The sequence below is a fragment of the Rhea pennata genome, chromosome 1 (genome assembly GCF_028389875.1).
Source record: "Rhea pennata isolate bPtePen1 chromosome 1, bPtePen1.pri, whole genome shotgun sequence".
Lineage (NCBI taxonomy): Eukaryota > Metazoa > Chordata > Aves > Rheiformes > Rheidae > Rhea > Rhea pennata.
The window spans coordinates 183,614,376-183,686,464 of record NC_084663.1 but is presented as its reverse complement, the minus strand read 5'-3'; the positions used below and the strand labels follow the sequence as shown (position 1 = coordinate 183,686,464).

Sequence of the window (72,089 nt, the reverse complement as noted above, 5' to 3'; positions counted from 1 at the left end):
TTCAAATCCCGGAATGGTGACTTGGTGGCTAGATGATACGATGGAGGCTGCAGAGGGCATGGAAGAGGCTAGTGGTGACAAAACGGACAAGTCCTACAGACAAAGACTGATGGGCTGAGCTGGAGAAAGGGAAAAGCTGATTTCAGTCTGCCACCCTGCCAATGAGTACACTGCCAGGACCAGAAAGCGTTAGGACACCCAAACGATTGATCGAAGGATGGATATTATTTTGTGGCAAACTATTGGGTCCCAAAGGTGTTCTTCTGAGCAAGGGCTGCAATTGCCACTGCTGCTCTTATGATAAGAATAAACAGAGGGAATTTATCTAAGACTGGACTCTTTATTCTCAGATTTGGTCTGGGTACAAGGCAAATGATTTACACTGAAGAAAGATGCAGATTGTATTTCCTTTTCCTGGTACTTTCTGATGGGCACTTTATTTGCACTCTGTCCTTTTGGTGTCCTCCAGCAAATAGTTCACCTAATGTATGTACAGTACAGCAAGACGGCACCACTGGGTAGAGATGTATTTCCAGACTACTCAGTTCACATTTTTATATGGTTAGCTTCTCCCTTGTTTACTCACACTTTGCCCAGTCAAGGTATTACATAGACTTTACAGTTAACTGAAGATGAGTGATATATCATTTAAACGATCCCTCTGCTAGATTAGAACTACGCACAGTTTCTGTGCTGTCAGCCTTTAAAACTCCAAGACCACACAGATGGTCCCCTTGGATCTAGGTGATGGCATACATATTTGTTTGAATGTTCTTCCCTAAATCGTGAAAGATCATACACTGTAGATTTGCAGTCACTGGAGAAATTGGTACTACTTATCTAACATTACAGTAGACAGAGCCCAGCGCGGTGAGTTAACAACCATCCTGCAGTTCTATAAAACCATAGCACACTTTTTTCTCCTTTCTTTTTCCTTTTTTTTCAAGTTGTAGACTTCATTGGCCTTAAAAAGCTTTTCAAATGAATTGAGAAATGCAGTCATAAATATGCTAAAGAAAATCTTTCATGAGTACCCTTCCTGCTTACCTTCTCCATTTGCAATCGATCATTTGTAGGAGAACCAATTCTGGCCAGGGTCTGAATGTCAGTTTTTATTTCTTTCTCCCTTCCTTAGCTTTATGTCTGACCTAACATGACATCAGTTTGTCCAAAAGGTGGCACTGCATCTTTGAGCATTTCACAAACTGAAATTGCTCTGGTGCAGAAGAGGTCTTCCGTATAAATAAGTAGAGCTGTTTTGCAGATTTGCTAAATATTTCTGCTAGATTTTCAACTATGGACTCTCTATAAAGTAAGCCCTTAAAGTTTTTTTAAAAATTTATGGCTTTGATAAAATCTTGACCTTGAAATTTCTAACATCTAATTTTAATGTAGCTAAAAGCAATTTCTCCAGCCAAACAAATTCAGGTAAGGGATGGCTCCTCTTTGGGAAGCTCTTTAAGGGAGCTGTAATCCTGAGCTTCCAGAAAAGGCCAACATCTGCTATGACAGGGAAATTGCTGCCTTTTCTGATCACTCTCAGACTTAGCAGCTGTGATATGCAGAGATATAAAATTGACTTTAACGTAAAAGGTGGAAACTCGTAGTTAAGACATCCTTTCTCCTCAACCCATGAGGCACAAGCTTCAGCCTCAGTGTTTCAGGCCCAAGGTAGTATTAGGGGTCTGCAGTTCAGAATCCAAAATTGTCCTTTCCAGAAAGTCTTCACAAAACAATTGAATTTGTGGCATCAAACCACCATGGTTTGTCCAAACTGAACTCCTTTGCAGTGTCATAGTCCCTGTCTCCCAGGTCCCCAATACTACACTGATGCTGGAACCACCACTAACACAGCTCTTCAGCTTTTGCCAGCTTTCCCCTGCAGGCCTTTTTGACCCATCCTTGTCACTGTTTCTAGGTCTTGCTTAGACATTCAAAAGATGCAGAGCTGCCAGATTCCCACTGTTCCTGGTATCTCCCGTCCACTTAATCTCTCTTCCCCTTTTCCTTCTCTTTGGAAATCCAGCTGTTAGTCTCTTTTCTATCTTCAGGTGAGTTCAGCTTCCTTTTCCCCAAATTTTGATATTTTCTCTGCTTCAAGTTCTCCCTTCTTTATGGGACCAGACTTCAGTTTGCATGTTAACAATGAGCCTTATACTAGTCTCTCACTTCTTGAATTTAAATTCCTGGATTCCTGTCAGCTTTCAACTCCTATTGATTGCTGAAGTTGTTCTCTCAAGTTTGCGCTCAGTCTTTCCACACCTTTCAGTCACTTCTTGCTTTTCTTCCTTATATTGCATTCTTCCCTGTGTCTCATGAGCCTTTTAATGAATTTCGGTCTCCTAGTATGTTCTTTAGTCTGCCTTTTTATCTGTCACCCTGCTTCTCCTACCTCCATTCCTGAGATGTTTTTCATTGCTTTATATTTGACTGTGTGTCCAATGTATATCCTCCAATTTTTTTTTCCTTTTCTCTTTCTCCATGTTGTTATTGTCTTATTAAGAAACACCATGATAGTGAACTAGCTAGTTCACTAGTTCATGCTAGTGAACTGGGCTAGTTCAAATGCAGGAAGCTGTGCTCTGGAATTGGGAAGGCATCTGAACTTCTTCAAAGCTTGAAGGAGTTAAGGAGTTCTCCTTTTTTTTTTTTTTTTTTTTTTTTTTTTTTGGAGAGGGGACTGAAACTGACCCAAGCCAGAGAGCCTTGAATCTTAAAAATCTGCCAAATTGTTAACTTTCAAAAATACATGCCGTTATACAATGCTTGTGTATGAGATGTCTTTCAGTAGCACTTGTGAGATACAGGGAAGCCTACTATGTGACTTCTTGGGTGTTTTATAATGATCTCATGTTCCTACTACCTTGGCCAAATTAATAGTGTAAGGTACCATGAAAACTACCTAAATATTTACTCAGATGTAAGAGCTACACATGCGTTTTGTATCTACGTAGCCAAAGATTTATTCTTGACAATCTATTATAGCTAGAATGTATCTTTTTCCTGTTTTCTTTTTCTTTTCTTAATCCAATAATGTTCAGGTCTTATTCAGTCTTTTTCTTTTGAGAGGTAACAGTATTGCATAAAAATATCTTTTCCAGTAAAATGGTTCTTTAACAACTTGGCCGTGATACAAAATCAGATTCCCACCAGAAAAGATTTCTGCCTCTAAGCATATTGCAGCCAATTTCCTTTCTAATTAATACCATATCCACCTTCATATTCCATTTCAGTTCCCAAACAAAAATTGATGAGGCAGTCAACCACAAACAAGCACAATACACTACCAACAGTTCAATTAGCACAGTTTGAGCATATTATGCTATTAAAGCATAATCAGTGAACATGTTTTCGTGTCCCTTGGACATGCCCTGTTTATAGTATGTTGGTATGAAAGCTCAGAATTACTCTCAAATTACACTTTAATGTGACCTGTCATTAAAGAGTCAGCTATATGTGTGTTAAAATGAAGCTGGTTAAGTAAAATCTTCTCTAAGGAGCAAATTTCAAAAAAAGGCCTGAGTGAAAAAGGGAAAGGAGAAGAGACTGGAGCAAACGAAGGTGCAATGACTCTGACTGTCAGGCGAGCTCTTCACCCATGCACTGGGTAGCATGCAGTACCAGTCCCATGGCACGACATGCCTCTGTGAGGCCATCCAGCTGCTAATGCCCCTGCAGAAGACAGCTTGAAATGAGTGTTCCCAAGCTGGAGGGTTGTCCCGTGTCCCTGATCAGCGGAGGTCTGAACTTGCCTAGCAACAGTGCTGTGAGCAGTGTGATCAGCTGTGATACTGGTATTTGCAACATGATCACCCAACCCTGAGAATGAAATGATAATTGATGTCTGTTAAACTTCTTGCAAGACCCTTCCTGGTATCTGATCTCAGGGAATGAAGTGATATTTAATATATTTAAATATTCGGGCTACCATCTTCCAAAGAATATATAATACATAAGTGCCTACACTGCAGCCCTCCCCTTACCCTGAGCAGCACCTGTGTACAATTGCTATCTACTTTCCAGAAAATCATACACATTTACCAGAAGAACCCAAAATCTTTGTGTTTCAGTCAAGAGGACACTCTATATTGATTATATCAGGCCCACATGCATACAAATTAAAAAGTATCTGCCTCAGAATAGCCCTACATTTGCCCACCTTGCATGCATACAGAAAACCATGCAGGGGAAAATCCTCAAGGAGAATGTTTCCAGTTGAGAGAATATTTAGAAAGAAATATGACTTTATTTAAAAGTCGCAACACAGAAAGAGAGAAAAGTGGCTAAGCTAGATATTGGCAACAGTCCTTCAAAGTAGCTGTAACAGTTACGGACATGGTTTTATTTTTTTTTTTTTCTTTCTGCTGGGGCTTATCCACCAAGCACAGCTGTTGGTTAGTAAATAAAAAGAATCCTTTTATATAGATGAAAATACTCTGGCTCTAATGTTTCTAAATCTATTTGCCTAGGTCTAGCAAAGTTTATTTTAAATGGCAGTTTCTTCTTTGGAAATTTCTCAGTAAATAATGTACTATGCGTATCTGTGGAGGTATTCTCAGAGCTGCCTGCAAAAGCTGCTGTAATGCTCCAGAAATATGAGGAATCCCAGCCAGGGGAAGTACATCACAAAAAATCTGCCTTAAATGCAACTCTAACTCAACAAAATAGATTTAGAAAACAACAAAACAGATTAGCAGGCACAGTAATAGAAGGAATTGTTATGGGGAGGGGGGAAATAGTTCCCACACTCGCTACAAAGCTCCTTCTCTTAGCACCATAAGACAGCAACTCCCTTTGAAACAGACACTCAGTGAATACCTGAGCATTTGTTGTTATTGTTATTATTATTATTATTATGCAAGTAACTGTGGTGCTTGTAACCCCAAAATTTCTGGGTTAGTGATCCATGCAAAGCAATGTGGCAGATTTCCCCTAAACAGATGCCTTAACGGTGACCCAGAGGAGAGAGAAGACCAATGCTTTCATGGTCTTTGCTTACCTTTGGGCTCTCCATGGAACAGGGTGTTGATGCCAGTGGTGAAGTTTCTTTCTCTACATTAATATTACTAATGTAATATTAATCCCAGAGCACTGCCCAGGGGCTCCAGCCAGGCTAAGGTAATACCGTGCTGTACAAATACATAGTACTAGGTATATTATCACCCTGAATGAAATAAAACCCTAGAAATACAAAGTGGCCTGCTTGTGGATGGGGCTGGGAAGTAAGCCTGAATGCCTTGCTCCAAAGCAAGCCTCAACTCACATTCCTCCCTAAGGATTCTTCCCTAAGCTATACCTGAAGAAAGAATCCAGCTAACCATTTATGGCATGTGGCCAACATGCATGGAAAAAAAGCATCATCGACTTCAGCAAGAGTTGGATCCAACCCATAGATGGTGAAAGCTCAACCTCATTTCATTACATTTCCTCTTCATTTTCATCCAAATGGAAAACTTTCACAGAAAAATTTTGTGAAGTTATCCAGACCATCTACCATTCATCTAGTGGTGTTTAGTCCTTTGGTGTTTCCACTCATGGACTACACATCATTAGCTATCAAGTTTGCAGATAACAAGCATTCACCTTGTAGATTCTGTGCTTACTAGTTTGTCTAGCTGCCCTGCTTAGAAAAATGATCCATTTATTAGGTATGTCAACATCTATCTACAAATGCACTGTTTCTGTATGTTACCTTGTGGCAAATTAGATTTACAATTCCCCATTCTTCTAGAAAGTAGAATTAATTCCTGCATTTCTGTTTTTTTTTTCATTCTGATTTAGAACGAGCAAAATTTTGCCCAATGGAAAACCACTGTGACTCTTTTCCAGATACTTAAAGGTTATATTCTGTCTTCATAAAAAGGAGGAGTTTGCAGCTCCTTATACATTCTAAGGAGAAAAGTCATTCCACAGCTACAGATTCTTAATATATTTTCCCTGAAGAGTAAGTGAATTGTGCAGACAGCTGCAATTTCTAGAGTTAACCCCCTCTAGGGACAAGTCTCATCTTGATTTCAGCAACAGTTGATCTCAATATGGCTTAAAAGTGCAGGTAACACAGAGTTATATTGTAAAATCCTCGAAGCCAGGGGCACATTCTCCCCACATGTACAGTTCATTGTATTCTGCCCCCACTAACACCTACACCTTCTCATTTATTCCACTGTATATTAAAAATTAACAGCACTGTCAAAACAAAACTTGGCTGTATGCTCTCCTTGCCTATGGAGCATTTTGGCTGCTAAAAATAATATGTTGCTGCTTGAGAAAGCCAAATTCTTTATGTTATTGCAGCCAGGCTGTCTAGACTGCCTAATAAGGTGGAAGTTGTTCTGGGATGGCCTCATATTCTTTCTAATATTGGCTATTTGTTTCCATGATTGCTTTGTTGGTAGACATTGCCCATGATATTCTTATTTCAGGTTTGAGGGGGGGAGGGAGTTGAAGGATGAAAAACCGTGTAGATTTCCCTCCTGGAATAATTGCTCTATAAATATTAGTCTTCTCAGTTCAGTTAAGCCCAGGGTAAGAAAAAGTTTTAAAGACATTCTGCCTAAGCCCAAGAATAAGATGTCAGTTCTCAGCAGCAACATCTGGAATGACAAGTGATTATTTAATATTCAGGACTTGACCCAGCCAGTCCTCTGTATACACAAGTCAATGTGAATTCCACATTGGAATGGAGGCTTCAAAGGATCAGGTTTTCAGTTTGTAGGGCACTAAAAAGCCAGTGCTCATTTTTAAAATGTCGCTGCACATATGATCATCAACACAATAATTCAGCACTGCCTAGGCCATTGTGCTTCTCTTGACTCAACGCTAAATGTCATGTTGTTCTTAAGCAGCAACTACTTTTTGACGTGCGAGATGCCTGACCTTTGTTATATGAAACACTGAAAATACTCTGAGTTTCTGAGCATCTATTCAAGCCCACATCCCGTTGCAGCAGACCTCACACTCCTTCAGCAAAAGCATCTTTCTCGTGTTGTTTGTACCAGGCCAGAGCAGAAGGTGGGATTTTGCAGAGCAACAGGGAGTCACTGACCCCCCCCCCCCCCACCATGTTTGCATATGAGCTAGGAACAGTAGTTTGTACCTACAGATTATGTGGTTAACAGCAATTTACTACTAACTGAGTGCAGATAGTGTCCTGGCCTACCTAGAGATTATTGATCAAGTGCTTGTTTAATTTGCCCCGTGGGTATGCCACTGAAATGGGCAGTTCTAGTCATTTCTCCTTCTTTTACTTCCTGGTCTCCGTATGGCCTTCTGTTGAAGATATTTGACAAGGACACAGAATATACAGGTTGTGCTCCTGTCTCCACCACAATATTCTTATGTCATTTGGAGGAAGTCGCTTAGATTCACATGTACGAAACAGTTTAGATTCTTCATGAGGTATTTAGGTAGCACCTAGGGTCACAGCTCAATTCTCAAAACATCCCTAGATGTCCAAATAAGCAAGCAGTATATTTCACAAATTACCTGAAATTCTATTTCTGCATACAATCTTCACTGCAATAACCTCTCCCAAACACGCTTAATCACATTTATTCAAAACGATGATCTGAAGAGGAGAAATGAAATTTTAATGACCTCTTTGGATAGGGATTGCTATACCTCCCTAGGTAATCTGTGCTGGTGCTTCTCTAATCATACATTTAGAGGGTTTTTCCTGATGTATAAACTTATTTTTTCCTGCTGCAAGGCAAAGCTATTCTTGCTTGTGCTGTCCATTATAGGAACAGGGAACAGGTTATTCTCTTTCCTCTAAAAAAGTTGGCAGTCTGTGATCATGTCCCGATCATTCTTCTTTAAATTAAACAAGCCCAAGTCTTTCAGTCTTTCCCAACAGATGATGCTTTAAAAATCTCTTTTCTCTAAACTAACTTGGAGTTGTTTTTCTGATATCCAGAACTGAACAGAGTACTGCAGCTGAGCTCTTACCAGTGTGGAACAATATCTTGCAAGTCATTCTTCTATTTCTAAAACCTGATCTGCTGTTTGCCGCTTTCGCAATGGAATAATGTTGTTGAGTTCAGCTTATGATGCTGTATAGTAGGTATGTACATTAGTGTTTCAGTAGTCAGGAGAGTACTTTTGAAGTGATTGCTCCTCTCCCCACGTACAAGGCTTTACTCTCCATCACAGAGCAGTCTTGAAGCACATTCCCTTTGGGATGAAACTAAACTGAAAGATGCTCCTCAAGAGCGCACATACTCTGTAAACTCTCTAAAAGTGAACCCAAGTGTTCTGGGTCTTCAGCATGAGCTCTTTCTCTCTGCAGATTTGCTCATGTTGCACAGTCCTACTTGCTAATACAGCAATAGCGTGCCACTTTCACAGTCTGTCTTGAAGAAGGTCTTACCAGTTATTCTCTACACTAAATCTGTGCAGTCGATTATTTTTGCCCAAGTACTCTATCCCGCATTTATTCACTTCTTTGAATTTTATTCTACATTTTCCATTTTTCAATTTCTCTTTAAATTCCAGTCCTATCCTTCAGTGTCTTCACTGTCCTTCTTATCTTCAGGCCATCTGCAAATCTAATAAGCTTATTTTCTCTTCCATCATTCAGGCCATTAATTAAAATATCAAATAGAGTGAGATCCAAGAAAGTTCCCTCTGGCACTCAGCTCAGTACATCCTTCCATCATAACAGTCAGCTACAAATAAATATTCTCAGAGTATGATTACCCAGTCAGTTTTGTCCCACACTATAGAAGTTCCATCAAGACCATAAATACATAGTTTTTTTATGAGAATGTCATATAAGACAGTACTAAAATACGAGATAAAATCAAAATATGAGATATTAACTGCCTCATCTCTATTTGTAAGACTTTGTTAGAAGGAAGTAAAACTGGTTTGATGCAAACTGATTATAATAAATTCCTGTTGGCTATTATTTATCCCTTTGTTATCCTCCTGGTACTTTCAAATAGTTTGCTTGGTTATTTGTTCTATTTTTTTTTTCAGGAACTGATGTTAAGTTGACTAGTCTTTTCTCTTTCCTTCTTAAAAAAAACAACTTTGCTTGCCACTTTTCCTGTCTGCTAGTACCTTATTTGACCTCCATGCATTCCAATATACTACATTTTATGCTACTAAATAGAAAAGACCACAAGCACACTGGTCCTGAGGCCAAGTGGCACAGCACAATTCATTTCTATATAACTCAATCTCCCTCGTTCCTCAAAAAAGGTGCCCATATTCAAATGGTTCCTAGCTCAGGTTATGCCTAATAATAGTTAGCAAAGTACAAAAATATGCCAGACAGTTATGACAGGTTTTAAGCTCATAACCTGGCCTTGATCTACTGCTATAGACATAGCCAAGAACCAAGAAAGTCCACTAATCCATCTGAGGTGGCCTCAACCAGTTAGCCATGATGATGATGACTAGGATGCTCAGCTCAGTGCTCAGGGCAAGAAAACAAGGTGCAAGATCCACTTTATCTCCGTAAGAACTATAATAACAGTATGGGAAGTGGGAGAAGCTTCTTTTTCAAAGTTATAAACACAGAAAACTGATAATACGTAAGAATTTGGTTTGGTTTAGGAATCTAACTTATTCCTTGCTCTGCATCCATCCTGGACTGTTCATCGTATCTACTTTCTTATCTACATTTTTTTTCCTAGGGTGGCTTATTTACTTGTCCTCATTTCCTAATGCCTTTGTTACTATTATTCTGTAATGTTCTCTGCTACCTATTTCAGCTCAGACCTTCTTCACAATTACCATGTTGTTACATTATGCAAGAATCATTATTCGGCCCTGTCTTATAGACAAACCCTCCAGCTGCTACATAATGCATGTACAGATTCAATGCATTTCTAATGCTGAGAATTTCTCTCCCTTCCCATTGTTCATATAACCAGAAATATTCCATGGAAAAACTAAAAATAAATCTTCATCCAGTGGAATGTGGTTTGTAATGTCTCTTGATATGTGCTTTATCTCAGATTTAGCTCAGCTCATTTTATATGGGAGATAGAGAGAGATTCAGCTCTAATTTAATATCTCTGAGATTGATCTGAGCTGTTTGCAGTTTCAGTCACATGTAATAAGGTGAAGGTACAGTGTCTGGCTGTCTAGCTGGGCATTTATGCTGTGCTTATCACGGTAACGTATCTAAGCTGCTTGAAAAAATATTCTGAAAAGCCAGAAAAATTTAATAATGACCCTCCAATATTATTAACATAACCTAATTTCTTTGTACCTGACACCATTAATTTTCATTCTTTTAATGCTGCGCTTCCTCATTCTTCAATACTGAAAATTGCTGGAGTAAGGTCTTTTTCAAGGTTGACCAGAAAGCTGTGTCAGATGTCTTTCTGCCAGAGAGCTGTGCTGGACTGTGATCTTGATGGAGGCTGGAGTGTGGGGATGTCCAACACTCACGTGGCTCTGCCACAAGCTTTGTGACCAGAAGGGCAAACGCCACAAGAGGCGTTGCTAGTTGAAGTAGGAGGGCGAGATGGATGGGTACCTACAGCTGCAGTGCTAAATCTGTCCGTTGTGAGTGCTTACCATTCAAAATGGAGTAACTTTTGATACATCTAGACTACACAACTCAGCCTAACGCAGTGATCCCTGAATTAGCTCCAGAAGCGGTATAATTAAATTGCCCTGTCATTCTGCCCAGGCTCCTTAGTCTTGCTGAGAGGCAGGTCTAATTACTCTGGGCACAGCACCAGGCTCATGCAGCCACAGCACTGCTGGGATCTGAGCCTGGATGTCTGCTGACACTGTCCTAGGTTGAACAGTCAGACCAAAGCTTGCTCAGTGCTAGTTTCAGAGTCTTCTGCTATGTGTTACCATGATAAGCACAGCATAGATGCCCAGTCTATGCCTTGTGGCACACTACAGGTATGTCTTAGAGTTGGTCTACCAAGGTAGACCTCAGTTTCAGATGAATTCAGTGTTAAATAAAATGCAACTCCTGGTCATCCTTGCAGAATATGTCTTGGGAAAGCAGGGCTTCATTTTGTACTTTCTTATGTTCTAAGGGTTGCACACATTATAGTGTGTATCCCATGGACTTCAGTCCGAGGACTTCTCCCATGGAGATATCAGTTCTGGTAAAGACTTCAAATACGGAAGTTTCCTCATGGAACTGCTACACTGCTAAATTGGTGGCAGGTGGTGATTAGTTATTTTTCTGCATTTTCTGCATTATCAATTGCAAGTATTTATTTATAATACAGAACACATTCCTTCTTGGGCAAACCAAGCTTTTTCTAACGTTGTTATCAGTAGTCATACACAGTGAAACAGGAGTTGAGGGCAGGTCTTTTAGGAGGACAGGTTTTTGAGAAGACAGTGTCAGTGGTCATACTCTAACAATACTGTGGGGGTCAGAATTGCCTGGAAGAGCCTGCAGACTGTCCTGCATGTGTGTGTACATGTCCACTACAGATCAGGGGACCAGAGATCCTCATTTGCTGCAGGGATTTTCCTGACCCTTGTGGCCAACTGCAGGTGATAAAACTATTAGGCCAGGTATGTTCAGCAAGATTCTGAAAATTAATTTCCTGCAACATGGATGGGAACATCCTAACTTAATCATAGACTCATAGAATCAGTAAGGTCTAGTCCAACTTCCCTTCGTAAACAGCACTGAGGGTACTGCCTATGGAGTACTTGCCCAAGAATGGGCAGGAAGTAAAAAGCCAGTTGCCTATTTATCCAAATTACTGGACCCGGTTAGCCGGGGCTGGCCTAGCTGTCTGCAGGTAGTGGTGGCAGCCGCCTTATTAGTAGAAGAAGCGCAGAAAATTACATTTGGAGGAGAAATTAAGGTAATATCCCCTCATAATATACGAGGGGTACTACAACAAAAAGCTGAAAAATGGATCACGGATGCTAGATTATTAAAGTATGAAGGAATATTAATCTCCTCTCCAAAGTTAACCTTAGAAATGACTTCCTTACAAAATCCTGCTCAGTTCCTCTATGGAGAACCAAGCGAACCCTTAGAGCATAATTGCCTCCGAAATATAGAAGCACAAACAAAATTGCGACCTGACTTGGAAGAAGTGGAGTTACCTGAGGGCGAGCAAATATTTACAGATGGCTCTTCAAGAATAGTTAAAGGAAAAAGGAAATCAGGGTATGCATTGGTGAATGGGAAGACACTCGAGGTGGTAGAATCAGGACCTTTAAGTCCAAGCTGGTCTGCTCAGGCTTGTGAGCTATATGCTATGCTGCGAGCTTTAAAGTTGTTAAAAGACAAAAGCGGCACGATATACACAGATTCTAAATATGCTTATGGGGTAATACATACTTTCGGTAAAATCTGGGAAGACAGGGGACTTGCCAACTCGCAGGGGAAGGGACTGATACACCAGGAACTGATTATTCAGGTCCTGCAGGCTATTAGAGAACCAAAAGAGATTGCTATAGTCCATGTGAAAGGACATCAGCGAGGTTTTACTCCTCAAATTAGAGGAAATAATTTGGCAGATCAGGAAGCTAAACGAGCGGCCCTGATGAGTTTACAGGTTATAAAAATGAGGGAAGACCATCCAAATTGTGGAAAGGATTTAAAGAAGTTAACATGTTATGATTGTTGGAAGGAAAGGAGTGTCGGAGGAATACAGTGTAATTTCCTCGAGGAAGCGGCTGAGGACAAGGCCCCTGAATATGAACGCTGTTATTTGCACAGACCAGTTTACTCACTATTTTGCTTTACGCCACTAGAAAAAAACAAGATGGTACAAATGGGTATAAAAGAAGCTGATAAGGGAAAGTGGGTACTGCCGGATGGGCGAGAAGTACTCCCAAAGTCGGTAGCCTTGGGAGTGCTACGGAGGTTTCATGAGAACACGCACTGGGGAACTCAAGCATTGATAGATCAATTTGCTATAAAATACATGTGTGTAGGAATTTACAATATAGCAAAGAGGGTTGTGAATGACTGCATAACTTGTCGAAAGGTGAATGCTCAACATGTCAGAAAAAGAGTGTTGGGAGGTCGAGAACTGGCTCATTGACCTTTTGCAAAAATTCAATTAGATTTTACAGAACTTCCAAAAACAGGACGGTACAAATATATGCTTGTGATTGTAGACCATCTCACACATTTTGTTGAAGCATTCCCTACGGCAAGGGCTACAGCTCAGACTGTGGTAAAAATATTGCTTGAGAATATAATTCCCAGATACGGAATTGTAGAAACAATTGACTCTGATAGAGGTCCCCATTTTATATCTAAGGTGTCTCGAGAAACTATGAAAGCTTTAGGAGTAAACTGGGAATATCATACTCCGTGGCATCCTCAAAGCTCTGGAAAGGTGGAACGAATGAATGGTGAAATTAAAAAACAGTTAACAAAACTTATGCTAGAAACTAAGGCGTCCTGGGTAAAATGCTTACCGCTTGCTTTATTAAACATACGAACGCAGCCCCGAACTGACGTGGGGCTTTCGCCTTTCGAAATGCTTTATGGTATGCCATATGATTTAGAGATGCCTCTTGACCACCCCAATTTGCAAGATACTCAATTACAGCCCTACCTAACACAGTTAATGAGCCGACGTAGAGAGTTACAGAAAAGAGGCCTAGTGGTGCAGCAACCCCCATTAGATATAGCCATACACCCAGTACAGCCCGGAGATAAAGTTCTAATCAAAACATGGAAAGAGACTTCATTGGCACCTCGGTGGGAAGGCCCCTACGTTGTTTTGCTTACTACAGAAACAGTTGTTCGGACTGCAGAAAAAGGGTGGACTCATGCCAGCCGTGTGAAAGGACCGATCCTGGGAGAAGAGTGGAGGGCGGTTCCAGGCTCCGCCGACTTAAAATTAACCCTTAAACGGACTCGATAAGTATTATTTCCCCTGTCCACGTACCGTAACGAGAGAAGGGGCCCCACTCCTAGACAAAGGCTCTCTAACAGATTCCCCTGAAGAACACTACTGCTGCCGAGAAGAACCAATACCTTGTAGTTCGCTGCAACCGAACTGACAAGCGAGGCAGAGGAGTGCAGACGGTGGGGAGGTTAAGAGGCCAGGTAAAACATAACATTAGGAGAAATGGGCCCCGACTATCTCTTGCGGTACACGGGAATTAGCGTTATTATCATGGTCAGCTGCGGTATCCTACAACCACACCACCCCCATCGACTTTTTCGGTGGAGTTTAATTAGATATGAAGATCAACAGATTATACAGCAAGTAACGACAGCAGGTGCCCCTAGTTCCGCACTACACCGTGTAACCTAACTACAGGAACAATGTGTTTCAACCATAGCAGGGCCTTTACTACTGTTAATAATAACATTAACTTTCGGACCATGTATTTTTAATAAAATAATGGCAATTGTAAAAAGCCGCCTAGAAGCTGTACACCTAATGCTGGTACGTGCTAAGTATGAATCACTTGAATTAGACGATGATGCGGACGCATTAGCATTGAGTCGCCGGGCGCTCCAGGAATTCAATGAACAAAATAAGTAACCAAAAAGAAAAAGGAGGGATTGTAATAAATTGTAACTATTTGTTCATTGTTTAGAAGGAGGTTTTACAACAATCAGGGTTGAGACATGGTGTCAGACAAATAAATTATGGTAAGCACAAAAGCTTATATGACCCCTTGTGGAACTAGTGTCGGGGCCCTAGCTATCTTGCAGGACTATGAAGAGCTGAAGTAAGCAACAAGCTGCTCAGAGGTTTTGAAGGTAAAAGGACAAAGAAAAGATAAGCAGGCACCTGTAACTTTCTCACAGAACAGCATCCCAAAAGGGAGTCAACACAACAGATAAGCAAACCCCTGTGATCACTCACAAGGAGACAAACCAAAATAAAGAGACAAAAGAAGACCACGGCCTTCCTCTCCATGACCACCAGAGAGCTTCAGACGACCCCCCCAGCAACTCACACATGCGCGGGATGCACCGGGAGATTACAACGCAGACTATAAGGGGGGGACTGTGTGTGAGGGAGGCGCGCGCCGTTGGCGGAGCTGAGACTCCCCGGCCGCCCAGCGCTGTTTTGCTTGTGGCTGCTTACTTAATTAAATAAATTGTTCACATGATTTAACAAACTCTCTGTATGAATTAACCTTCAAGAGAGTAACTTATGACACTCAGTAGGGTCACCTAGAGCATGTTAGACAGGGTTGCATCCAGACAGGCCTTGAAGATCTCTGGAGAAGGAGACTCCACCACCTCTCTGGGCAACCTGTGCCAGTGCTCTGTCACTCTCACAGGGAAGAAATTCCCCCTCACGGGCAGGCGGAACTTCCTGTGCTTCAATTTCTGCCCATTGCCTCTTGTCCTGTCACACGGGACAACTGAAAAGAGTTTGTCCCCATCCCCTTGACACCCTCCCTTCAGGTACTTATACACATTGATCAGATCCCCCCTCAGTCTTCTCCTCCCCAGGCTGAAGAGGCCCAGCTCTCGCAGCCGTTCCTCACAGGGCAGGTGCTCCAGCCCTCTGATCATCTTTGTAGCCCTATGCTGGACTCTCTCCAGTAGCTCCATGTCTCTCTTGTTCTGGGGAGCCCAGAACAGGACACAGTACTTAATACTCACTTAAATACTGTTCTTAAATGATGCAGAACAACATGAGATAAACATTATAAGTGCTGTGAACAGAATTCCAGCTCCATTTTTAGGGTGTTTTTCCCCTAGAAAAATAAGCCTCTGTATTAAGAGAAGGATTTTTCATTTCTTTTTATGTTTCTGTTTCCTTTTTTCTCCTTTTCCTTTTCCTCTTCTTTTTCCTTCTTGTTCTTATTCTTGTTCTTCTTTTTGAGTTATTTTGAAATTGGAGCTCATTGATTCTGCTTCATGTCACTGGAACTTATTCAGTACATGAAAAACCGTCTAAATACCCAGATTCAGGTTGTGTAACTTGGTATTTCTAATGAATAAGACTAATAGGCCCATCAGAAAATACAGTTTGTAGTTACAATCTGGTTTGACACTAGTGTTACCTCATTTAAGTGACGCACTATGGATCACTTTCAGTACTCTCAGTCCCAATAGAGCTTATAAAGACTGATCCAGTAAAACCAGCATTGATTTTTGGTGATTCCAAGTGGTCCCTGGACCAGGCTGTTATATTACAAATGTAATATGTAATATAGCTTCCCAAAAGACCTTTTTCCCTCGGTGATTTTTTTTCCATCATGTTGCAGGAAGTTAGACCCTGGCAGCTGTGGACTGGAGGTAGTCCAAGTCACTCACTCTATTCTTGTAGTCATACATCATACAGTGCCAACCGTGGTCTTCATCAGTATTCAGCAGGCAAAAAGAGCACAGTCTGAAGACCTCCAGATTATCATCATTTGCAGCTGAAGGGTCTCATTGGCTCCTGCAAGGAGCACAAGGACAGTTTGAGCTCCAAAACTCTTGAAATAAAAATACAGGCAACTGTTGTGGTTAATGAATGAAAAATATCTGCTTAAGACTGGAAGTTATTAGCTATAAAACCCTCTAGTTGCTCAGCTATGTTCTCACCCTCCAAGACAGGGAGAATGTCATATGTGGAGCTCTTCTAACTGCTTTGTCCTCATTTTTCATCAAGTCCACTCACCCTGCTTGTGGATTCCCAGGCCCCACAGGACTGTGCTTTTCTCAGGCTATGCACTGTCTGGTTTTTGTTAGAGATATGTCCCACACAATGTGAGACTCTGAGTAAACATGGATTAAGCCTTTAAGTATACCGTGACTCTATCAACACCACACTTCTGGAGAGCTGCTTATTCCATCAAGACCAGCCCAAATACCTTATTGTTGCTCAACTATACCATAAATACCGGCAGGTGTTCTGGTGCCCACCTTTCATTGGCATGATTTGGATCCATCCTAGCTTTACTTCACCAGGATGCTCACAGAAGCCAAGAGGATCAAGGAAGAAGAAAAACAGCCTGCAATGAAAGCCTGAGAATCTAACCTATCCTGAACAAATAGTTCACAATCTCGAAATGAATGTTTCGTTCCTTCCTTAGATTCCATTCAGACACACGTTTAAAATATAGAAAAATCCAAAGATAGCCTTTTTGTGTCTCCAGTGCAAGAACTGTTTCTTCACCCTTCTTTGTACAGTGGTTCCTACAATGGGGGTCTGACTCTGAATGAGACCTTGGGGTACTTGGGAGTACAAAAGACTAATAGCAGTTAAGGACAGACTGCATAAAGTGTGTGTGGGGGGGGGAGGGCAAATAGCCACAGGAGCATTTCCACAGTGCTCTGTTGTCCATCAGGATTGGTAAACCATGCTGAAGTCAGTGGGAATTCCTCCTGGGGAATCTTGACTCATCTGTGTGAATATGGCACTTTCAATCAAGCCCTGACACATTTATGGTTAAGTGGACTTCATTGCAGTAGTGGTCTGCTGTTGTGTTTTCCATTCCATAAAATAAACTGTGCAATTTACTGTTTTCTTTTCTCCTTTCCAATTTCTGTAATCTAGAAGAACAATAAGCACATATATTGCTTTTATGAGGGAAAGTTCTGAGAACCTGGCGACTTGCCTGGTCTCCTCATTTGTTTGTGTTCAGGAACAGGCAGGGTATTTTGCTGCTGCAACGAAGTGAATAGAATTCTGTCTCTCTGAAATCAATTGCCAAGCAGTACAGGACAGAGTCAGAGTGTGTTGAGGTCTTCAGGAGGGACCGGGGATAATAAATCACCTCATTACTTCTTGTTTCTCGTTACGACCAGTATCAGGAGTGTATATAATCTCCTCATTGTGTGGTAGCATTTCTGTGTGGGTGTGAGAAGGGTAAACAAGATTTAGGCCCTATGCTGTCAGCTTTTCTCTTGCTGTATAATACCCCAACTCAGAACAGATTTTGACACCCTTGTGACCCTGAAGAGAGAATGCAGATCCTGGCCACATTTCAAAGAGCTAAAGAACAGGAATTGAGCTCAGGAATACAGCCAACAGATGGAGACAAGGAGGGAGATGGCAAATCCAAAATGGAATTTTGTGCTCCTGATTTTGGGGCTGTTCCCTGTACATGTTGCAGAAATCACGCTGGGGCTGCCCAACTAGTCGTAGGCTTACTTAGCATTTCTGCTAGGCCCTTGCCTATCATGGTCCTGCCTCTAATGCCAGGCCATATTTTGCTTAGCTCAATTGGTTAGAGCGTGGTGGTAATAATGCCAAGGTTGCAGGTTCGATCCCCATACGGGCCGCTCATCTGAGGGTTGGACTAGATGCTCTCCAAAGGTTCCTTCCAACCTTACCGATTCTATGATACCACTCCAGGGTAATTCTGTGATACTGCTCCAGGGTCTATGATTGGATTTTTGCAAAAGAGATGATTTTTTCAGATTACTGAGTGCATATGAGGTATTTCCATCTTCTCCAAAATCAGGAAATAAACCAATTGCACATTGAAGGGACATCCATCAGCTGGGCAGTTTTGGTGTAAACGTCACATTTCACTCCACACACAACTACTGTTGCCACCTAAAGACTCATCTGCAGTGAAGTCCAGTGTAAAGACCTGAGCAAGCTTTAAATGAGGTAATCCAAGGGCCTATAACAACATGGCTGTGGCATTATGGAGTGCTTTGGATCCAGCTCTCACTACCTTACCCTCAATTTTTAATAACCCTAATGAATACCTAAGGGAAGAAAGCATTTTCAGATTCACTCACTCAAGCAGCAGCTGTTGCCTCTGATGAGCTTAACAAAATTGCAGGAACCAAAACCCATGAGTCATCTGGTTCATCCCCTGTGAGCTCAGGATTAGTCCCCAGAACGTATTCATTAGCTCTTTCATAGTACAGCAAGCTTATCCTCCTGTAAAAGGGAGCAGCAGGGATAAAAAAGTGAATCATTCCCTTACTGCAAAAAGTAGTACAGGTCTGGCAGGCAGGATATTCTCCTAATGATAGAGAGATGTCTTGTACTATGTAAGTGCTACTGGAAATATATTTCTATATTAATATTTATAGAGATGCTAATAAAGATTATAAACCTTATCTTTATGTTTTAGAATGCAGACTTTGGCCTTCTTGGGTAGACCTAGAATTTTTTCCACATTTTTATGCTGAGAATGTTATGTCAGCCTATGCACTAGCTTACATAAATGGTTATATTGGATAGGTCTACACGGCTAAATAAAATTGAGTCAGAGAATAAGGTCAAACAGCATATTCTGATCATCCACATTGCTCATTTGTTGGCTTGCCACAGCCTGGTCTCTCCCAGACACAACTACTGTAGGGGGCTTGTCCAAGGCAGTGTGGATATTATATCTATGCTACCTATGCCTGAGGGTCAGAGACTGGGCCCTAGCCCTCTTCCAACTCAGCAGCATAGACATGGACTTTATTCAGACCATATTCCATGGCACCAAAGCTGGACTGAAATGCCTGTTAGGACATCACGCATCATCAGAAGAATAATCAATGATTCAGAGGAGCAGCAGAGAGGGATGACGGGCATTGTGCAAACAGTGGAGGAAAGAACTCAGTGCATGCGAGTAAGGATATCATGGCCTAGCCATAATGCTCAAAGTTGGTATCTACCATAGGTGGTCTGAACATTGATCCACCCTATTGACTACATGAGTAGTCAGAGTCCAATAGCTGACTACTACTCACACTCAGCCACTCTTTACCTTCAGATATGAATGCCATTTGGCACCCACATCCTTCTTCGATTTCTGCAGAATATGGCCAAAAAACAGGCCCTGACCTTGATGAGGGTGTCTGGGACCAAGGAAGATGATGTGCAGACATGCACTCCACTGGACATGGCAGGAGGCTGGTTGGTGTTAAAACCTCCCTGGAACATGTAATCTGACCATGGCCCAAGGTCTGTGCTGAGCCCATGGTGTACTACCTAAAGCTGAAATCAGGGATCATCCTGGACCCTAAGGCAGCATTTCATCCTTTAAAGTAATGCCCAAATTAGAGGCATCAGAAGTTCTGATGTACCATTTGGTCTGAAGATTTCAAAATTTTCTCCTATTTTTACTAAATTCACAAAACTGCATGTAAAGTTTGTGCTGTATTAATGTGTTTTACAGCAGCAAGTTGAAGAATAATTGCTTTAATGTATGTCTCCTTTTTCCTTGATTTTTATTCTATTACTTATTTTTTAAAAATTGTCCCTTTTATCATCAGATCTTCCGCTAGCTTTGATAACTTTGAGAAGGCCAAGCTTATAGGTTCTGCATCTTAAATCATCCATTTTCTCATTTTCTGAGTGCTGAGTAAGGACTTCCCTTTACATTTACTCAAATTGTTACATGATTTTAAAGTGTTCCTTAAAAAAGAAGAGTTTCCTAAAATAAAATGTAATTATATCCTGTTGCTTCTGCCCAATTGAAACAGTTGGTATTTTGTTGAAATATATTATCCTGTTTAATTGCTTATTTCCAATGTACATTATTAGTTTTCATATGATTATGATGGATCTGGTTTATTACTGTAATTCTGGTGTCAGAGAGTTGTAAAACTACTGAGAAAGAATGGGGAAAAAGGCCTCATGGATCAAATCTATAAACTTATCTTTGCCATTAGTTCTTTGGGGAGATTTTAGCCATGAGAATTTTACTAAATTATTCTGAGAACTAACAGTGTGAAATGGTGTGAGAAGTTCATAAGGTGCTCCTCTGCTATGGAGAGCTGAAAGCCTGTTTCACTTTTGTGCTATGCTTACCTGTTATTTTTCAGCTGTCATCACATAGTATGATCCTGCCTGATGAATATTTTGCAACTCAACCTTGTGACTTGGGGGCTACACCAAGAGTTTAAATTTCAGACCAAGGGAGGAGTCAGGTATCTCAGGATGAACTGGGATGAAAATGAAGACACTGTCTTGGTTACCTCGGGAGCTTCTATTTTACACAGCCAGGAAGCTCTGTACCATCAAACCTCATAGGTTGCACTATTTTGTGACTGGCATATTAGAAGGGGCAGATCCATGTTCTTACTCTGTGTTTAACTCTTCTTACTTTGGCAGGATAAAGTCCTACATGATTTTGCTGCAAACACTTTGCTGGACCATCCTACCACACAGAAGTATACACATGTGCACTCTGTGATAAGTTTACTGGTCTCTCTTCCGTGATGCCACTCAACTCCTATACTAAGCAATACTATATACCAAATAGCTATAGTAATGTTTAAATGGGATCTGTTGAACAATATATTGTAATGAAATAGTAAAATTATATTGCAAAAACAGTATGCCATGCTTGACGAAATTTCACCTTTCGATTCTATTAATATTTCTGGGTTGTATTAACTTTTACGCCTGCCCATCAGAACTAACAAGAGAGAAAGTTTTCCAGAACTGATTCATTCTGTGCAATATTTTGGCCAGCAGAGTATAATCTAGGGAAAAGAAGAGAAAGAATGTTTGAGTATCACCCTATTAAAAATCTCTACCTAATGGCAAAGGCCACACTTTCCTGAAGAGCAGATCATGTCTGAATGTAGACATGGGTTGAATTACTGCCTTGTACAGAATAGAATTCTGCTCCATGTTGTATTTTTTGTTCCCACAAATTTCCTGTGCCTAGACAAAACATTCTTTCCTCCCCTCAATCATTCCCTTAGGGACCAAGACTTATATGTGAAGTGTATCTGATTTTAGTATTTCATGTGGTCACACAATGGTAGAAAAATACTTTCAAATCTTCAAACACAGCCTTGGAGATCATGTATATAGACTAGCAGTATGTTACTCCTTGAACAGAATTTCACTGAGGAACAATTTCATTAAGGAAATTTCAAAGAATATTTTGTTTCCTGAATCTTTTGACAAGACAAAAAAAGGGTTAAAAAACAAATTATAATCTGGTCATATGCCATCCTAAGCATAGCTGCAGTCTGTCTCCTCCTCCACACACCAGGTTCCTATTGTAGCTCTAACCAAACACAGTACTACTTTTTCACTTCCTTGTGTAAAACTTTGTGTAAACTTATGCTGTGTTTATATTATACAAACTTCTATGCTGCATCACTGAGGATAGAATCTGAGTACTGTTATTCAGTTGCCATCGCTTCCAAAAGATGGCTAGATTGCAATGGTAAAGGGAGTTTATTTACATCCACCCACATAGTACGTTGTTTTTATCCTGACCTCATGTATATTTGCAGAATGTGTGTTTACTTAGCTGAGAACTTGTGCATGTGTTTGGCAGTGAGGGAGAGAAATCATATTCACTTCTACAGGAGAATTTGGCCCTGAACTTGAAGTGACATGAGACCTTCCAGGATACAAAATTCTTCTGCCTATGTGGTGATTTAGGACCCAAAAGAGAGAAGAGACAGAGCAACTCCACAGTGAGCAAGGCTCGGCAGATGAGACTGTACAGTCTGGTATGGCAAAGGGGATGGCCAGAGAAGAGCAGGAGACATCTTTTAAGATGGCCTCAGCCCCCGACACAAGTTCTCTGGGCCCAGGGTGCAAACCCTTCGGTTGCCTTGCATGAGTAGACGGGGCAGAGAGCATGCATACAGGCCTGGCCAGTATGCCATCGAACTCCACTTGCTCCTGGCAAGGGTCCGACCTGCACAGCAGCAAATAGTTGGCTCCGTCTCGGCGTGCCTCGTCCCAGCAGCAGCAATGAGCTGGGCACTGCCTCACTCGGAGCCGCGTGAGCTGCCTGCCGACAGCTCGTTTATTCAGGCGTTGCGAAAATGGGAAATGGTGGCTTACAGAAATGAGATTGCTGCAAAGTATTTACTTGATGGAGTTTTTGAGGAAGGTGGAAGGTGGGTTGCCAGGAGACCAGAGGTGAAACGAGCTCTTGCTATGATTTACTAGATGACTGGGTTAATGTGGGCACTGAATATTGCTAGATGGCCATTGAAAGTTTTAATTAATAGTTAAACCATCTAGATCTTTGCAGATGAGTGAGGGTTTTTTTAAAAAAATGAATAAATGAATAAATACAGCTTTGAGGCTTGAGCCCAACTCGGTATTTCCAAATATATTTCATAGCTGGCAGGATAGCTTCCATTTTTGATTAGCGATAAATCTAATTTTGAAGAAATGGCTGATTTTCAGAGCTGGGATTGTATTACAAGCCATCTGAGGGTAGGAATCAGGTTAAATGTGCTTGATATAATGATTTATTTACAGCGACTCCGATACTTTTAGTAATCCATTATAGTTGTGTAGACACAGACTTCATTATTCCTTCACGTATCTGTGGTCCTTTCAAGGGTTGGAGAGTTACAGAGAAAGCCTGCAGAAGAGGGAGCATTCAGAAGGCTTCATCCTGTGACTGCTGTGTAATCTGCACCAGACAGAATAGAGTATTCAGTTCTTTACACAATTTCCTCCTGTGAATTATTCAAGTCAGTTGAATATAATTAAATTTGCTTTATTTAGCCTCCAATAGGGAAAGGTAGTTCATTTCTGTCTGATAATTAGAATAAATCACTAATCAAATCAAAGTAAGCAAATATTTTTATTAGGCTGTTAGCATGTTGTCTGAATGTGGTCTTGTGTGTGTTTTAGTTATCTTGGGGATTTTAACCCCCAAGGGAAGGGTGGTTTTAACAACTACACAATTAATTAGACTTGCTAAAATTTTTTTTTTTCTTTTGGAGAGTTTTTATCTTTCAATTAAAAAAAAGATCTCTTTTATAGTTCCAGCCTATACATTTCTCAAAAGAAAATTATATCGACAAACTTTGTCAGGTCAAGGCCCAAATACTCAGTTTTTCTGTATCACAATAAAGTATCACACCATATTCTCTCAGATAAGCCAAAATCCTTGGTTGTATTATGTCTCCTAAGTCAAAAGTTTCCTTGGGAAGTTGAGTTTTTTCATAGCTGAAACTCCAATTTTCCTTTAGAAACAATCCACATGGAACCTTTTTGATTAAGTATAGTTAAATTTGTTTAGTCTGTAAAAAAAGTGTCTGCTAGTGCAGCCTTTGGGTATGTTCCTCTCATAGTCTAAAAACAACAGTGCTGGCTCTGAGACACTTAACTTCAATGTGCTTCTGCCCTGAACATCTGTCTCCCACCATCTAGTCTATCTCCTCCTTGGGGACACAGTCTACTAAGGGTGTATACAACCCTAGGTGAAGATCTGAAACCTCACCTGGCTGTTGGGTTCTTCTGCTTGGTCTCCATGTCTGTTTTAAATGGTAGTGGGCAGGCTGGTGTGTTGTTCAAGGGATTCAAGCACGGGGTAAGCTCACTGGTGCCCTGTCTAAGGCTGGAGAAGAGGGGTGAAAACTCTTAATTTTTTCTTGCTTATTTCGGGCAGAAGCCCATTTTTTTTCTGATGTTGATAAAGGGACAAATGGCCCCAAAGGAAATGGAGGAGCAGAACAGCTTGTTAGCATATCTATCACTCTACCAAATCTAAGCAGCCATTCTGAGGCATTTTGAACATTTTTGAACACTGTGAAATGGGAGCAGATAGACAAAAGTACTGTTCCTACAGCTACAGCTGATAGGGAGGGCAGGGAGAAAGCAAAAATATTGGTCCCATTCAAGTCATTTCTCTTCAAAAAAGAATAGAGATGGTCAGCAAAAGCCCCAGAAAGTTAACATAGCAGAGCATTTCAGATGAGTTTCATGCAGTGAAGCTCTTCATCCCACATTAAAGTCAGGGAATTTGGCAAAGTCTTTTGGCTTTGGACACATCACTGCATCAGGTGCCTCTAAAAATCCCAGCCTAAATCATTACCATGGCCAAATGGGAACAACTTTCTGCTGTCTTTTGTAAGACTTTCCAGACTATTCCTGTCACAGATCTCCCTTTTTTTTCCCCCGATGCTCACCCCAATGTGTAGCTCACAAATGTCAACCTGGATTCATTCTTTTCTTAATGCTAGGATATATTTTAATGCTTTAACATGACTACAAAGGTCAAGACTTCACCATGTGCACCTACTGGGACTTAATCTACATTAATTTCTGGAAGTCAGTAGGGCAGAGGGAGATACAGGTTAATGCCACATTAGTATTATGTCCACAAAAGACAGAGTAAGACTCCAGCAGAAAATCATGGACAGAGAGAAACTACCAGTTCTCAGATATCTCTTTTCCCAACATCTTTCTGTCTGTGCCAACCCATTTGATTCAGATGCAGCTGACTCCCATTCCAGCTGAACCCTTTTCAACAGAGATGCTCTTTCCAGCCGAGACTTTATGAGAGATGTCTCATCAGCTTCATGCAGGAAGGAGAGGTAAAACCTGGCTTCTTCTTGGGTAATATGACCTGAAGAACAGATGGGAAAGATGGAAAGGAACCTATCACCAGGTGAATGTATGTGTGCAATTCACTGCTGCAGCCCCAGCAGGTGGCAAGGCCACATACCCCTAAATGCCAAAGAGATGGGAGCCTGTGCTGGGGAAGCATTCTGCTGCGCATAAGAGCTAGCTGAACCACAGACACAGCAGCACTGGTCAAAGCAGCAGAGGGCTGTAAAACTGATGGGATGAGAAGTAGCCTTTGCCAGGTGTGAATGAAGGTACTGACCGCAGTAACAGCTACAGCTTTTGAGCCTTCTGTCAGCAGTTACCATCTCCTGGTGATGTGGCACTACTCCTGCCAAGAGTAGTGAGAGCAAAAGCAATCCTGCCTGAAATATCAGGGTTGTGGGCTCAGCCAAGAGAAGGAAACTGTTTGCCTGCATTCAGTATCCCTGCCTTTCTCATTGTTCTCTGTAGACCAAAATGTCCCCTGAGATGTCTCAATGACACCACTGATACTGTTTTTCTCTTAAAATAATCTTTAATGTCTGGAACCTAGCCATTCCAGGGTGACACCAAAGCTACTGTTTCTAGTTAAATTCACTCTCCTCTCAAAAATACCATTGCATATCTCCAAGAGATGCTGCTGGTAGGGCTCTTTCTGGTAAAGGTTGCAATCCAACTTTGTGGTGCCACAAAGCCCAGGATCCCTGACCTTCACAGAGGTGCAGAGTATGGAGATGGAAGACATGATGGTTGAACAGAAGCCACAACTACTAAACTAGCTGATGGACAAAGCCAAAGCCCATCTGCACACTTAGTCTCTGGCTGTCTGCATTTAACATTTCCATGGTTAGTGCCTGGAGTAAGGGGCAGGCACTTTCTAAATTAAGAAATGATTGGCAGGAAGCGTGCTATCAGTAATTGTTGGTGTGGTAGTAAGGGCACAGCTCAACAGTCATAAGCTTCCCAAGTGCTTTCTAGGTTGTGTGTGCGTGTGTGTATATGTATGTTTATCGACTGCATAGTCCATAAAACTCTCCTCATAAGCCCCTCCAGCCCCAGGTTTATCCTCCAGGCTCCAATTTCTTCATGCTACTGCTGCTGGAGTTTGAGCACATATAGGTAGTACAATGTTTGCCTCGCAGGTTTGCTGACATCTCATGATGCTGTAAAGATAACATTTCTACCCTCTCTTCAAGTTCTGTCAGAGAAAGGCAGCACACAGTAATTTGTGAACAATAGGACTGAATTTACATCTGATTCCAAAGTAATTTGACATGGTTTTGAAAGGATTCATTCTCCCCCCCACCCTTTCCCATTGTTCTCTTACAGGGAGATTTTATTAAATAAAGCAGTGAATAAAATGAGGACAAAAAATAGAGCAAGAAGGTTATGCTGGAATATTTTTAATCTTAAAACACTAAGGGTCTGTTTCCATGATGTGATGCTTTCTAGACACATTCTGTATTTTTACTTCCAAAAGGACTAGTATACTTTTGGACGGCAGATGGCAACAGCCTGAAAAATAGTAGCTCCAGTCTTGCTTGGGAGTGCAAGTCAAAGAAGTACACACATATTTGTAAGTGTTCCGGTAGTCTTGAACAGTGAGCATAGATGGGAAAGATGCAAAAGTAAGAGAAGGAGACCAAATCACACCAATAAAATGTGCCAGCACATAAAGCCCAAGGAATATCGAGAGATTGCTTGGAGTCAGAAATCAGTTAATTAAAAAATACACCAAAAGTAATGAGGAAAGATAATGAAAGGATGAGTCTGTCTCATCTTTGGCTTCCTTAAAAACAAACAGAAAGACATGTAGGTGGGGAAGGGAAAGAGGTCAAATGGGCTGAGAGATCCTTGTAGAAGGCTCAGGAGTCACCATGCATCTGCTCCACTCCAGGTACAAAGTACTTTCAGACCTGGAGAATCACAACAGCACTATGCATGCTATTAGTATGTGGGCAAGGACCAGTAGATGTGACATCCTGCTGTCTCTCCTTCCCTCAAAGTTCCTCTTCCATCAGCTGTCTTTTCTCTCAGGCTTACATTCAGCTTTGAGCTTGCAATTGACAGTACTGTGGCTGACAGGGTGAGATGTTATGAGCCATCCAGATCTTCCTAGACAGGGAAAGATCTGTATGAAAGAAAAAAAGAGCCATCTAGGCCACTCAGTTATCTGGGGAAGGGAGTCAGTGACCAGAGCAATAGCTGCTGTAGCTGACCTGCCAGCTCAAAGCATCCATCTGTGACTGACCATCTGCCCTGGCTCTTGCAAGCATCAACCGAATGCCACATTTTCCGTGATTCTGTTATCCTTTCTCTCCCCCCTCCTTTTGTGTCTGTCTGTGATTGGCCATAAACAGGGAAAACAGCATCTCAGAGCAGAGCAGCAGAAGTAACACTATCCCCTCACTTGACAAAGCTGTTTGACCAAATAGAGATATCTGTGCAATACCACAGAGCTGCACAGTTACGTCAGTGGGTTCAGCTACCAGAAGTAGCCAGGCTACAGCCCAGGGCAAACTAGCCTTGGTGCAAAGTGAAGTACATTACTCACAGAAGGCTCTGCCTTGGTGTCTCCAGACTGCTCATAATAGCTGGACTCATCCATGGAGAGCTACCTCCGCTGTCCTATGGCTACCCGCACACTCTCGGTTCCCACGCATTCATCCTGGCTCCCCAGCAGTGCGTGTCCCAAAATGTAAGGTGAGGTGGGCAGAGCAGACCCAGGTAGAGAAGGTCTAGTAGACTTTTTTTTTTCTTTATGGTGATATCTGGGGAATGATATTGCTAGAGCTGCCCATGAGGTAGAAGAGGATAGAGGGAAATAATGAGCATTGATAGGCACAGGAGGGATGGGGAAGGAGTGAGGACAAGGCAACAGCACTGAAACAGTTTGGTTCTAAATAGACCAGAAATAATGACCTGGTTTTACCCTGATACATCTCATTGTCCTCCACACACATTTGACTGTAGTTATAAAATGTATCATGTCTAATTTTGTTTTTCTTCAGTGTATTCTAGTTCCTGAACTAGAATGTTCCTGAACTTTGTTGTAATTTCCTTACTGTGATTTCTGTGATAATCGAGCAGGATACAGTGTCTGGGACTGACACCCCAAACCTGGCCTATCTGCATAGTGTTACACAGCGGCAGGGTCCTGGTATCAACCTCACCTCTTTCAGCTCTCTTTTCTCTCAAAAGTAACACCAAGGTCAGAATAATGGTCAAACAGAGGGGAAGACCTGTTTTATTTTGTATCATAGAGGACAAATCGACAGACCAAATTCAAGCCAATGATTTGCTTCCTGCATAGGTGGAAAGAAAGCAGTGGAAAGCATTGTATTCATGGTATATAACTATGCCCTCAACAAACACTCTTGCATTGCCATGAGAAAATATCTAGGCTCACATCAATGTTGGGCCTCCTGCAGATATTTGAAAAACTCAGGGCCACAGCTGAGGCAGGGCTAGGCTTCTGCTGCTGCTTCCTACCCATCTTTCCCTGCCTCTCAAAAGAAAAATAAGGCTAGCCAGAAATAAGATAAAAAATGAACTTTATGTCAATAAAAAAAAATGTTCTATATCTTGATATACAGAGAGTTGGAGTCCTTTCCAACTCCCCTAGGAGGAAAAACAGGATAGAGGGAGGGGAGAAAGCAGTGTTAGAGAGGAAAAAAAACTGCTTAAATGCCTACCCCTACCTTAAATGGATTCAGGCTGTGATCTGTAAAATGAGGCAGAAAAGAGAACAGGAATACAGTAGCTATGCACAGAAGGAACAGAGTCAGAGTGTCTGGGAAGAGAAAAACACAAGTTAGTTCAAACTAGCATTATGCAAATGCTTTATTGTGTGAATTACAAACTGGCACCCCTTTAAAAGATGTAAGACCAATTCAGTTCTCTTTTTCTTCAGATTCTCTTCTTCTGTGGTACAGAGCTGAAAAGAATTACAGTTTACATCCTTATTTTCCATGGGGACATTTATAGTAGTTTTCAGAGAAAATACTAATCCTTGCCCAGAGTCAGATCCCGACATTATTGTTTACTGATACTTTATTTACTTCTTCCCTAAAAGGAATTAAGATATGGGGGAACTGCATTTAACAGCATCTGGCAGGACACAATATCAGGATATTGCAGGGCATAGGACAAATGTGATGAGAGATGACATAAAGGTCAGTGAAGGGAAAGGTGGCTTTCTTACTTAGGCATACAGACAGAGCTGCCCGCTTTCATTGAATTCTGACATTTTAAATCATATCATGCTATTTTGTTTGGAAATGAGAAGGGCAGCATGGACACAGAAGTCACTGCTGAGAGAGCCAATTTTGAGGAGGAATGTAGAGAAAAAGAGAGCCACACAATATCTGAAAGGCAGAGGGGAAAGCACAGGCCATTTAAGTGAGGCAATCCTACCTGATTTCAGCCCAGTGTGTATTCAAAGCTTCTTGAGGCACTTATCAAATACTGCCCACTGAGAAAGACTCTGATGAGCATTTCTCCTCCCATTTTTTTGTTAGTGAAACTGCTCCTAATGGCTACAGCCATACATGTTGCTGCTTAATGCATAAAGCCTGCTGTGTTTGCCTACACAGCAACCAGAGTTGATAGCATTAAATTCACAGTACAGTGCTTTGAGTTACCTTGCAGAATGAAAGACTTCATACATAAAATAAACTCTATTCAGCTATGACTCACTCTTTGCTTTTCCACAAGAGATAGTATTAGTATTAAATTCCATTTCTCCCCAGGAACAGTATAATTTCCATGCTGTTGACAAATACCCTAGCAGCACAAGGGTAGAGGAAGAGAAGGAGAGAATGCGACAGAGAGCTCTGGGAACCAACCTAGGTGTTTTGCACAACCTCAGCCATTGCCCTGCTGATTCGTTCAAACGACCACATCTTTTGCCATGCCTCTCGTTGCTCTGATTCTGCCGAAGAAACCCCTACCCAGCCTTCAGAAAACATCTTTGCATGGGCACATAGAGCTGATGAAAGTGGCAATGAGTAGCATGATGCATCCTAAAATCAGGCAGAGGTTTTGGGACCCAGAACATGCCCATGCTATGAGAACCAGATAGCAAACACACATCTTCATAGGGCAATGAAGGCAGAGAGAAAAGACTCGGCTAAATCCTGTGAAAATGCTTTGTGAATACAGACTCAAACAAGCCAGCCAGCTCTGCTAGTAAGGCAGAAGTGGGAAATTTTAGATATGGCCTAATGGGACGACATTACAGTGCCCCACTGACTTCCATCAGGGGACTGGGGACTGTGAAGCCTGTTGAAAATCCCCTCCCAGAACCCCTGTAACTTTCTGAACCCAGTTATTGCAAATATAGTAGCAAATGAGTAAATGAAACAGTAACTTTCCAATAAGCATTGCAAGATATTCATAGAAAGTAAATTTTATCTTCACAATCTGAAACCCTACCGCTGAGAATTAATTTCATCAAGTCAGGAAAAGGATATATATAAGACAGTTTATGAATCCGCATGAATATTTGGAATATAACTGTTCACAAAGAGCCTACAGACCAAGGATTATTTGCTTAATGTATGTACCAGATAACAAATGTATTTGGGATGGTCATGGTTAGTTCACAGATTACTCAAGAACCAAAAAAAAATAAAATAAAAGAGAAGATGAAATGTATTGTCACCAGTAGGAATTATGCATCTAGCTATAGCGGAGAGACTGCTGTTTTATGAATGGCAAGCACTGAGAAATGGCTTCTTTGCAAATATTTTGTGATGAAATTGAAGAGTGCATAGAATACGCTGTTCACTTATTTCCTATTATTCTGGAGGATTAGCTCATTGATCCTCCTCCACTGCTGCTCATCACAAAAGACACACCTTGCATTGTAGTTTTTGGAAGAAGTAGCAGCTTTCTAAAATTATGTACAGTTTTGTAGTCATTACACAGAAAAATTCACCTAGAAAGTGTTTTTCAATGTGATTTTGGATCTCTTTTTCCTGCACTGCCTGCAGGAGACACTTACCATGTGTGGCAACTTGCCCCAGAGTAAATATCCAAGAGGGTGTCCCAGGAAGCTGCAGGACACTTGGGTCTCAGTGTTTGTTGAGCAGACTGATGAAAAGCAACCACACTGTCCATCTTTAAGGAGGACTCAGAATCCAGTCTGTAAGGTGTCTGTAAAAAAATATGTTCTCACCAAACTGTGGTGAGGACCTACACCCACCACTTAAGAGTCAAGAGTTATTTTAGGAACAGTTCTTCCTGAGCCTGCTGGTGATGAGTTTGTATTTGCATCAAGGAAGAAAAGAGGTCATTTCAGCCCCTTTATTAAATATTTGGATTTTAAATAAGTGCATTAATGCAAATATGTACTATGTGTCAGTGCTTTTTTAAGGCACCCAAGAAGTTATTTACTGTACGTGAGGATGTTTGAACAGGATTTAAGAAATGGGTAGGAGTCTATGTAAATTTCATGGAGTTTGAGAAGCTTCTCCGTTCCGCCCAATAATATTGTTTTGCCAGCAGACCTCAACACTGGCCTCGTGCGAAGATCCTCTCTTGAAGGTATAGTACATGCAAAGTCTCATTTACAGCGATGTTGAGGGTCCTTTAACTAACACACCAATGACCAGGCACCTATCCACACTACAAGACATACAAAAAATTGCATAAATATAATCTACCCCCCCCCCGCCACACACACACACACACACACACACACACACACACACACACACACACACACACTTATCTAGCCTCAGGAAAGAGTTTCCAATGTGGGCAGAAATTCCAGGGTGATGGCTATGCCCAGCACTGATATTTTAATGGAGGCCCTCATCCCTGCACCTCTGCCTCCCATATTGAGACAGGAATTTGCCTTCCGGGCACAAGTGATTTCCCATTTAATTGTTCAGATTATGGGTGTGTTTCAGATTAACTTGATAAACCACAAAAACACTCTTAAAGCAGTTTACATAAAGGTGTTGGGAAGATCAGATCCCACCCACCTGTGACTGAGGGAAAGTCCTTGTAGGAAAACATCCAGGTGTAACATTGGAAGTGATTTCATTTGCCAGAGCAAAGAACCATGATGACAAATTTGGCATAATATAAGTACCTCAAGGACAAGAATTTGTCTCCTTACAGAGAAAAGGAAGAAGGAAAAAAGGTAAGAGAATATATTCATAAAACTGTCCATAAAATTTACCTATTTGTTTTTTTACTATATTTTTTCCTAGATCCCCAGTCTGTTTATTAGTAAGGTATGTTTGGGGGGGGGTAACATCTGTTATATAATTTTAATAGCTCTACATAGCTGTTATGTGTATGTCTGTGTATATATATGTGCACATAAACACATATTTATGTGTATGCATATATACCTACATAAATGTGTGCATGTTATCTATACAAACACACTTTTAACATACCTTCCACCTTCTATTTTATATAGGCATCATTTTCCTTTGTATCTATTCCTTACGCCTTCTCGATCTCATTTTTGCTGCAGATGTATATTTTTCATAAAATAGTTATGATTTCAGTGTCTTTTACTCTCATGTCAATCCAGAGCAACGGCACAAGTTGAAATTAAGTTGCTCTGGGGGTTTCTTGTGGCAATAGGAAGGTCCAAATCTGGACAAACTGGTACTGAATTTGACCTGTTGTGTATAGGAGTAAACCAAGTGACTCCTGTTGATGCTAGTTGAGGTCCATTGAAATCTCCCCATTCATCATGCCAACAATGCTTCTTTTGAGGTGTGTTCCTTTTGCCCTTGTATCAAATGAATGTATTTCACCCTTCTGCTGCTACTTTCAGCTCTGCACCTCTTTTGCTTTTGTTTATTGCATCCTTACTTGTACATGCTACATGGTTTTTAAAAGTGTCCTCCCAACTTCTGTAATATGACTGCATAGTACCTTCCTCCTGTCACCTCTGACAGATGCCAAGGCTGTTCTGTTTTCTGTTCGTTCCTTCCTATACTCTTCAGGGCTGATTTACCAAAAGTTGAAAATGTGCAATATGCATAAAGTGGAATGGAGCAGGGGAAGAGGGTAATTCAGTCTTAAAGTGAACGCTTAAGGGAGGAGTCTGATTAGGGGAAATAAGGTCACAAGAAACAAGTGACAATTTGGAAAGGCAATATCCATGCTGAAATATAGGGGGTGGAATTTTTAAATTATCTTGACTACTGGACTAAACCACATCCTAAAGTAATGTAGAGGTAGCCCCTTTGCCACAAATGACTTAAGCCAAAGAATAGGAAACACATTACCAGAGTAGGCAGGGAGAAGGCAAGGAAAAGGTGAATGCTTCCAAAAGGAAACAAAAGGAGTCAAAAGAGCTGAATTTTCTTTTCTGAAAATCTATCCTACATCTTCTCCATCAAAGATCACTAAATACCTTAGAAATTTGCTTCTCTATCACTGCTGAATATGTCATTTGGGTTCTTAACACACTTATGGTCTTTTGAAAAGTCCAGAGAATGATAGTAGAAACCCACAACTGAATGCAATCAAATTAATGCAGTTTGCTGAGTCCCCACAGAATTATACAGAAAACTCAAATTTGGAAGGGACCTCTGGAGATCGTCTAGTCCAACTGATGCTGTTCAAAATAGCATCAGCTAGATCATGTGCATGTTCCCACTGGCAAATAAAAATGTATTTACTTAAGCCTCTTTCATGAGGTGGCCCAGTGAAAGGTACCTTCAATACAGTGTCTGAACTCTGTTTCAAGTCAGCAGAAGAATTATCCCTGTCTTTGTGCAAGGAGAAGTCAGTTTATCTTTCAGCTCTGGAATACAGAAGATGATGGTGCGGATCTTTCCATTCCCCAGTTTCCACCACCATTTAAGTGCCTTGCTGAACACCTTTCACTATTTACAGATCACAGGCAGCAGCACTGCTATGCTTTCTGAGAATGTCCCATCTGGTTTTATTCCTGCTTTTTGGAGCCTCTGTCCTCTCCAGCTCAGAAGGTGAGTGTAAGATGTCCCAGTTGTCTTTCTGATGCTGTAAGAAATTATGTAAAAAATCTCCTAGCTTCACCCTTCTTGCCTCTGTTTCCAGCATAGACCAGTTACTAAGGCAGATGTGAGTTTTTGTTTGTTTGTTTTATATGGAATGAATCTAATGTCATCTTGACCTTTTCTGAAAAGTACTGAGGGGAGATTAGAGGTTAGAGACATTCTGTACATGACCTTGCTCCAGTACAGGCTTCCCTCTTGCAAAGCTCTCCAAACTATCATTAACTCCTATGGTTTATCTGTCCAAACTAGATCTTGTGGTTTATCTGAGCTCATCTCTGAAATCTAGAAGCCAAGCTCTTTCCATGACAGGGACTCCCCTCATGAGAATGGGTTGTTTTAACGGTCACAAGGGATGCCAAGAGAAGATGGAGAGTTCCCCTGTGTGTTGCTGAATTTGTATACGGGGGGAAATATGGAACTGATTGGCCAACCCAGGCAGAGGCAGTTGTGCAATCAGCATGGCTTGGCTTAACTTTGGTGGCACAACACTGCATTAGATTATGGATGCCATGACCATTGCGTTGTGCTGTGTCCTGTCCTATTTTGAAGGAGAAAGACTGTGCAACATACTGGCCATTTCTCTTGCTTACGGGGTGGAGGAGAGTGACTGCAGAGCAGCCCCATAGCTGATGCCACCATTTGGGGTGATCTGTGATCCCAGTGTACTCAGAGAAGCTGAAATTGCAATGTTATGAATCTCCTTCTATGAAGCAAAAAGGAGAGAATAGGAGGAGGAGAATATTTATTGCACCTTCCTCCTCCTTTTTTGTTTGGACTAGTGCCAAGCACGTCTGGCCAAAGAGAGGGGAAATGTGGTTTCCACAAGATGAAACTTTGAATGGATACAAGCAGTTTCTAAGGTGACCTGCTCTATAATTGTAGAGGAAATTACAAGCTGAATCATCTGTGGTTTGGGGAGAGAAATCAATGATATTTTGTAAGTTGAACCTAACCATGCTGACTACTTACCAAGCAGGAAACTGGAAAGAAATCAATTCCAAGAACTTTCAACAAAATCCATCTTAATTCAGGTCTGACAGATCTGTTTTGTTCTCCATCTCTAAAGCAACGTGATGTACCAGCCTGAAATCCCTGTTGCTATTCCAGAGTCAGGCCCTCCTGAGCAAAGCTGGGCTAATACGCTACACTCCTGGCCTGCCAAACCACTTGCTGCTGAGTCTTGGGAGTCCACAAAGGCCTGCACATCTTTCAGGGCCAACTTGATGAACCTGCTGCTGTCTCTCGGGGCATGGGGCAGATTCAGAGCAGAACCCACAAACTGTGTTGCACTGCGCCACACATTGAAATGGGTTGCTGAAATACAGCTGCACCTGCTGGACTCTGGAATGACAGCAGCAAACTCATGCTTATAACCTAAATGGCACCTGACTCCTAAATTAGAGCTTTTCATATACTGATGTTTCATATCTTTTTTTTTTTTTTTTTTGAAAGACAAGAGGAAAAAATCCAGACCCTGAATATCTCATATTTGCCCTTCATTTTGTAGTTTTACTTTATTGAATGTCCCTGTGAAATGCTGAACTCAGTTTAGTTAAATCACAAGAGAAAATACAGAAATAATTATGTATTTTCCAAAAGATGAATGAGACCTTTCTTTTGGGTACATTTTATGTTTCTTTCAGGTGAAAACTCCACAGTCAAACATCGCAGTGAACGGTTCTTGCCGCTAATCTTCAAATTTAATCATGCACCTAGGAAAATTCATAACCCGTCTCACTCAAACTCACTTACAATACAGACCTGCCAAAGCCTATGCCAGAAAGGCTGGATTAGTTACAAAGGTCGCTGTTACATGTTGATTGAAGAGAGAATGACATGGACTCAAGCTGAGGTACCTAGTTCTTCAAAACAGGATTATTCATTATTTCTTCTCTCCTTTCCTAGAGTTATCTTCTTTGTACCTGGCTCATTTTTCCTCCTTTTCTGCTTCTCCTGATGTATATCAGTGCTGACAGACAGAAAGTACTTGATATGCAGCTCAGCGCTACAGGTGAGGTTAGTTGCACTCTGCCTTTCCACAGGACACGCTTAAATAGAAATGAACCAGCTCCTGTTTGGAACTTGGACCTTCTGGATTTCCCATCTCCCTGCTACTGTTACAGTTTTTGAGCATGGAGTCTGTTACTTCACGCTGTAAGATGAGGCAAATGATGTATAAATACATCATCGCTGTATGCCCAAGCATACAGCCTTGAAGAGAAGTCAAAGGGGTTCTTGGGGAACTTTGACTGTAGTGGTGATACCAAACTGATGGATTTCTCTATCTACCCGCCACACACAGAGTGATATCTACTAGGCATGATTTTTCTCTGCGACTTGTCCAAGCCCCTTGTGAATAATAAAACCTTTTTCCACTTTGCAGAAGATATTTACTAAACAACATTCTGACTTCAATTTGCTATCCACTCACATGATATCAGAATGGCGCTGTAATTTGCAGCCATGTACCAGAATATTTGCTCTCTTAGGAGCCAAACGCAAACACTTCCATAAATGTTTGTCACGGAGCATAATGTTCCTCTTGAGCCATGTCTATGAAAGTGCATTAAATTCAAATGATTGGTAAAGAGGTTTTTCCCCTGAGCCTCGATATTAGTGCAGTGATTAAACTTGTTTCAAGATGCGGATGAAAGAGCACCCTTCCCTATCAAGTGCAAAGGCAACCCCTTGAGGACACGTTTTTTGTGGAGAAACTTTGAGGGGAGCACTGCCTCTGTCTTCCCCATTCCCCAGCTGGTTGGAGACACAAGAAAAAAAAACAGTATGAATAGCATCGTTTTTGACAAGCTGCTCTGACATCTCCATTTCTGCTCATTCATCTTATTCTGGAAGTTCATTTTTTTTCATTGTGAAGTTCATTTTGCATAGTTTTAGCTGTCAAAAAGTGGAGATATCTAGACTGTGCTGTATGCTAAGGTTACACGAGTAAGAGTCACTTCATCCTAGCTCCCCCCTATGCCTTTCTTTTAGTGGATGTATGACAGTCTGGATATGCCTCCCATTCTCTAATGACTGTGGAGAGCCCATGTAATTGCCTACACTACAGATCTAACTTACAGCCACAGAGTAATTTCAGTGAGAAGAGATGTCTGAAGGGATCTAGTCCAAACCCTGATCAAAGCACAGCCAACCTCAAAGACAGAGCAGGTTGTTCAAGGCTGTGTCCAGATGAGTTTTGAAAATCTGTAAAGAGGCCAGTTGCCAGTGCCTGACAACCCTGTTCTCCTTAACCACTTCTCCGGACGACTGAAGTTTGCTTTTTCGGATCCCACTCTTTGGGTTTTTACTCTTTTAGAACATCTCTTCTCCCTATTCTTCCCTTTTTCTGTCTTTCATTTCTCTCCCTTCAAAATTGCAAGCTCTCCATGACTTTTTCCCTCTAGTTTTATATTTCTACTTCCACTAAATTTCTCCTTCTCTGTGGTCTTTCTCTTATGACTCTGTCCATTTCCCTCCCACAACCCTGCCATTTGCTCTGCGTTTTTCTTTGCTAACCTCTTATTCACAAAGCTACAACCACTTCATATCTTCTATGTTTAATTCTCTTTCCTGTGCAGAAAATTTGTTGGACTAAAAGAGCAGGAGGTCACCTAACCAGTATCACCAGTGCAGCCGAGAATGAGTTCCTGTATAAACTTGCTCAGAGACAAAAGGAAACCCAATTCTGGATAGGCGGAACTTACCAAAAGGTAAGTGTGCCATGATCAGAAATGAAAATAAACATCAGGAGAACTTTGTCTCAACGGATCAAAATTTCTTTTCTGTGGAAAATGTTTTGTTTTCAAGTGAATAGTTTCCCTTTGTAGCCATGGAAATTCTTTCCAGGCTCAGCAAAACTAAACGGTTATCAAAAAGCTAATGTTTATCTTTCAGTGGGGTAGGGAGTAGCAGATGAGCAGTGGAGGAAGAAGGGGGTCTTAACAACTTTTTTTAAGTGACAAACTGTTATCAACTTTGTATTCCAATGACATCATCTAAGGCAGGAGAGCTGAGGTACAGTTCTCAAAGGAGAAACTGGATGGTGGGTGATACATTCTCTATTTAATCTCTGCTTAGCAGAATGTCATGTCAGTAGACTAGATTTGCAGTTATAAAAAGTTTGCATGAATATATTAATTCAAATTCTTTTAATTAATTTATTTGGAGTGTCTTCCCACCAATATTCTAGCCAGTGAAGCTACTGAAGCTTTTGCTGATATGGTGAGTTGAAAATTAACATTTTAGAATATTAAAAGCAAGTGAATTTCAGACCTTTAAACGCATATTAGAAGTAGAAACTTGATTCTGTAAGTTTTACTCGTGTAACAGGGCACAACAATGACCTACGTGTCCATTCTCAGTGTCTCAGATTCTGAATGTCACCTAACTGCAATGAATTACTCATGAGTCCTATAGTCCTATTCTGAATAACAAATATATTCAAGAAAATTACAATTTATTTGAGGACAATTCATGAAGAGCAGATGAGGTGAAATTAATCTAATATGGAATTAAAAATGAATTATTCATGCAGCTCTATAAGACAATAATATCCCTGCAGGCAATAACTGTATTCACATCCCTGTGGAAGAAGGCCCTCATTCAGTTATTTTCTATCCCAGCAAATATATGTGCGCCAAATTGCTTCCTGAATTCAGAAGAGACCTGTGGTTCTCATTCAGCTTCTGGATTTATTTTTTTTTAATTATTTTTTTTTTGTCTGCAGGGGTTATCTTTGGAATGGACTGATGGATCTCTGACAACTTTCATCCAGAGGCCTCTGTCATCCCTTCTCAGAGCCGTTGGAAAACTATTTAACAACTTGTTAAAAATTAAATTTTGCCTGACACTGAATACCGAAGGTAAGGAAAATCTAGGGTGATTAATAAACTGTGTAGTTTATTTTTTGCTCTTGAACTTCTGCCATCCCTGTGGGATGAGTATTTTCCAGGATTAGCTGGAGAAATCATCATCTTATTAAAATGTTGCCCAAAGCTGCAATATGCATACTATGGACACAGAAATTAAAAGAAAATTAGATTTCCAGAGACTGACCTGAGTTTGAATGATTTCACATCAGGAGTGAAATGGTTTCCTCATCACTACTTCTTTTTTTCCTTTGGATTCTTTCCCTATCTCTTTTTCCAGGCCAGGGTGAATGGGGCAGCTCTCTTTGCAGCAAGAGGCTACCATTCATCTGCATTTACAAACCAGACCCGACACACCCTTAACCTGCAACTGCACCACTGATGAAACCTGACTGGCTGCTCCTGCACTTCGAATGGAGTTTAGCCACAGCCCATTCATGCGGAAAAAATCTCATGCATGGAAAAATCAAGTTCTTATTTTAAAAAAGCAGAGCTATTATGGCACAATACTTTTCTGTTCTGTTGCATTATTGTAGCAATGTTCTTGTAGACTACATTTAAATGATGCTTTGAAAATAAGTTCTGATTTGATTTGAATGCTTGATGAATTCAGCATGCCATTTAGCTTTTCCACAGGGTTTTCAAGAACATTCATAAGAGCTCTTTAATTATTAAATAATTACAAATTACTCATTAAAACATTATTCATTTCACCATTTAATCGTGTCAAGTCATATGTTTTCAGTCTTGGAATTTTTCCTTTTTTTACTGTCAGATAGATCCAAGGAAAGTTAATCGAATATTTTCAATACCTAAGTGGTTAAATAGCTAGTTCAGTACTCTGTAATATAGCCATAAGATGGGGCCCAAATCAGAGGGCGAAGTCAGGAGCATATCATTAGGCACAGGAGGTGGGGTATCACTTTGTGAACTGCACAGGATGACGCTTTGTTAAATGAAGCAAAACTTGTTATCATAGTTACATTTGCCTACATTCTAAATGACTCCATTCTACATAAGCAAACATCTTCACTTTGTTTTTCTTAATTGCAAGTACCTTATTGTTTTTGACTCCATCAGCTAGTTGCAAGCTCCTGTTCATAGGTCCTTTCCCTCACTCGCTAAAAAGGTAGATGGAAAAGCTTCATATGATGGCCATGGATGATTGTTTGGTTTGTCCAAATGATGACAAAACACCTCCTCAGTTAGGAAGGACAGAAAAACTGGCAAAAATGTTAGTATCTTTGCTGCCCTGTTATTTAGCACATTCTCAGAGAAGGGTTACATTGATAAAAACATCAGCTGTCATATTTACCTGAATATTGCCTAAGCAGGCATGAGATTTTCTTTTTCATGAACAAACTGGGGGTATGAATATGCAAAGGGTCAGACTGTGCCAAGATGGTCCCAGGAACATCTTAGAGAAAGGACTCACCTGCTGTTTGGAGGGCAAACATCTAGCGCAGGCAACGTGTACTTTTTCACCTCTTTAGACCACCTGTGATGCATGTGTGTCTGCCAAAGCTGCTGACAGATAGAGTGCACCAGATGTAAAGCATCTCCAGAGACTCGTCTTTCTGAGCTAGGCATAGCTGGGCTCCCTCAGAGTCCAATGGCTTTCCCTGTAATTACATCAAGGAACACCAACCATACCAAGACAAAACTGTATTTTATACAAAACACATTTATTTTTCCTGGTCGACTATTATTCCAGTGTTTGAATAACTTCTTAGTAGTTTATTCAGGGTCACAAGGGAAGATGGTAGCAGAGCTGGGGACAAAGTCGAGGAGGATCTGATTCTCATTCTTCAAAAACTCTGTCCACCAAGGAATGCAGCTTCCCAAATCAAAGTGAATGTGGTGAGTTCAAAGAGGAACCAAAAAACTGACCAGTTAATCCAAGCATCATTTCTACAAATGACACATCATATTTTATAGATGTGCCCCACTCATTTTTTTGACAAAATTGCTTTCCCTGGAGGGAATAAAAAGTCCTGTGTCCTTGAAACTGATTTATGGAGAGATTTATTGGTCATTGAATGCAGTTCACTTTCTTCACCAGCAGGCTACAGTGGATGAGATATCTGTGGAAACAGCCATGGAAAGGTTGATAGAATATCCATCCAGCCTTTCCTCACAGGGAAGATGCTCTAGTCCTCTGATCATCTTTGTAGTCCTATGCTGGACTTCAGCCTAAATTGCCAGACAGATGATAAGATAAGCTCACGAGACTGCAGATAGGCAGGACATCCTGCCAAATACACAAGAAGGATGACTGGCAAAACCAAAACAAGATAAGCAGTGTTGTGAACAGATGACCCCCTCTTTTCGTGGAAAGAGGCTATAGCATAAACACATAAACATAAGGCCTAAGGAAAAAAAAAAAAAAAAAAGAAGAAGAAGAAGAAGAAGAAGAAGAAGAAGAAAGAAGACAAGTCCACTTCAGTTCTTTCTTCTCTCATCAATGAGCTCTCCAGCCTAACTACCTTGACTTCAGCAACAAAGGACCACCAAGAACTGCAGCCATCATCACTGCACTACTGTATACTTGCAGCTAACTTAGAATATAATTGCTAAAGACTAACAGTTTCATTCATGTGTTGATGACAGTGATCTGTGAGAATTAACTGCTAAAAGAATTGTTTGAATTTAGTAGGCTTATTTCTGAAGTTTATTACTTCTCTGATCTATCAGTTCTCTAAACACTTCATAATGGCGATGTCTTTCCCTAAGTTTATACACATATTCAGGGTCTATACCTGCAACAGAGGTTTTCTGCAGCAGCAGGAATTTTTTTACAGGAAATCCCAACTGATCGTAAGAGGTGTGCACACATGCTATGGAAACTGAAGGAGTATTATATAAGATGGAAAGATCTTCCACCGCAAAGAAGAGTGAGCAGTTTGGTGACTTCATAACGTAAGCTTTACATCTTCAACATCCATATGAACAACACAACAGGATCTGTAGCCTAATCTGCATTCACTGGGTTGCTGTTGAGCTCTTTAAACTGAGACAATTGCTTCAGTTATAGTCATAATGAACATTTGTTCACATCACAGAAGCCTTATTCACAGAGAATCCCAGAATCAGTAAGGTTGGAAGGGACCTCTAGAGGTCATCTAGTCCAAACTCCCAAAGATTTCCTGGTGCTGGTTCCACTGAGGTTTGAACCCAGGACCTTCTGCATGTGAAGCAGATGTGATAACCACTACACTATCCCTTGTCACAGTTAACAGTAGTTTACAATTTAGCATACCTGTTGGCAAGGTCATCAGAAATACCAAGACAGTGGACAATAAACTTACGTCTTGCCCCAAGAATGAAAATATTCACTTTTTATCATTCTCCGATCTTAAAGCTCTTTTCAAAAGTGAGCAAAGCACATCTAATTTACAAATGAGAAGAAACGAGGTCCAGGGAGAGGAAAAGCTTATAATCTGTTTTAGCACTGCAAGACAGCATCAGTGGCTGCAGAGAGAAACCACAGCTTCTGGCTTTCAGTTGTACAGCCTGGCTTTTCAAGTAGGCTGCCTCCTTCCAGAACATGATTCAGCACCAATTGTCCAGAACATCTGAGGGCCAAAAGATGGAGAAAAGCTCCTGGTGGGATTTGTCATGTCAACATCTTTAGGCAACAAAGTGATTTTGGAAATCTGACCCACAGACACATGAGCAGACTAGCTTTGAATACTTTCCCACATCCTATTCATAAACAAAGACCTTCCTTTCAAGACAATAAACTTGGTGGTGTCCTGAGCTTGTTTATTAATACATACTGTTTATTAACTCCCTTTAATTATTACACTTCCATGCTAATATGTACGGATCTCTCTATATGCCGTGACCATGAACTAGAATCCTTTTATTCATAATTTGTATTATGGTAATGCCCAGAGGCCATAAGAAGGAAGAAGGTTTCATTAGCCTGGGTGCTAGATAGGCTGCCAGGAAGACACACTCTCTTGCCCCAAGAGTTTATAGCTTAATTTATGAAAAGAGCATTAGAGCTGGTGAAAAAGAAAGGTTCTTAAGAAGCTGTGACCTAATTTGCCGTTCTAGTTTCCCATGCTGTCTTGCAATGCTGATGGCTTTGTTTTGAAATGTTTGTCATTGTGCGGTAAAACAAAATACGGAGGCATGGAGAGGGGGGCACTTCTCTCCACAGAAGACATGTTTAACTGGGCATTTGTTAAATTGTCTACTTCAGACAATTTGAGAGAAATGAGAGACAATACAGCTAAGGGGGCCTCGCCAAACCATCTGATCTTTGTGGTAGCCCCATGCAAGGGTTTTATTGCTGTCTGTCAATCAGCCTACATGTTTGGCATGAGTTGTGGGTTCCTTTCCCTCAGGCAGTCGATGACATTAAATTAGTGTGTTGTTAATGTTGTTCTCTGAGTTATAAAAACATGAGTTTATACCCTAATTTGTGAAAGCAGCTACCATAGCATGCAAACAACAGAGGCAAATGTGAACAATTAAATATAGAGTTCATTTTGTGATGGAATAGTTTTGAATGGAACACCAGAAAATGTACTAGAAAGAAAAGAAAACTGTAAGTACATCTAGCATTTGACCGGCAAAATGTCCCTGAATTGGCATTCTGAACTGTCCTTCCACACAAAATTGACCATGGTTGAACCTGTAACTTCTCACTTGCAATGAGATTTAGAACTGGGATTAGGGGACATGAAATAACACTGATAGGAACCAAATTCAAAATAAACAAAAGGAAGTGGTTCTTCACACAACAGACCAGCAGAACCCCTTAATAAAGGATACTGTAGATTCAAAAAGTTTATACAGGTTGCAAGGAAGACTGAAAAGGTTGGAGAAGCTTATTGAAGGTCAATAAATCCTGGTCAGGCTCATAAAACCTCTAAATTGAAAGAGGCCGAAGGCTGAGAGAGTATTATGGAAAATGCTGCAGATATTTGCCCTCCCTTATGTTCTTCCCTAGGCCTCCACTTATCATTGACATTGGAAACAGTATACTGAACCAGAGAACTGTTTAGTATGATCTGCTACTCTTGTATTACATTTTATGTTCTTAACAAGCATACCAGGATTATTCAGGTTTAGTGGAGGGCTTGTTTTCTTTTCAGCTTCCCTTTCCCACTGAGTAAAAGAGACAAAAGCATAGCTCTTCATGTGAACGTGTAAGTAAGATTTTATACACAATCCAACATGCAGGCTAGATGTCTGCTTTGATGGGTGAGAGTAAAGGTCATTCTCGTATCACAGAAAAAAAACTTTTTTTTTTCTGTCAGGTCAGAACTCTGCCTTCCACTGACAATAGTGTATATCATTGTTGAAGTAAAAGCTACTGAATTTGAGTAAAAATCCCATCAGTTTCAACAAATTACATAGATCAAATGCACCTAATCCTGTGGCACCATGCCAAAATGATGAAAAATTACTTGAATAGCTGTTTTCACTTTGATCTGCTAGGAAACACATAAAACCCTACTTTTCTCTTCCTACAGCAAGAAATCCATTTCTGTAGCCACTGTTGGTAGCGTTGAAGGAAAAAAAAATAAAAAATAAAAGAATACAGGTTAATTCAGCTTCCAGCGCACTACAACATACCACAAAGCCCTCAGCTGCTTCACATACAGCTTTCACCTCAAAAGAGTCTAACAATTTCCTTCTTGTTTCTAATGTAATGATTAATACACAGGCTCCAAATATATGAAGACTTAATAAAACACCCCACACCATGCACACATATTGGATTAAATTAATCATTCCTTGAAGGTGTCAGAAGTTCTGCCAGCAGTTCTTCCTGGGAAACAGCACTTCTTCTCCTGAAGTGTTATGTGCAGTTTAGGAAGGGGGTACCTGGGTTCTGCAAGACTAGAAGGAAATCCTGCTTTTCATTGGGTAATTAGTAACCCAGAAACAAAATACTTGCTCAAAGAACGCTCTCAGCCTCCCTGGAAAGAACCAATGTTACCCAGAAAAATGTCTCTTGGAAGATGGTGCAGTGGAAAAGCAGGCAGCAAAAAGGGACAGAAGGACACTCCTACTCCTGGGAGGAGAGACCTGACCCCATTCATCTGGAAACAGTGCCGGGCAGGACACTCATTTCTTTTCATTTACAGCAAGGAAGAAAATGAAGAACATTAGTGTACAAGAGTTAGAAGATAAATATGTCTCTTTTGACTACTTTTCTAAGGCATTCTTACACTAAGCAAACACAGAACTGTTTTCCATTCTTTCAAAAGCTACTATACTCTGTTTGACTCAACAGGTACCACGCTGGGAGGCCAAATGTGGCCAAAGATAAGAGTTCACCTTCGCTGGTTAGTGAAGAACCATTTGGGACTATCTATGACTGCAGGCAATTAGTGTTTGTCCATACAGACTACTGACAGCATTAAAAATAAGAGGTTGATCTCACCATCTCAACAGCTGAACCAGTTTTAACAGTATCCCTAGAATAGGCACAATTGAGGAAAGTTTTTCTTATGAGAGATAAGTCACTCAGGCAAAAGTGTATCTATCTTATGAATTCAAATTTGTAGAACGTGAGGGGGAATTTCTTCACTGTGAGAGTGACGGAGCACTGGCACAGGTTGCCCAGAGAGGTTGTGGAGTCTCCTTCTCTGGAGATATTCAAGGCCTGCCTGGATGCAACCCTGTTTAACATGCTCTAGGTGACCCTGCTGAGCAGGGAGGTTGGTCTAGATGATCTCCTGAGGTCCCTTCCAACCTTACTGATTTTGTGATTCTGTTTGTTTCCCTCAGCATCATTAGCAAAGTTGATATAGTCTGTAAGACAGTAGTGCTTTGGAAGCCCAAGTGAACAAATGGTAGTTCTGCTGTGCCAAATTCTCTACTAACTAAAGGACAACCTGGGTGAGATTAATTTTACTTAACCCTAGACATTTACCTGTAGATCTACATCTAAGATAATCACCCTACTCTCCTTCCCTAGGCCATAAAACACAATCAGCATGTCTAGGGAATGATTCATCTGAGTCTATACTAGGGTCTATACTAGGCAGTCTATACTAGGGTGAAGTAAATCACACCTAAAAGCTTGCATTTATCTGCAAAAGGTGTGAACAGAGTTGAGGTTAACTATCTCACATTTAAATAGCTTTTAGACATCTGTATTTAGGTAACTAATCCCATCTTTTCTGTTCTTAAGGGCTTTGGTCCACAAAGGAAGTAATTTACTGGCACAAATCCTGCTGGCAAGCTATTTTCCAAAGATTCCTTGTAAAGTGCTTACGAGATCATTTAGTCAAACAGTAAGTAATCTTACTGGGCCAGACAACAAGAGCCAAGTAAAGGAACATAACCAGACAACTGGATGAAAAAGGGAGCCTCCCTTTCTCCCTTAGATGCTTGGACTATGTCAACATCCATCGCTTAGATCAGCAGGAACACAACTGTGGAAATCAACTGAGTTTGTTCTGAGCAAAGCAAACATCTAGCTCTGTGAGTAGACTGTGCACGAGTGCAGCCCAAGCTCTGGGCAAGGACATCAAAGAGTCAGAAGGCTTTTAACTGATACAGGAGACAAGGTTCCTTTCCAAATCAGTGCTTTGGAAGGAGCCAAGAGAACCCACTTGCTAGAGCCACCAGGTACTTCCAAGTAAATGAAGATGTCTATTGATCTCTCCTGAGTAGCATAATGAATCTGAGATTTCAGCAGATGCAAAGTGATTTTTGGGGGAGTTTCTTCCAAATATCACAGAGAACACCTGCAAATCAGCATTCCCACCTCACCCCGTATCACAGTCTGTGCTTTCCCTTCAATCCTTTTTTTTCCTCCAAACTCATCATTTGCGTTTTTAGCTAATAATTCAAATCACCTTGAGGACATAGCCATTTTGCTTCCTCATGTAAAGCATGACATATTGGATAAAAAACATGATTCCTCTATTGAGGAAGGAAAGGTGATCAGTAGGTGATCACCCTTTGAGTGAAGGAAAGGTGATCAGTAGATGCTCAGCCTTTGAGTGAGAAGAAGATGCTTTCATTATTTTAGACCTGTATCCCTGCAATCAGCAGCCCACACATCATCTCAGGGAAGGCATCACCAAGACTGCTAGCAGAAACCCTCATGCTCAAACTGTGTGCTAATAGATTGAGGCAAAATATGCTAGTTAGTGTCTAATTAGTCAGCTCTGTATGTGCACCAAAGGCAGTCAAAAACATGTGTTCTACTTTGAGTTTCAGGAGACCACCACAGGAAACAATATTTTATTATTATGCAGATTTTTTGATTTCTTGCTTTTAATGTAGGACAGATCTTTTCATCACTCACTACCATATCTAAGAAAATGAGAAAGTAGAAAGAAGTTGGAGAATAAATATTTTATCAGATGAACCAAGGAATTATTAATCCTCTTCTTCTTGTACAGAATATAAATATATATAATTTCCAGCAGAAGGTGACTGATGGTTCAGATCAACTACAAACTTTCTTATTTATATTGAAGTAGACATGTAAAGTATATGAGACCACATTGGGCCAATCAAGCAAGCCAACACATTGGACTCTGTAAAAATATAGCAGAGAGGAGGCACAAGGGAAGTCTCAGGCAGTATTTTCCTTCACCAGCGCAGATTTCAGCCCAGGTAGATATTTCTGTAACCTCCTCAGCAGCTTGGAGTAAGTGAGCCACTCACCATACAGGCCTCCTCTAGTGAGCAGGATGCACTCCTCACATGACAAGAACGATTTTTTTCCCTTTCACAAGGCCCTTCTTTACATGGAAAAAGATATCTGGAGCCTATCACTCTATTCTATTCTTGAGATTCAACGGCTTTACTATGTCTATAAAAAAAGAAAACTAGCGATTAAGAATTATAGAACTCTGAGAGTTGGGAAGGGAATCATTTTTCCTATGTTTAGTTATCCAGAAGGCAGATAGTCCTGTTTGAAAGAATCATCCTGCATGGAGGATATCTTTTTGTTCTCATTCCTTTTCCATTTTATTGGGGAGGAAGGTGGGGGGTTTCGGTTTGAGGGTTTTTTTATACTGCTTTGTACTGGGTTTTGCTGTTTAGGGCTGAAAATATCATGTAAGACATGTTCCAAGACTGTAAGTTAAACTAATAAAGAGTGACAACCAAGAAAACCTCTGTTAAAGTCTTCTGAATTTAAAAAAAAGATTACTATCATCAAAACATGAAATGGGGAGAGCTTATTTCAGAGCAGAATTTCTGCAGATTCTTTGCATCTCAAAGCATAAGTCAGAAGCAGATTTGACATGAATTAATACATCCCAAAATACATAATGAAAATGAATAGTTGTGATTCTGCATGCTCATGCAAAAGGAAATTGTTTGTCATTTATAAAAGTCCTCTCACTGACGTAAATAGGTCTGTTTGTACAAAAGCTGAGGCTTGCTGAGTGAACCTGGTTGTTCTAGCACAAGGAGTGGGAATCAGACATATACCCTAAAATTGGACTTGTAGATTAGGTGGGGTAGTAATGTGAGCTGCAAGAGGAGGAAATGCCTGCTGCATGCACATACTGGATCAGCTCATCCTGATCTGTGCTTCAACCTTTGGAGAAAGATTAAAAAATGAAACCACAAATGGAAAAACAAATCTCTGGAGTTTTTCTAAAAGGCTGTGTTAGGGCTTTCACTGTGTACTTTTGTTTTATGTTACAGACAAAACAATGAGTCATCTTTAAAAGCTGCTAATTGATTGGGTTGTGATCATGTGACCCATCAGCAGTGTGTGTTGTTTTAATGTATTTTATAGCAAACAAACATAAAGAGAAAAGATGTAGTTGCAAAAAAGATGGCAAAATGGTCCTGTTTTGTATGTAATGTAAAGAAGAAAAAGACCCCATATTTCAACAGTCAGCCTAAAATGCTCTCTAAAATGCGAACAGAGTCGTTCTGTACAGAAGAAACTACTTGAGACAGTTAAACTGAATAAAAAGAGCACCAGAGTACACAGGATGAAGTACAGTCCAGCCTAACTGGCCACAGGGTTCAATTGCCCTTTACAAATTTTTTGATCACATAGACTGAAATTTCCCATTCTGAGAGTCTGCTTCAGGCTGATTTTCTTTTTCTTTATAATTTCATCGACAAAATTCACCTGTTTCTGTGAATGAGACTAGGCAAAATGCTGGTTTCTCTACGGTTGCCTAAGAAGCCTTTTGGGTCTCTTCAGCGTAGATGTTAGATTTGACAGAGTGGCTGCCCCTCTCTCAAAGACTTGCCTAGTCTTGTTAGGAGAACAAAAAATTGTGCCCACACATGGCATAGATTATAAGATTTTGATAAACTTCCATGCATACTGGCTCATTAGATGTTTGCTGGTGCTTTACCAGCATCAGCCATGCCCCAGCCCAGGGCTCAGAAGGATCTTTCCTGCCATTTCAGCAAGAGCTGAAACTGAAAACAGGAGGAGGCTTTCTCTGGTGCCCTAGCCTAGCAATGCCCTGATATCAGAGAGGAGGGAAGCAAGATCCAGCTTGGAAGGAGAGAGTCTGGAAAGTTAGCTGAAGCAAAAAAGTTTAGGGAAGAGAGGGACAGAGACTACTTGTTGCTAAATATACTGTCCTCAACAGCCTCAACAGTGCTCAACATCTGTTGTCCATATTACTTAACTATTGTTCCACCTTTTCCAAGGTTCCAATTGGGCTCGCTGTCTCTAAGAGACACGTACACATAAGACCATGACTTTTAACCCCATTAACTTTAACTTTTTTTTGCCAAATTACAAATTCTCACAGAACAGGATGTTCAGTTTTCACTGTGCTCTTCTTCATTTCTTCAGGGGGCATTTATTGCTTCCTAGCTCCACTGAGTCCTTCACAAACCCCATAAGAGAAGGAAAAGGTTTTTGGCTTTCTATTTAAGACTATGAATTGTAGTAGAGAGGGAATTAAGTAATATAGAAGATTCACTAATTTGGGTGTTCTCATTTGTGACACTCAAGACTTGTTTTTCCCAGTATTTACTGTGATCTGGCACTTTCTACATTCAAAGCATAGCTGCTGCTGTTCACTTGCAGCTGTGAGCGCTCGCCCTTTCTGCAAATCAGATCCAAGGTTCAATCAGGTCCAAGGCTCTAAGAAAATGAGACATAGACAACCAGTGATGAGCTGTGCAAGTGGTACTTCAGTGGTCTGCTTACCTTAACTAGGAAACTTTACATGGTTCATGTCCGGCCTCCTCCTCTACTCTGAGAACTTTCTGGTTTTGGTGGTGTCATTCTCATTACAGACTGAAGACACGGTATTTATGGCCTCAGAAGGGGTCCTTGTTATGATATTACATGGTTGGTCTGCAATAAACACAATTGGCCCTGTGATTAATTTCTCCAGAGTGCTTGTCTGACAGCTGCATTGGGAGCTGGCTTCTTGCTCACTATTTACGTGCCCAGTGTTAAAGTGGTTTCAATGCACCATGACCTAGGGGTGCTTCCAGAAGCAAGGCTGATCTTTATATACTAATATATAAAGATAGATCTCTGTGAGATTCTAGATGACACCTTCCAGGTAGATAAATTCATTAAATTATACTGCCTTGCAAAACCACCTCATCCACTAAATGAAAAAACAAACTCTGAATTATCAAATGAAGTGTGACAGCTCTACTAACAAAAGAATACATTGTTATCTCTGGTGAAAAAGCTGAAAATCGGCTGGGAAAAAAGGTCTTTGAACCTTCTCCTGCCATGATACAAATCTTTGAACCTCCTCTGCCATGATATAATCCAGCAGAAATTCTAACTCATCCTAGGGGCAAAATTTGAAATAACCACAAACAATGCAGATACAATGAACCACTTGTATAAGGAAAAAAATTAAATATTCGTAGTTAATTTTGTTGTTAACGAAATGAGTTAAAAGTAGTTTATTTGCTGTAAGAGAAAGATATTGATCCAAACCCCTATGACAGCCTAACTCCCTTTTTATGCACAGAGATAAGCTGTTGCAGAGTTAGGCCCTTAAAATATACTTTTGTGGGTTTTGGCCTCTAATGCTATTTTAAACAGAAGGGAAGATTACATTTTCTTTCAGTAGTAGGGCCTTGAGTGTCAATGAGGTTATTTGGTCAGATCCAAACAAAAAGAATTTGAATTTGAATAAGCTGTATGAAGCTTTGAGGAAAAAAAAGAAGGTATATATATGCTTCCATCCGTCTTGAAAAACTGGGGGAGAACTAGAAGTCTTTCATCCAACAACCAGGGGGAACAGAGATGCTGAGAAGCAAAGGTCTCATAGAAAGTCAGCTGCAGAACAGTAAGCAGACACAGGTCTTAACCCAATTCACTATCTGCCAGTCAAAGCCTTTCCATCCTGAAGAAGCTCAGGTAGTACGTAGAAACAAGCTTCAGGGCATTCAATGATTAATACAGCTGTATGAAACTTCTGCAATGAAACACCAAACCAAGCAGATAACTCAATACAATCCTGATTTTCTCGTAGCCACCATGCTTGATCAACACTCTTCAGAATATCCTCCAAGGTTCAGAAACAGTCTCACAACTTTGAGTTGTGGCTTGAGTAAACCACGGCTGAGTTTCAAGTTGAATGGCCCTATTTATAGTTTCTGGCAGAAACCAGACCAAACTCAGTGGTTTTGCATGGTTTCCATCTGTGAGCCGGCAAAAATTGGCCATTTCAGCTGATTTTTGTTTTGGGTTTTTGGGGTGGAGGAGAGTAAAGACGGAAGGTTCATTCAAAAATCGAAATGATGTGCAAAAATAAGGGTGTGCGAACCTCACCAGCCAAAACTACAAAAGGTTGACATAGAGCCCTGGGAACAGAAACCACGGCAATTTTCCTGTCTCCCATGGTAAGCAAAGACTGTGGTGAGTGAGAGTGCTGTAGAAAAAATGTTTGAGAGGATCTCCACAAACAGGAGGTGGAATGAATGGATGAGAAGGCAATTGTTGCTCCTAGTTGGATCCTGTCCTGCTACATTAAGAACTTCAGCTCATACATTTATAGCAAAAGCCTTTGTAGCTTGCATCTCTCAGTTGTGATGAGTGTTTCACACCCTAAAGCATACCAAGAAGAAGCTGTGTGGTCTTCTCCATGGTTGGAGCAAAAATATGAGAAGCCTGAAGGTGCTGAGCCACTGAGTCAAAGTGTGACTATAAGGAAGTAACTCCAACTTCTTGTGCTTCAGTCATACAAGTCCAAACTAGCTTAAAGAGTAGGATTCACTTAAAAAAACCCACCCATTCTGACTAACTTATCTGTTGAGTCACCTGCATGTGATATCACTGGAAGCTTTCTTAGTGTATGAGGGACCTTCCCAAAAGTATAACCACCTAGGCAGCTCAGATTCATGATACTGAAAAGGGAACTCCTTTTAAAAAAAATCAGAAAAGGCCAACAGAAACTTTGGATACTTAGTGGCCCAGGTACCATTTTCCAAGGGGATAACTGGAATCACTATTCTTTTACTCTTTTACTGTTGCTCATTTTCACTGAATTCTTTTCTGCCTTAACATCGCTTTCAAGGGGATGAATAAGCCAGAACGAAAAATGATTGAATTCTGCTCACTAAAATCGAAGATGTCAAGATGTGCTTTTTTTCCTTTCCTCCAGTGGAGAGAAAATCAGTGAAGCTGAATTATATTATCTTCCATGGCATTTCATACTGTACTGAAGGATACACAGCTATTTGGAAAGCATTAAAAAGACTCCAGTAAAACTTGAGTGAAAAAATAATGTAAACTTATGTTATTCACACAGAATAATAGCTAGAACAGAAAAATGTATTAAAAGGGTCAAGCCCATTCTCTTCCTCCGATCCCAGCAGTACTCTCCCAAAGACTTATTCTTGACTCTGTCTCGCAGGCAATGCACAGAGAAATGAGGACAGACACAAAAGCTAGATTCACAACAGAAAATGAAATATAGGCTGAGAGCTGGATTAAGACCTTCAAGCGCTGTAACTTTTTGTGCTGGCTTTAGCTTAAGAGGAACTCAGATACAGATGTTGCCTGTACCGTGCTGGGGAAGAGCTGAGCTAAGGATATCTGCTGTAGCACATCTGACCTTTCCTGAGCCAGCCAGGCATTGCAAACAAAAGCATTTGACGATGACAAGACACCAGATGTCCTCAAGATCCGTCTTACCAAAGAGGGTGAACTCATGCAGGATCCATATGCCCATTTCTGTTTTGTTCCCTTGATCAAAATATTAATAGCCATAAATTTCAGCCAGTGTTGAAGGAAAAAAAGCCTTATCATTCATGCAAAATGTTAATCATAGTCAAGGAATTTGTTTTTAGCCCTAATCAATGGATATAATTGTACTGTGTGGTTGTCATTTAGGAAGATTATTCAGGGAGAAAGTAATCTTGCTTCTTTTGCATTAACAGCAGAGGTTACCAAAGTTTAGTATACCATATTTACCACTACAAATACGCATACCATTTGAATGTTGCATGCTGCGAGAGAGTCAAGTAACTCTCCCCATACCTAAGTAGAATTAAACACAGAATCACAAAAAGGTGATTCATGTGGGAAGGGACCTCTGGATGTCATCTAGTCCAACTTCTGACCAGAGCAGGACCAGCTCTGAAGTTAAGTCAGGTTGCTCAGGGCCTCATTCAGTTGAATTCTGAGTATCTCTAAGAATGGTGATCACACAGCCTCTCGGGGAAACCTGATGTTTAATTATCTTAAGAAATCTTTTTTTTTTTTTTTTTTTTTTTTTTGCGTATATTTAGTTGCAATTTCCCTTCCTGCAACTTGGGTCTGTTGCCTCTTGTCCTCTTACTGTGCATCTCTGAGAAGGGTCTGGCACTAACTTCTTCTTGCTGTTAGCTCCCCCTAAAGCCATGTCTTCTCCAGGCTGAATAAGCCCTCTTCCCTCAGCCTCTCCTTGTGCACCATGTGCCCCAGCCCCCTTGCCAGCCTTGTGGCCCTCCAGGTTCACTCCACTTCATTAACATTCTTGCAGACCTGCTGTGAGCAGTGGCCCAGCCATGGTCAGCACTGAATCATAAGGAGATTTAGGATGGAAGGTACCTTTGGAGATTGGAGCTGGTGTGGGTTTCCTCCCCTCCTCAAGAGCAATGAGGGGTCACTGATGTAGCTGTTGATGTTGCTTTAGTGGTACCAAGTTAATAAAGTTTGGGAAGCCTTATTCTTGAGTGGAAACTACCAAAATATGTCCAGATCCTGCAACTTTCTGCAGCAGCACAAATCCTCCCTGCCTTTATATGAATGCCTGAGCACAAGACGCAGGATCTTCATATTTAAAGGTTTTAGTAGTATAAACCTTACTCTGTGGGAGTCTATTTATATCTCACTGATTCTAGCAGCCTTGGTTGACTTTGTATTGCCCACTAGTCATGTAACCTGGCTCTTACCCAGGATGGTGTTACTGGAAGACAGTGAGTATCTTGGCTATGCTTTGAGAAGTGGCCAAGAGGCAGCTGAGTGTAATAAAGATCATAACATGGATCTTTGCCCTTCCCAAATTGTAGGGCTGGCCTGGCAGTGATCTGGTCCCTACAGTGTATCTGCTTCCATTTATCTGAGCTCAGAGGTAGAGAAGAAAATTTCTGGTCATACACTCAGTGAAGTAACTAAGTTGGACCTCTCTCCTAAGAGTAATAGAACATCTAAAATTAAATAAAATGTGAAGGCTTAAGCAAACAAGTCCTACCGTTGCAGAGACCTAAGGGCTTTGAGGAGAGCAGAGCCTGCCACCTCCCTAGGGAAGTGTGTGGGACACTTTGGCCCTCCAGAGGTACACAGCCTGCTTTCCGCAAGCTTGGGCTGACTTGCCACCTTATTTTGTCAAGGTTCACAATTTCAACTTGCCTTTCCCCCTTCCCCTATATGCCAGAAATATAGAAATCTTTTATTCCCTCTCCTCTTTCTTAGACAGCTCTCTCTTTGGACTCAGCTTCTTTACCAACTATTTGAAACAACTAGCCTAATTATCAGCTGGTGAGAGCCAGGTGAGATATAACCCACACTTAGGATTCATGCCTTATTGTGGCCCCAAAAGTGCCGAAATAGTTTTCAATCATCTTTTTTTTCAAGAGGTAATTCTCCTGTTGTTGCTTGTGCTGTCACTAATGGAGCTTTTAGCTGCCTGAGAAGCCCGAAGTTCCTGTATACAGCAAAGAATGAGATCCTACATATTTATTCAGTGGATTAAAGATCTTATATTAGTCAAAAAGACACAAATGTCAAAGGGAAAAGGGACTGCAGCATAACTCTCAGAAATAGTCAGACTCCAATTACTGTAATTATATCTTTCAAAGGTAAGGTATGAAAATTATCATGTACACGAGGGAACAAGGAAAGCAGAGAGAACAGTACCTTATTTTTCATCTTATCTTTGTCTCCATGCCATTGTACTGAATTGCCATGATTACATTTTGTTAAAATCTTTTCATTTTTCTCACTGCTCTCTGAGGATGTAAGGCTGGGTGAACAAGGCAGGGTTATCAACCCTAATTCTATTTCAAAAACTCCTAAAGGGAAATACTTATGAAAATGCAGACTTCAGAAAGATCAGATTCCTGTCAAACTTCCCTTTATGTATTTGTAAGTGTATGAATAAGAGAAAATTCTTCAGTGCTGGGTTTTTGATTGGTTGGTTGATTGGTTTTGGTAGCAAAATTAAGGACATAAAAAAGCCTCCAACAGAAGGGAATTTTATTTGGCAAAACATGACTTCTATGGATTTTACTTTTCCCTGCCTTCCTGAACTTTCTCCAGGACCTCAGGATCTTTCCTGCTCTTGAACAGCTGACTTGTCTCCAGCCATCTTTGCAATCGCCTCTCAGTCACTGTGTACCTGCACTGGCTGCAGCTGGGCTCCCCACCAGGTTCTGCTTTCCTCCCAGTTAGACAGTGTCTCCTGCACCACAAGTTGCACTTCACATAATCTCATCTTGTTAAATAGTGTCTGCGTCACTGAGAACAATGTATTTTTACCCCCTTTTTTTGAACATAGATGTCATCAAAATAGCTTGTGATTTTTTTCCAGAAAATTCAGTTCCTTGGACCCTTTATAGTACCCTTATATTATGAGGCCTTCATCCTTCATGGCAGGTCAGAGGCCTTCTGCAAACCTAGCCCTACAAAGTACAGCGCACTCTGCATGTATCTGATGTCAGTGGGGCTTGAGGCAGCCTCACCAGGCAGGAGCCAGGACACAATCTGGAAATATCTGTCTTGCAGCAGAGCCTTCCAGAAGGTGTTTTCTGTAAGTCTCAGAAGTCATCAGTTCCAAAGGAAACCACAGGAACACCTGCCATTCTCCTTTTTACAGTCATTCTAGAGCTCTCCTGGGAGAGGAGAAGGCTAAAGGAAAAAGAGACATGAGGGGAACTAATGAAGGGATGGAAAAGGAGAACAAGTATGAGGATCAATGGCACAGACATGTGTGGCAAGGGAATTGAGAGAGAACACCAGAAGAGCATGCCTGACAGCATCTGTTATTTCCCAGAAGGCATCTGAGGAGCTGGTGAACACTGTTTGATGACGCCACTCTTTGACATATGAGTGGACAAGGCAGGGAAGCAAGTCCCACAGTCATCTCCTCCCTGTTAAATTTTCTCCTCTTGGCATCATGGTGGACAATTTGGCCCAGGCTGGGAGGAAGTAGATGAAAAGCTCCTGTGACATGCTGAGACCTTGGGCGGGGAGGGTGTAAGTGAAGAGGTGAAACCTCAGGGATCAGAGAGGGCCAGTGCAAGCATGCAAGGGTGTAGTCCCCGATCCGTAGTGGAAGGGGGTCCTCTGCCACCATCAGAAATGCTGCTAACATAAAACCCATGGCCAGGTTCCATTTGTGTGAGGTTCTGCTCCCAGACCTTCCAGATGACTTTCTGGGAACTCACAGTAACTATACATAATGTGATGTGGAAATGGAACTGAACCAAGAACAGATGTAGTAAGAAAGCTGTTCTGTGGTAAAATAAACTATTCATATTTCTCTTCCTTCAGTGAAAGCTCTGCACAGAAAAGACTTGCTGAGGTGAGACAGCTGTATGGATTCAGCTTCTTAACTCTAATAATTCACAGAACTGGCAATGACAAAGACAAAAGCAGAGTTCCTAACATTACTTCGGACTTTGATAAAATGATTTGAAGACTCTGATTTTCAATCTCTCTTTTTGAAGTAGGAATTTGTAGTCAGGAATACTGCATTTCAAGGTAACCCTGATTAAATTAAGCCAGAGAGCACTAAATTCTCCTTGGAACTTTTTAAATTAATGACAGAAGACTTTAACAAAGCTTTTTGTTCCCCCTTATAAACTGTGTTAAATGTGGAATTAGTGCTTTTAAAACAAAAATGCAATTTAAAAATGCAGAGTGTTCAAACTAATATTGAGCACTTAGCTTCTCCAGTAATACCAGACAAATACTAGCCACACACAGGTCAGGGTAATATTGGTCAGAAATGCAGATAAAATTTCAGTAATAGACTATAGACCCAGTTTTTAAGACAATTAAAGATATAAATGTAATGGCTAGAATTCTCAGCTGAAATAAAGTGCAGATTTTGAAGAGCTATCTGACAACTTCAGTGTGGATGCAGTAGATTCTCTCTGATTTGAGGTCTTTAAATAAAGGGTATCTGTCTTTTGAGAAACAATGTTTCAGCACAGCAAGGGATGATGACCTTGAGGCAGAAGTCTTTCAGTAAAATTTTCCGCTCTTTGTTTGCTGGAGCTCAGACTTGAGGGTAATACAGGCACTTCCAGCTTAAAATCTCTGAATGTCTGCATATATATATATATATGCAGAGTGTATCTAAAGCTCTCCATCTAGTGGCAGTTGTGAATAACCATGTCATGCTGATCATTTGGTCTAGGTTCAATAAGGTTATTAATGTGCCCCACATATGCACTATGTATGCACATATAGGTACAGTGCCGCACTGCCCGCAGAGCCCATCCTGCTCTCACACGCTGTCTATGCCGACTGCCTCCTTCCAGCTGCGATTGCAGCAGCAACAGCTTTGCCTACTGACAGTAACAATACGTGCAGAATGTGGGTTATCTGTAAGGTTATGTGATAGGGATCTAAAAGTTACAAGGCAAAAACTATATAATAATTCATCTTATGTACCTTTCCCCACAGAATTCTCATCTACATATAGCACCTTTCCTTTGAGATAAGCAAGGATTGTCTAATCCTTGTCAATTCAGACGCACCAACGCTGAAGTCGGGGCTGGGGAGATGGGCTGGTTCCATGCAGTCCTGCCTCAGACAGCGATCTGAAGATCCTCACCAGCTCTGTGAACTCATGATGCCAAAAAAAAACAAAAAACAAACAAAAAAAATTAATAAAGAGCAGAGGGAGCAAGATGGAAGAGGAAGAAGGGATGAAGGCTAAAAGGTAAAGAAATAAACATTTATCATCCAAATTCTCTGTGATCTTCAATAAACCAAACAAAATCTATTACATTTCCCCCATGGTTACTGAGTAGGTAAGTGTTAGACTTAGGTATGTATCAGAGAGCGCAGCATTTCGATTGCTCCTTCACCAGAGTCCCAAAAGGATATTTAAATATCTAGAGTCTAGCTCTGAGCTGGTAACCAAAGGCAACAACATTCCCATCTTTCACTCTGGTGACACACAGGTGCTCCCCAGGGACACTTGACAAGCAGGGACACAGGTGTTGATCTTCATCCTTTCTCTGTAGCAGAGCTCTCACTGGTTTTGGTTTCTACCAGTCCTGAAGAAAGAGCAGGGTTCCTATAAAACCACCAGCAATCTGGTAGGCTTTTAGCCAACTTCTATGCAGCTGATTGTTGGCCCGTTTGCAGATTTTCCAGCTGTTTGGATTTTCCCCCCCTGCTCTCCAGCTGTTGAATTTATACGCTGGCCAGATGGTCCCAAACCAGGGCAACTATCTTGCCTCTCTCAATTTCCTCATTGTGCAGCTTCTCCAGCTCTCTGCCAATCACTCTTTGCTAAGCTCTGCAGCCTTATGCTTTTTCCCAAAAGGATAATCTCATATCACCTTTATATGCCCCATCACTGGCTTGATGCATGACCAGCGAAGAAACAGTAGGAGGAATAAAAACGTGTATGTGTCAAGAAGCGTAAGATAGCTCCATCTCTGCCTCTATTCAGAGGCAGCGTGAGCAAAGACTGGACAACTCTAAACGAGGAGAACCATTTTCTCCCACCTACTCACAAACATCTAAAAGTCTGATGTCAAAATCTGACATGGCCAGTGGAGAGAGCAACAGACACTCTGGAAGGCAACTCTGCTGGTCTGACTTAGATCCCTGTACTAGGAGGACAAGAGGAACCACTCCTAGGGATTATTTAAATTGATCATATTTCCCCCCCCCCCCCCCCCCCCCCCCCCGTTTTTCTACATCAAACCTAAAGGGAGACCATACTCCTTGATGTCTACCTTTGGGCGGAGGAGTGCAACCCTCATTAAAAAGACTGCTGAGAACTTGATCTAAATATCCAGAAAAGCTGTCTAGATAGCACGCAGACAGGCAGATTTCTCGAGGCAACTATTTTTAGTGAATTCTGCATTGTAAAATGAAGAGTTGCAGTCAACATACTTATTTGGCTTAGCAAAAAAGTACAGTCTAGGATAACCATTTCACATTTTGCTTCTGGAACTATGTAGCAAGTATTTTGCCCTTTGCATACAAATAATATTTTGTTACAAAGATATGAGTGGTTAGAACTACTAAAAAGCATTAGCACTTCAGATGTATTTTTGAAAATGTAAGAAACGTAAATGTTGCAGGCAATGTCAATCCAATGTTGCTGGATTTTGTTTTTGTTTTGCTTTTCACCGTGACACAAGGAGTGAGCAAGAAACTAGATTATTAATGAAACACAAGAAGAAATTCATTCAGGTTGTTTAACAGCTTTTACCCTCCACCCTTTCTCTCCTTCGAGAAAAATAACTGGTTCTGAGGCAATAACATTTGGATACACAGAAAAGCAGTAGATGTTTCCATTTACAGAACTGCATGGAGCACATAAACTGGGCATGATTCAGGAGATGGAGGAGATATTTTTCTTGTCACCACTCTCTCCTATCTTAATGTGTAAGCTTTAGGATGATTATGTGGTTTGATATTTTTGTTTTGGCGAAACATAAAATAAGTCATGGTGCTGAGAGCTATTACTTCTTCAGGACAGTGTCCCACCCCTTGGGGCTCACACATGGTCCTTCTCTTTGAACTGCGAACACGTGTGCAAGCAGCAGAAAGCTGCTGAGAATCTTATACAAAACTTGCCCTGCCTGCTGCCTGACCCGCTTCTGCTCCCTGTAAACTCAACAGCAAAATTCCCCTCAACTCTAATGTGAGCGGGAACTAACTTGGTGACCTCCTCCATGTGCATCTCTTGGGTGGCCTTTATTTCCCTTTTAATTATGAGGGGGTTCCCTGATCATCTTCTGTGCTAAGACCTGTGATAGCATCCTCCAATTTTGGTCTCCTAGTCTGCAAAGGGACCTAACACAGGTTCTTTCATAGTACAGAAATTAAAAAACTGAGTTGGGGAGAAAAGAATAAAAAAGATTATACGTTACAGAAAGAAGGGAAGGACAGAGTTGGTTTTTCAGTATGAAGAATTGCTCAATTTTTCTCCAGGTTTTTCACTGCTGTTTCACGGAGACATGGTGGGATAGCTCACATGACTGGAATGCTGCCATGGATGGCTATGTGCTTTTTAGGAGAGACAGGCCAGGAGGGCGAGGTGGTGGAGTTGCTCTTTATGTGAGAGAGCAGCTGGAATGCATCGAGCTCTGCCTAGGTGGGGAGGAGGAGGAGGCAGTTGAGAGCTTACGGGTAAAGATCAAAGGGCAGGCTAGCATGGGGGACACTGTTGCCCACAACAACAGTCTACTACAGGCCACCTGACCAGGAAGAGGAAGTTGATGAGCCTTCTACAGACAGCTGGAGGCAGCCTCAGGATCACAGGCCCCGGTTGTCATGGGGGACTCCAACCACCCTGACATCTGCTGGAGGGACTACACAGCAAGGCACAAGCAGTCCAGGAGGCTCCTGCAATGCATTGATGATGACTTCTTGTCGCAAATGGTGGCGGAGCCTATGAGGAAGGGTGTCCTGCTGGACCTTGTCCTTACCAACAGAGAGGGACTGCTTAAAGATGTGAAGGTTGGGGACAGCCTTGGCTGCAGTGACCACGAGATGGTGGAGTTCAGGATCCGGCAGGAAAGAAGTAAGGCAACAAGCAGGACTGCAACCCTGGACTTCAGGAGAGCAGACTTTGGGCTCTTCAGAGACCTAATTGGAGGTATCCCATGGGTTAAGGCCCTAGAAGGAAGGGGGGTCCAGGAGAGCTGGCTAGTATTCAAACATCACTTCCTCCAAGCTCAAGAGCGGTGCATCCCTATGAGTAAGAAGTGCAGCAAAGTGGGCAGGAGACCCGCATGGGTGAGCAAGGAGCTCCTGGCCACATTCAGACAGAATAAGAAAGTACACAGAATGTGGAAGAGGGGACAGGCTACTTGGGAGAATTATAGGAATGCAGTCAGAGCATGTAGAGATGCTGCGAGGAAGGCTAAGGCCCAGCTGGAACTGAGTCTGGCAAGGGATGTCAAGGACAACAGGAAGGGCTTCTGCAAATACATCATCAGCAAGAGGAGGACTAGGGAAAATGTGGGCCCGCTTCTGAATGGGGCGGGTGCCGTGGTGACAAGGGATACGGAGAAGGCAGAATTACTGAATGCCTTCTTTGCTTCAGTCTGCACTGCTAAGGGCAGCCCTCAGGAATCCTGCAGCCTGGATGTGAGGGAGAAAGTCCAGAGAAGGGAAGACTTTCCTTTGGTTGAGGAGGATAGGATTAGAGACCTTCTGGGCAGGCTAGACATCCACAAATCCATGAGCCCGGATGGGATGCACCCACAGGTACCAAGGGAGCTGGCAGATGTTATTGCCAGGTCGCTCTCCCTCATCTTGGAAAAGTCCGGGAGACCTGGAGAGATGCCTGAGGACTGGAAGAAAGCTAATGTCACTCCAGTCTTCAAGAAGGGCAAGAAGGAGGACCTAGGCAACTCTAGGCCAGTCAGCCTCACCTCCATCCCTGGAAAGGTGATGGAACAGCTCATTCTGGATGTCTTCTCCAGGCATATGGAGGAGAAGAAGGTGATCAGGAGTAGCCAGCATGGATTCACCAAGGGGAAATCCTGCTTAACCAACCTGATAGCCTTCTAGGATGGAATGACTGGCTGGGTAGATGAGGGGAGAGCAGTAGACGTTGTGTACCTTGACTTCAGCAAGACTTTTGACACTGTCTCCCATAACATCCTCCTAGAGAAGCTCAGGAAGTGTGGTTAGATGAGTGGACAGTGAGGTGGACTGAGAGCTGGCTGAAAGGCAGAGCTCAGAGGGTCATCATCGGTGGTGTAGAGTCTAGTTGGAGGCCTGTGGCTAGTGGCATCCCCCAGGGTTCAGGACTGGGTCCCATCCTGTTCAACTTCTTCATCAGTGACCTGGAAGAGGGGACAGAGTGCCTCCTCAGCAAGTTTGCTGATGACACCAAGCTGGGAGGAGTGGCTGATAACACCAGAAGGCCATGCTGCCATTCAGAGAGACCTGGACAGGCTGGAGAGTTGGGCAGAGAGGAACCTCCTGAGGTTCAACAAGGGCAAGTGCAGAGTCCTGCACCTAGGGAAAAATAACTCTAGGCACCAGTACAAGCTGGGGGCTGATCTGATGGAGAGCAGTTCTGCAGAGAAGGACCTGGGAGTGCTGGTGGATGACAGATTGACCATGAGCCACCAATGTGCTCTTGTGACCAGGAAAGCCGATGTTCTCCTGGGGTGCATTAGGAAGAGTGTTGCCAGCAGGTGGAGGGAGGTGATCCTGCCCCTCTCCTCAGCCCTGGGGAGACCTCATCTCGAGTACTGTGTCCAGTTCTGGGCTCCCCAGTACAAGAGAGACGTGGAGCTACTGGAGAGAGTCCAGTGGAGGGCTACAGAGATGATCAGAGGGCTGGAGCACCTGCCCTGTGAGGAACGGCTGCGAGAGCTGGGCCTCTTCAGCCTGGGGAAGAGAAGCCTGAGGGGGGATCTGATCAATGTGTACAAGTACCTGAAGGGAGGGTGTCGAGGGGATGGGGACAAACTCTTTTCAGTTGCCCCGTGTGACAGGACAAGAGGCAATGGGCAGAAACTGAAGCACAGGCAGTTCTGCCTGACCGTAAGGGGGAATTTCTTCCCTGGGAGAGTGACGGAGCACTGGACCAGGTTGCCCAGAGAGGTTGTGGAGTCTCCTTCTCTGGAGATCTTCAAGGCCCGCCTGGATGCAACCCTTTCTACCATGCTCTAGGTGACCCTGCTTGAGCAGGGAGGTTGGACTAGATGATCTCTAACCTTACTGATTCTATGATTCTGTGATTTCAGTTTCTAAGTTACTCAGGAGAATTTCTATATATACGTAGTTCATTTACAAGCTCCTTACCTTCAGAATAAGAGATTTTAATTTCAACCTGTGAAAATTTATATTTTTTTTTCTTTAAAACATATGACAATGCAAGTGACAAGAGCATCTGCATTCTTATTGGGTCTACAAGACAGCAGAAAGGAGCAAAGAAAATTACTTGGAAACCTAAAGGGGAAGTGAAGAGATTTAATCATATCTAAACAGAAAGATGTTGGAGGATAAAAAAAAAAAAATAGGGAAACAGATAAAGTTCTCAGCTGGCCTTGTTAAGAGCTACAAACTTTGGGAAGGCAAGGCAGGTCTTTGGGATTCAAGTTCAGTGGAAAATAGTCTGGTAAAACTTTTGTTTTTACCAGTCTTTGCTTCTAAAGGTGGTTGTTCCTTCCTTTTAATATAAAACCTGTGAAGGCTGCTGATTAATTTTTCATGCAGGTAAATTATTAATGTGCAGTAGTAAGAAAATCTTACTTTATGAATTTGACTTAGTCTTCCAAAAGATAAAGAATTTTTGTGGGGCATAAGCAATTGAACATGATACTTGAACACGAAAACAGCTCATGCTTTTAAAAGTAAAAGATAAATGTTTACCAAGTGGCCTCTTGAAGCAGAAAAACAGAACGTTACTGAGTCAGAGGATAGTACAGCTGAGAAGTGCTTGATGTTTTGCTAGCATCAAATAATAGTTCCAATGCCTACATCTGAAATCTTTATACTATACTTCTAATATTGGCTGCACCCAGAGACAATCTGTATTCACCTGGGGAACGGTAATGTCCTAACAGTGATGGTTCCACAAAAATAAATACGAGAAATACATTTGAGTATAATAAGATGTTCTGGATCTTTTTCATACTGGGAATTTCACCTCTCTGAAACACAAGAAAAGCAATTAAAATATTTATTCAAGCACCTCCCTCTGGATATTTAAACATGAAGGGTTCATTATGCAATGCTTTAGCTGTAGCAAGAGAGGCAAATTTAAAGGAACTAAAAAAAACAATTTTGACATAAATGCAAGGCTGTCTCCTGACTAGATAAAGGTTATGGGCATGAGAGAAAACATTTTTTTATAACTGCAATTGAATCTTCATTTGCAAAGAAAAAAACAGAATAATGGCTATAGCTTGCATGCAAAGCCTTCTAAGAGTGCGGTGGATGATTCAGCAGAGGTCTTGGCTCTTGGTTCTAACAGTAAAACTAAACTGAAAATGAGAAGAGAGCTTGTCTTAAACTCTTGCCATATGAATTTCAGCCTGCTAGAGTAAATGCCACTGGAAAAGAAAATGAAGCCGTTCTCCCCCTCTGCCCTTTCCTGCACATTTCCTAAGGCAGTGAGCCTCTGAACCTGCCCTTACCTCATGTTGTTTGACCACAACAGCCTGATGCCCCAGCGTTTCCACAGCATCCCAGGGAACACCAGGTGCTTTGATGTTAGGGTCCAAATACCACACAATCTGTGTGCTGTGACCATGGAAAATTTTGTCCAGAATAGTGTGGGTTTCACAAACTTCTTTGAAAGGTGCCAAAGTCACTGGCTTATTCAAAGGATGAGAAGGCTACTAGTCCCTGTGCCAGGGGAAGTCTGGTTTTTTATAACTTGGGGAGGATATAACAGCAACTAAACCACTGGAAGCTACAGATTTTTTTTTTCCTTGAGGAAATATGAGTGATCAAGTGGGTTTTTTCTTCCTTATCCCCTGAAGTGAAAATTCATTTCTTCTCAGGTCTGTTTGAAAAGGAGCCTGGTCACAAGCTGTTGCATCCCAGTAGAGGTATATCTTTTGCTGGGAAAACAAGGCAGTTACATCCAAAAAAAATGTTTTTTTAGAAAAAAAGGAACTGTTAGAAATTAAAGACAGGTTCAGTTGCTTGAACATAGATGCCATTTTAGATACTCCACAACACCTGGCACATCTGCACATGGTGAGCAGATATAACACAGGATTTATGAGATATTTGTGCCTCTCTGGAGCCACAGCTGGAGGATAAGCAGGGTACTCTAAAATGATGCCTGGTGTCTATGTCTGGGCAACCAATTTCACACCAATTCTCCATGCAGGGACCTGTGGATAACTTTGATCGATTCTTTATAAAAGGCTAATGGAGCTGAAAGCAAGGGGTTGCTAAAAATCTGCCTACTCCTAATGTAATTCAAAACGAAGGTACGTTTTACAGCTTAGTAGACTAGGATCTCAGCTTTCATGTTCTTATATTTTCCTCAGAGTTGCCTTTTTAATGGTCAAAGAAGAAATGTACTTACTAACACAAGTTGCAGTGTGTCCCCAGCCCAGTTATGTGTATTTTGTTTCACATCACTCTATAGATATGCCATGAAGAACAGGGAGGATTTTGCCTGGGGAAGGACAAAAAGGAATGAAACAGCCCTCTAAACTTCACTTGTCTGAGCTGGTGATTCCCTGATTTGCAGCAAGATTTGAGTTCTCCATCGCTGGGTACTTCCTATGCATGCAAATGCTTAATTCACTGATAGACTGATATTCCCAAACCTTATTCCTCCTGCTTTAGCTCTATGCGTTAGCCTTTGGCTTTCTGAAGAGCATTTGAATAGAAATAAATAACCTTGTTCCCTGGGTGATCACAGTTCTCCTTATGAACAAACCCTTTAATCTCATGTTAAGCCTTAGGCATCTTTAAAAAAGAGAGAAAAAGAGAGAAAAATGGGAAAAAGAAATGTTGTTTTTCCTTTTGTTATGACTTAGTAAGTCACTTTACAGCTTTTAGACTAAACTAATCTGTGTCCTACTCAGTTATATGACAATTAAAAGGGTGGAACAACACAGCCAATGTTTTATCTACCATATGAATGCACAAAAAGCAATTATTTACAGAAAAAAATGTTAAATATTTGTAATCCATTTTTGTGTCTATATTACAGGAATATTGAAATTATTTTCAAAAATTACCTTCTAAAATATATATTCAGCTATTGTTTTATTACATGGGAAGGAGTATGATTTATTTTCTGAAAGCTTACTTTCCAGTTGTCTGTGGTCTCCTTCCACATCTTAACTCCATTTCCAAGGATATGAATTGTTTCATACCCCAGTATTCCTCTAAAAGGTGAGAGCAGTCTCTTAGCAGAACAACAGAAAGGAAGAAAATGAAGGATCCTTCTAAGCTTGGCCCCACCACAGATTTCCCCGGTGACTTCAGCAAATTATGTGTCATAAACAATTACATTTATGGCAGTAACATGCAAAGGCACAAAGCAAAGTTGAGAGCCTGATGGCACAAAATGCTAGTAAAAAGAGCAGAGCAAGATGTTTTTTGACCCTGAGAGACTATGGTCTTTCTGGAAAAGGAAGTGAGCTCTCAAATTCAAGGAGATTCACTGGCTTTTAAGCATTCTGTATAGAAAGTGGGTGGGAATTGCTTTCTAGAGAAGAAAAGGTTTGGGTTATGGGACAAGTCCTGAGGTAAGAAGAGCAGAACAGCATGCTTTGAAGGAAAGTCTTATCCGGATTGTGCTGCAAATGGCCAAAAAGAGAATGGCAAATGCTGTAACTGTCATACCCACTCTTACCATGGCTTGACTTTCTTTCTCTGATAGTCTGCACTATGCTTTTCTCAGCTGTCATTATTCATGGCAGCATTCCTTCTTGTATTTCATCTTCTAAATAATGGCCTTGTATTTGATGCTGTTGATTATATTATATTGCAATGCTCTGTTTGGGTCTTTGGTTCTAAAATCACATCTGTGTTTTCTTATTGTATTTTGAATGGAGTAAAGCAGTTTTAAAAATAAGTGCAGTAATAGAATCATGCAGTTCGATGAACAAATAAATTAATGATAGCACCTCTGTGAGGAAAAAAAAACAGCTTTCTGGTGTCCATAAACAAATATCAGGTAGCATTAAGAACATTAATACTTACTTTGAAAGATGGGCAAGTTTATTTGGACTTACAACAAAATGCACGCAGCCTGCAAGCATCTTCAGATGTGGGATGGACCAAAATTGTGGGTGAGCAAAATATTCCTTTGCACTTGGATTTCAATGTCTTCCTCTCCTCTACTTGGTAGTTAAAGAATTTATTTAGTATATGAAAGTAGGTTTGGGTTGCTCCTCCACCCAAAAAAGGCTGGAACCTTTGGCTCTTTCTAAGTGAACACGGTGCTGTGTTGTATTCTGGTGTGAGCCATTGCCTTCTTTCTCCCATGCAAACTGCAGAGTCTTGGTTCAAGCTCTTTATTCAGCTGGTTGGAGAAAGAGAAAAAACTTCCTTTGTGCATGAATTAAACTATAATCACCAAGGAAATAAACAGGGCTTCAGGCCCCATTTCCTAGACAATGTTCTTGCTTATGCAAGCAGTACCTGCCCCAGTGTGTCTGTCATGTAACAGTTAAGGCACGCTTCTTGGAGATGGGTCAGGTAGATTTAAATCCTATCACGTAACAAGAGTATTTCTATTTAGACATCACACAAGCTGGGTGAGTGACCTAGCCATTGATCAAGGAGGGTGCTGATAGCTACCTTGGTGCTGCTTTTGTAGATGATGCTTTTGAATTGCTTTGCTTTTATTAAAAACAAATAGAAATAATTTTGTAAGTATCAAACAAGTCTTTTTTTTCTTTTTCCTTTTTTTTTTTTTTTTTTTTTTTTGTCATTTTAAAACTGACAGTTTTCTTTTCCTTTTTTGGCATTACCTGAATTGATTTGGATTTTGAAACAAAACCCGATCATTCACTCAGAATTTAATCTCAATGGATCAAACCTTCAGCCTGTACTGAGGCTGATGCACAATGCCACCCCCGCAGAAGAGGGTTCTGCTCTGGGAATTCGGCAATAGGAGCAGATTTTCTCCCCACACCCTTCCCTTTGATTTAGATATTGTTTGCTATTTATAATTAAGCAGCTTTCCATTGCATGATAAAGACCTGAATGAACAACTCAGTGCTGATGGAAAACTGTTCTGCTAGGGCAGAAGCCATGCGGGCTCTCGGCGCAGCAACAAAGGATGATTATGCTGGACCTTTATATAGGGCCAATTTCATCCACAGAGTAGAGCAAAATGCAAGAGATGATGACTGCATATCAAAAATATGTTAAACTCTCAGACAGCATTTTGAAGTACCGTTTGGTGAAATCTCGCCATTCTGCCCAATACATATGAAGTTCTTCAAAAACAGGACAGAAAAAGCTGACCTCACTACAGTAAGCAGAATAAACCAGTTATACTTAGTCTCGTTGGTGTTTATAAGAGGTTTTAGCTGGCTTCCTTCCTGACTGGCTATAATTGGCACAGACGATTTCCTTCTTTGAGAGCAGCTGTCACTGGTGTAGTTTCTCTTAGGGCCAGGAATCAAATAAAGGCTTTCTCCTCTTGAAACCTTCTCCTTAGTGTGGAGGCCTATAAACAAAGAGTAATGATAACCAGTTATTCATCAAATTGTGGGAAGGCGATTAGTGGGTTGCCACAAGAATTAGTGTTAAGCCTAGGTATAATTAACATCTTCAGTCTCTTCCATAGTCTAATAAAATCTAACTGCTGGAAAAACTTTCTTGATATTCAGACAATTTTTTCATTTCCTTAACTTATTTGCACAATGTCAGGGGAAAGCTCTTTAGACCACCCCTACCCATTCTCCTTCTTTAGTGTGAGCTTTTCAAGTACTTGTAAATTATCCTCTTCAAAAAGATGTATGTCTATACTAGAAAGCAAACTGAAATATTTTTGAAAAAAGAGGACAGTGAAAGGAGAAGTTTCCATTTAGCACAATTCATAAACTGTAAATTCGAAAGGGGCCACTGTAAGCAACCCTGACTCGCTGTAGAATTAAACAAAATGGATTTTTCCTGAGTTAGAAACACAGGATATAAAATCAGATGAGATCTTCTGAGCTTGAGCCCATCTTGCTTTTGTGGGCAAGTATACCAAATACTTCTATTTCAAATTTATCCAGATCTGTTTCTAAGGTAACTAGTTTGTATGTTCCCATCTTTTCTTCTAGAAATCTGTTCCAGGACCCTAGAACTCTGTCATTAGGAAACTTTCCAACACAAATGTACTCACGATCAGTTTATAACCATACATTTGGAGATGGACTGTAAGTTTCTGAATCAAAAAAAGAAAGATTTTTGTGAGAGCTTCCTTAGGGACCAGGCTCTACTTACAGTTTTCATGGAGCCAAGCCACAAAAACTTACACTGCATTTTTCACAGGTCTCATTTTGCCAACATTGCTATATAGACCCATAGACAAAAATAGGAAAAGGTATCTCCCGTACTAAAGTATTCCAAAATTTATTCTAGGAAGCCTTAAAATATGTGCTTGGTCAATGATAAAATGGATTTTTGCAGTTCCAAACAGAACCAAACTTATCTTTAAAATTTAAAATTAAGAGGTTAGTGTTTTAGACAATCTAAATGAAAGGGCATATAAAAGAAGGGGTGCAAATTGTGCTGATGACAATTTATGATTTCATAATTTAATTTTGTATGAAATAGCCAATCAGCTTAATGAAATGTAAAATCAGGTTAATGAGATAATAAGGATAACAATTAAGCAAATATATACATACACCTCCATAAAAGACAGAGATGATTAAATGTCTACCATTATAACAAAAACATTTTGAAGAACATTTTATGTTTTGGGAACTGTTACACCCCATCCCAACAATGACTGTTGTTGTTTGAACTAAAAAGCCTTATATGCGTCATTCATGATGTCTTTACCAACGTTTGGCCCAAATACAGGTATTTTTGCATAACTGGCAACTGTCTATTTAGTGGTCTCGCTAAAAACAGAACCTACATAAAATGTGTACCAGTGCAGTGCTACCTCTAATGTATCACAAAGATGTAAACATCTTAAGCCCAACACATGATTTGCAAGCCTTAATTTGAACCTCAACTGTTTGTAGATACAGACACAGCTTATAACTGACGTGCAGTATTTACCAATGGTTAAGAGCAGGGCAATGACCAGAGAAACAAATAGGAAGAATTTTGGTTAATTATCCACGATGAACAAGAAGAACAGCCAAAAAGAACATTCCAGTGCAGAGGAAAAACCAGCACACGGAATAACTAGCAACTTGTGGTTATTAATTGTAAAAGAGTATGAAAATGCTTTCATTGGAAGAGTTCTACAGCTACCACTTTTTACTTCATCTTTTTGTCACAGAAAATGGCATTTGTTTTTTGTTATTCATATAAAGAGCAAAAACACCCTTAATTGTGTTAATTCCTTGTAATGTATTTAGAGGCTGTGGAGAATGGATAATAGGAAACTACTAAGAGATTTATGAGGTTGGCAGTAAAAGCACAAGAGTTTGTTAAGCCACCAATTAGGCCACTCTGCCCTAACTACATTATAAATATAGGAGTGACATAAGCAACTGATGTTTAAGCAGTGGAATAGGATATCCAAATATATTGTGATATACTTGTAATGAACATATAATTAATATCTGCTGGGGCATGAAATGACTTATATAAAGAATATTTGGAGCTTTGCTCAGCGTGACACACCTTTGAATTCTGTCGGTTTTCTTGCTTTTCCAGTCCAATAAAGGTGGGAGTATAAGAACCATAGCAGATCACAGCTGAGATTCTGTTTTGTAAGTGTAACCTTTTCTGGTATTAGTGCTGAAGGATTTTAACTCTTAATACATGCTTACCCAAGCAGAATTTGTAGTGATTTTTGTAAGCCTGGTCAGTGTTGATTCTAGCAAAAACACTGAGTGGCAAATAAGTTATATCCAATCACAAACAAATCTGATGGTTAAAGCATTTTAGGTCAGCACTGTTCCCTTACAGTTCATACTGTTTTTAACTCATGAAGTATTTATAGACAGAAACTACTTTCCTCATTTGAGTATTAAAAAAAAATCAAATGGAGCCTTAATTCCTTATGAATGGTAAGATTTTTGTGAGGTTCCACTGATCATTTCCAACAGCCCTTCTCTTTTTCATCTACTTCCTGAGCAGTCTTTCTCTCTTCTTCATCTCCTTTGTCTCCATTTGTCTTGAAGATGGTTAACTGCAATTAAAACATGGAAATGTCTGAACCTTGTAAAATAACATTGTACTTTAACACTTCACCTCTAAAAAGAATATCTTGTGCAACCCACCTGAAGATTCATCTGTCTTTTTCATTGCTGTGTCACAGTGCTGACTGATGAGATGCAGCTCCAGAATCAGACTCCACAATTTAGGTGTCTGTGTGTGAGCGTGTGTCTAAATTACGGTCAATAGCACCTAGGCAGCTATTCATCTCATCCTGATATGATCCTCAGCAAACTCCATTTTCTGTAATGACTTGATCTCTGTTGACTATACTTGGAGCCTGGCCATTCAGCTTGCATTCAGACACATACATTGCAGATTCTTAGGTTAAGTGTCTGCATCTACAGCCGCACTGCCCATCCAGGAACTGGCTAACACAGTCTTTACTTTTGTAGAATTGAAGAATCATACAACTCACAGATTAACTCAGTCTAAAAGGGACCTTAGGAGGTCTCTAGTCCAGCCTCTTGTTATGCTTTAAACTATTTGAGCTATTAGATCAGTCTAGGCTGCTCGGAGCTTCTTCTAGTCCAATTTTTCTCATTTGCATCTGACAAGCTTCCATTTTATACCAGAAATGCTTGTTATTAGTATTGTGGTGGTGATCTTGAATTTTGCACTGTTGAACACCAAGCTATTT

General features: G+C 41.0%; 1 protein-coding gene and 1 non-coding gene across 2 annotated transcripts; one reads left to right on the top strand and one right to left on the bottom strand.

The window, feature by feature from the left end:
- The first annotated feature begins 34,059 nt into the window (after window positions 1-34,059).
- LOC134143424 (snaclec coagulation factor IX-binding protein subunit A-like) lies at window positions 34,060-39,399 on the top strand. Its single transcript, XM_062581537.1, has 5 exons — window positions 34,060-34,117; window positions 35,812-36,020; window positions 37,747-37,878; window positions 38,895-39,030; window positions 39,317-39,399. The coding sequence occupies exons 1-5, from the start codon at window positions 34,060-34,062 to the stop codon at window positions 39,397-39,399; spliced, it is 618 nt and encodes a 205-aa protein (XP_062437521.1).
- A 2,790-nt stretch (window positions 39,400-42,189) lies between these two features.
- Window positions 42,190-42,259, bottom strand: TRNAV-CAC (transfer RNA valine (anticodon CAC)). Its single transcript has one exon. It is a non-coding gene; the product is annotated as a tRNA-Val (tRNA).
- Between the last annotated feature and the right edge of the window lie 29,830 nt (window positions 42,260-72,089).

Excerpts from the sequence above, each read along its gene's own strand:
- LOC134143424 (XM_062581537.1), top strand. The coding sequence starts at position 34,060 with ATGTCCCATCTGGTTTTATTCCTGCTTTTTGGAGCCTCTGTCCTCTCC. Across the intron at positions 34,118-35,811 it reads TGTCCTCTCCAGCTCAGAAG|GTGAAAACTCCACAGTCAAA; the intron begins GTGAGTGTAAGA and ends TGTTTCTTTCAG. Across the intron at positions 36,021-37,746 it reads TGACATGGACTCAAGCTGAG|AAAATTTGTTGGACTAAAAG; the intron begins GTACCTAGTTCT and ends TTTCCTGTGCAG.